Raw genomic sequence first — 69,829 nt, 5'->3', positions numbered from 1 at the left:
AAACCTCCTGGATTTTGTCGAGTTGCTGCAGGTGCTCTCGACTTACAACGGGGACCTCAGGGACCCGCTCTGGTGGCCTCAGGAAAGGCCAGTCCCCATGCGCGTTCCTCGGGGGCCTCTCGGGATTCCTCTCCCGTCGATGCCGGGGCCTAAGACCTTGTGTGGAGTCGGGGCCGGAACCTGAGGATTCCTCTCCAATGGTGACATGGATTTTGGGGTACTTTTGGAGTCTCCCCAGGGGAGCGTGTCCTCGTCTCGAGAGGGGGCATGCACGTGCGCTTTCCTCCCGATTTGTAGCAGCAGTGTCACGCTTGCCATCTAGTGAGTCATGGGGTCTGTGGCTTTCCCTCGAGGATTTTCCACGAGGCTTTCCCACGAGGCTTTCCCACAGGGCTGTCCCAGGTGCCACCGTGGTGTGAGTCGATCCTCGGCATGAAAGTCGAGTCAGTGCAGGGAAAACAGGTTCCTCTGGTATTTACTGAGACATCTGGCAGACTCTGGGAATGGTGGCACGACCCTGGAGTTCCTCTCGCCTTTCCTATGGAGAGCGCCTCCTCTTGAGATGCGACTAGAACGCCGGGAATTCTTTTCTGACCAAACGGGGAAAGGATCCCTCATCTCGAGCTACGAGGCGGAAACGGCGCTCCTGTGGATTTTCCTGGGATTCTCGCGCTTCCTTTCGAGTGGAGACGGGTATATCAGGGAACTTCTTGAGTTGCAGCAAGGGTGTGAAGGACCTTTTGGAAGTTCCAGAGGTTAGGTGTGATTAGCCTCGAGAAGCCTCAGCGGAAATGGGCCTCATCTCGCCTGGAGGGCAAAACCTCCTGGATATTCTCGAGTTGCGGCAGGTGCACTCGACTTACGACTGGGACCTCGGGGACCCGCTCTGGTGGCCTCAGGAAAGGCCAGTCCCCATGCGAGTTCATCGGGGGCCTCTCGGGATTCCTCTCCCGTCGATACCGGGGCCTAAGACCTTGTGTGGAGTCGGGGCCGGAACCTGAGGATTCCTCTCCAGTGCTGACATGGATCTTGGGGTACTTCTGGAGTCTCCCCAGGGGAGTCAGTCCTCGTCTCGAATGCGGGCATGCACTTGCGCTTTTCTCCAGAGCGGTAGCAGCAGTTTCACGCATTCTGCCGCGTGGATCAAAGGATCTATGGTTTTCCCTCGAGTCTTTCCCACGAGGCTTTCCCACGAGGCTTTCCCACAGGGCTGTCCCACGTCCACACGTGGTGGGAGTCGATCCTCGGCTTGAACGTCAAGGCAGTGCAGGGAAAACAGGATCCGCTGGAATGGACTGACACATCCGGGGACTCTTGGAATGGTGGCACGACCCTGGAGTTCCTCTCGCCTTTCCTGTGGAGAGCGCCTCCTCTTGAGGTGCGACGGGAACGCCTGGAATTATTTCCCTACGAAACAGGGAAAGGATCCCTCATCTCGAGCTAGGAGGCGGAAACGGGGCTCCCCTGGATGTGTGCGGGACCCTCGTGCTTCCTCTCGAGTGGAGTCGGGTATGTCGGGGAACTTCTTGAGTTGCAGCAAGGGTGTGAAGGACCCTTTGGAAGTTCCAGTGGTTAGATGTGATTAGTCTCGAGAAGCCTCAGCGGAAATGGCCCTCATCACGCCTGGAGGGCAAAACCTCCTGGATTTTCTCGAGTTGTGGCAGGTACTCTCGACTTACGACGGGGACCTCAGGGACCCGCTCTGGTGGCCTCAGGAAAGGCCAGTCCCCATGCGAGTTCCTCGGGGGCCTCTCGGGATTCCTCTCCCGTCGATGCCGGGGCCTAAGACCTTGTGTGGAGTCGGGGCCGGAACCTGAGGATTCCTCTCCAGTGCTGACATGGGTCTTGGGGTACTTCTGGAGTCTCCCCAGGGGAGTCAGTCCTCGTCTCGAATGCGGGCATGCACTTGCGCTTTCCTCCAGAGCAGTAGCAGCTGTGTCACGCTTTCCGCCTCGTGGATGAAGGGATCTATGGCTTTCCCTCGAGGCCTTCCCACGAGGCTTTCCCACAGGGCTGTCCCACGTGCCACCGTGGTGGGAGTCGATCTCGGCATGAACGTCGAGGCAGTACAGGGAAAATACGTTCCTCTGGAATGGACTGACACATCTGGCGGACTCTGGGAATGGTGGCAAGTCCCTGGAGTTCCTCTCGCCTTTCCTGTGGAGAGCGCCTCCTCTTGAGATGCGACGGGAACGCCGGGAATTCTTTCCCTACGAAGCAGGGAAAGGATCCCTCCTCTCGAGCTAGGAGGCGGATTCGGGGCTCCCCTGGATGTGTGCGGGACCCTCGTGCTTCATCTCGAGTGGAGACGGGTATGTCGGGGAACTTCTTGAGTTGCAGCAAGGGTGTGAAGGACCCTTTGGAAGTTCCAGTGGTTAGATGTGATTAGCCTCGAGAAGCTTCAGCGGAAATGGGCCTCATCTCGCCTGGAGGGCAAAACCTCCTGGAGTTTCTCGTGTTGCGGCAGGTGCTCTCGACTTACGACGGGGACGACAGGGACCCGCTCTGGTGGCCTCAGGAAAGGCCAGTCCCCATGCGAGTTCCTCGGGGGCCTCTCGGGATTCCTCTCCCGTCGATGCCGGGGCCTAAGACCTTGTGTGGAGTCGGGGCCGGAACCTGAGGATTCCTCTCCAGTGCTGACATGGATCTTGGGGTACTTCTGGAGTCTCCCCAGGGGAGTCAGTCCTCGTCTCGAATGCGGGCATGCACTTGCGCTTTCCTCCAGAGCGGTAGCAGCAGTGTCACGCATTCTGCCGCGTGGATCAAAGGATCTATGGTTTTCCCTCGAGTCTTTCCCACGAGGCTTTCCCACGAGGCTTTCCCACAGTGCTGTCAAATGTGCACACGTGGTGGAAGTCGATCCTCGGCTTGAACGTCGAGGCAGTGTAGGGAAAACAGGTTCCTCTGGAATTGACTGACACATCTGGGGGACTCTTGGAATGGTGGCATGACCCTGGAGTTGCTCTCGCCTTTCCTGTGGAGAGCGCCTCCCCTTGAAATGCGACAGGAACGCCGGGAATTCTTTCCCTACGAAACAGGGAAAGGATCCCTCATCTCGAGCTAGGAGGCGGAAACGGGGCTCCCCTGGATGTGTGCGGGACCCTCGTGCTTCCTCTCGAGTGGAGACAGGTATGTCGGGAGCTTCTTGAGTTGCAGCAAGGGTGTGAAGGACCCTTTGGAAGTTCCAGTGGTTAGATGTGATTAGCCTCGAGATGCCTCAGCGGAAATGGCCCTCATCTCGCGTGGAGGGCAAAACCTCCTGGATTTTCTCGAGTTTCACCAGGTGCTCTCGACTTACGACGGGGCCTTCAGGGACCCGCTCTGGTGGCCTCAGGAAAGGCCAGTCCCCATGCGAGTTCCTCGGGGGCCTCTCGGGATTCCTCTCCCGTCGATGCCGGGGCCTAAGTCCTTGTGTGGAGTCGGGGCCGGAACCTGAGGATTCCTCTCCAGTGCTGACATGGATCTTGGGGTACTTCTGGAGTCTCTCCAGGGGAGTCAGTCCTCAACTCCAATGCGGGCATGCACTTTGCTTTCCTCCAGAGCGGTTGCAGCAGTGTCACTCAGTCCGCCGCGTGGATCAAAGGATCTATGGTTTTCCCTCGAGTCTTTCCCACGAGGCTCTCCCACGAGGCTTTCCCACAGGGCTGTCCCACGTGCACACGCGGTGGGAGTCGATCCTCGGCTTGTACTTCAAGGCAGTGCAGGGAAAACAGGTTCCTCTGGAATGGAGTGACACATCTGGGGCACTCTTGGAATGGTGGCACGACCCTGGACTTCCTCTCGCCTTTCCTGTGGAGAGCGCCTCCTCTTGATATGCGACGGGAACGCTGGGAATTCTTTCCCTATGAAACAGGGAAAGGATTCCTCATCTCGAGCTAGGAGGGGGAAACGGGGCTCCCCTGGATGTGTGCGGGACCATCGTGCTTCCTCTCGAGTGGAGACGGGTATGTCGGGGAGCTTCTTGAGTTGCAGCAAGGGTGTGAAGGATCCTTTGGAAGTTACAGTGTTTAGATGTGATTAGCCTCTAGAAGCCTCAGCGGAAATGGGCCTCATCTCGCCTGGAGGGCAAAACCTCCTGGATTTTCTCGAGTTGCGGCAGGTGCTCTCGACTTACGACGGGGACCTCAGGGACCCGCTCTGGTGGCCTCAGGAAAGGCCAGTCCCCGTGCGAGTTGCTCGCCTGCCTCTCAGGAAACCTGTCCCTTCGGTGTCGGTGCCTAAGACCTTGTTTGGAGTCGGGCCCGGAACCTGAGGTTTCCTCTCCAATGCTGACATGGATCTTGGGGTACTTCTGGAGTCTCGCCAGGGGAGTAAGTCCTCGTCTCAAATGGGGCATGCACGTGCGCTTTCCTCCCGAACTGTAGCAGCAGTGTCACGCTTCCCATCGCCTGGATGAAGGGATCTGTGATTTTCCCTAAAGGCTTTCCCTCGAGGCTTTCCCACAGGGCTGTACCACGTGCCACCGTGGTGGCAGTCGATCCTCGCAATCAAAGTCCAGGCAGTGCAGGGAAAACAGGTTCCTCTGGAATGGACTGAGATATCTGGCGACTCTTGGAATGGTGGCACGAGGCTGGAATTCCTCTCGCCCATCCTGTGGAGAGCACCTCCCCTTGAGATGCGACAGGAACGCCCAAAATTCTTTCCCGACAGAGCAGTGACAATATCCCTCATCTCGAGCTGCGAGGCGGAAACGGTACTCCTCTGGATGTGGGCAGGACCCTCGTGCTTCCTCTAGAGTGGAGACGGGTAGATTGGGAAAATTCTTGAGTTGCCACTAGGGTGTGAAGGACCTTTTTGAAGTTCCATATGTTAGGCGTGATTAGCCTCGTGAAGCCTTAGCGGAAATGGGCCTCATCTCGCCTGGAGGGCAAAGCCTCCTGGATTTTCTCGAGTTGTGACAGGTGCACTCCACTTACGGCAGGGAATTGAGGGACCCGCTCTGGTGGCCTCAGGACTGGCCAGTCCCCATGCGAGTTGCGAGGGGGCCTCTCGGGATTCCTCTCCCGTCGATGCCGGGGCCTTAGACCTTATGTGGAGTCGGGGCCGGAACCTGAGGATTCCTCGCCAGTGCTGACATAGATCTTGGGGTACTTCTGGAGTCTCCCCAGGGGAGTCAGTCCTCGTCTCGAATGCGGGCATGCACTTGGCTTTCGTCCAGAGCGGTAGCAGCAGTGTCACGCATTCCGCCGCGTGAATAAAGATTCTATGGTTTTCCCTCGAGTCTTTCCCACGAGGCTTTCCCACGAGGCTTTCCCACCGGGCTGTCCCACGTGCTCACGTGGTGGGAGTCGATCCTCGGCTTGAACGTCAAGGCAGTGCAGGGAAAACAGGTTCCTCTGGAATGGATTGACACATCTGGGGGACTCTTGGAATGGTGGTACGACCCTGGAGTTCCTCTCCCTTTTCCTGTGGAGAGCACCTCCTTTTGAGATGCGACGAGAACGCCGGGAATTATTTCACTACGAAACAGGGAAAGGATCCCTCCTCTCGAGCTATGAGGCCGAAACGGGGCTCCCCTGGATATGTGCGGGACCCTCGTGCTTCCTCTCGAGTGGAGACGGGTATGTTGGGGAACTTCTCGAATTGCAGCAAGGGTGTGAAGGACCCTTTGGAAGTTCCAGTGGTTAGATGTGATTAGCCTCGAGATGCCTCAGCGGAAATGGCCCTCATCTCGCGTGGAGGGCAAAACCTCCTGGATTTTCTCGAGTTGCGGCAGGTGCTCTCGACTTAAAACCGGGACCTCAGGGGCCCCCTCTGGTGGCCTTAGGAAAGGCCAGTCCCCATGCGAGTTCCTCGGGGGCCTCTCGGGATTCCTCTTCCTTCGATGCCGGGGCCTAAGACCTTATGTGGAGTCGGGGCCGGAACCTGAGGATTCCTCTCCAGTGCTGACATAGATCTTGGGGTACTTCTGGAGTCTCCCCAGGGGAGTCAGTCCTCGTCTCGAATGCGGGCATGCACTTGCGCTTTCCTCCAGAGCGGTAGCAGCAGTGTCACACAGTCCGCCGCGTAGATCAAAGGATCTATGGTTTTGCCTTGAGTCTTTCCAACAAGGTTTCCCACGAGGCTTTCCCACAGGGCTGTCCCACGTGCCACCGTGGTGGAGCCGATCCTCGACTTGAACGTCAAGGCAGTGCAGCGAAAACAGGTTCCTCTGGAATGGACTGACTCATCTGGGGGACTCTTGGAATGGTGGCACTACCCTGGAGTTCCTCTCGCCTTTCCTGTGGAGATCGCCTCCTCTTGAGATGCGACGGGAACGCCGGGAATTCTTTCCCTACGAAACAGGGAAAGTATCCCTCATCTCGAGCTTGGAGGCGGAAACGGGGCTCCCCTGGATGTGTGCGGGACCCTCGTGCTTCCTCTCGAGTGGAGACAGGTATGTCGGGGAACTTCTTGAGTTGCAGCAAGGGTGTGAAGGACCCTTTGGAAGTTCCAGTGGTTAGATGTGATTAGCCTCGAGAAATCTCAGCGGAAATGAGCCTCATCTCTCCTGGAGGGCAAAACCTCCTGGATTTTCTCGAGTTGCGGCAGGTGCTCTCGACTTACGATGGGGCCCTCAGGGACCCGCTCTGGTGGCCTCAGGAAAGGCCAGTCCCCATGCGAGTTCCTCGGGGGACTCTCGGGATTCCTCTCCCGTTGATGCCGGGGCCTAAGACCTTGTGTGGAGTCGGGGCCGGAACCTGAGGATTCCTCTCCAGTGCTGACATGGATCTTGGGGTACTTCTGGAGTCTCTACAGGGGAGTCAGTCCTCGTCTCGAATGCGGGCATGCACTTGCGCTTTCCTCCAGAGCGGTAGCAGCAGTGTCACGCAGTCCGCCGCGTGGATCAAAGGATCTATGGTTTTCCCTCGAGTCTTTCCCACCAGGCTAGGCTTTCCCACGAGGCTTTCCCTCAGGCCTGTCCCACGTGCACAGGTGGTGGGAGTCGATCCTCGGCTTGAACGTCAAGGCAGTGCAGGGAAAACAGATTCCTCTGGAATGGACTGACACATCTGGGGGACTCTTGGAATGGTGGCACGACCCTGGAGTTCCTCTCGCCTTTCCTGTGGAGAGCGCCTCCTCTTGAGATGCGACGGGAACGCCGGGAATTCTTTCCCTACGAAACAGGGAAAGGATCCCTCATCTCGAGCTAGGAGGCGGAAACGGGGCTCCCCTCGATGTGTGCGGGAACCTCGTGCTTCCTCTCGAGTGGAGACGGGTATGTCGGGGAACTTCTTGAGTTGCAGCAAGGGTGTGAAGGACCCTTTGGAAGTTCCAGGGGTTAGATGTGATTAGCCTCGAGAAGCCTCAGCGGAAATGGGCCTCATCTCGCCTGGAGGGAAAAACCTCCTGGATTTTCTCGAGTTGCGGCAGGTGCTCTCGACTTACGACGGGGACCTCAGGGACCTGCTCTGGTGGCCTCAGGAAAGGCCAGTCCCCATGCGAGTTCCTCGGGGGCCTCTCGGGATTCCTCTCCCGTCGATGCCGGGGCCTAAGACCTTGTGTGGAGTCGGGGCCGGAACATGAGGATTCCTCGCCAGTGCTGACATGGATCTTGGGGTACTTCTGGAGTCTCCCCATGGGAGTCAGTCCTCGTCTCGAATGCCGGCATGCAATTGCGCTTTCCTGCAGAGCGGTAGCAGCAGTGTCACCCAGTCCGCCGCGTGGATCAAAGGATCTATGGTTTTCCCTCGAGTCTTTCCCTCGAGGCCTTCCCACGAATCTTTCCCACAGGGCTGTCCCACGTGCCACCGTGGTGGGAGTCGATCCTCGGCTTGAACGTCGAGGCAGTGCAGCGAAAACAGGTTCCTCTGGAATGGACTGACACATCTGGGGGACTCTTGGAATGGTGGCACGACCCTGAAGTTCCTCTCGCCTTTCCTGTGGAGAGCGCCTCCTCTTGAGATGCGACGGGAACGCCGGGAATTCTTTCCCTACGAAACAGGGAAAGGATCCCTCATCTCGAGCTAGGAGGCGGAAACGGGGCTCCCCTGGATGTGTGCGGGACCCTCGTGCTTCCTCTCGAGTGGAGACGGGTATGTCGGGGAAATTCTTGAGTTGCAGCAAGGGTGTGAAGGACCCTTTGGAAGTTCCAGTGGTTAGATTTGATTAGCCTCGAGAAATCTCAGCGGAAATGAGCCTCATCTCGCCTGGAGGGCAAAACCTCCTGGATTTTGCCGAGTTGCGGCAGGTGCTCTCGACTTACGACGGGGACTTCAGGGACCCGCTCTGGTGGCCTCAGGAAAGGCCAGTCCCCATGCGAGTTCCTCGGGGGCCTCTCGGGATTCCTCTCCCGTCGATGCCGGGGTCTAAGACCTTGTGGCGAGTCGGGGCAGGAACCTGAGGATTCCGCTCCAGTGCTGACATGGATCTTGGGGTACTTCTGGAGTCTCTACAGGGGAGTCAGTCCTCGTTTCGAATGCGGGCATGCACTTGCGCTTTCCTCCAGAGCGGTAGCAGCAGTGTCACGCAGTCCGCCGCGTGGATCAAGGGATCTATGGTTTTCCCTCGAGTCTTTCCCAACAGGCTAGGCTTTCCTACGAGGCTTTCCCACAGGGCTGTCCCACGTGCACGGGTGGTGGGAGTCGATCCTCGGCTTGAACGTCAAGGCAGTGCAGGGAAAACAGGTTCCTCTGGAATGGACTGACACATCTGGGGGACTCTTGGAATGGTGGCACGACCCTGGAGTTCCTCTCGCCTTTCCTATGGAGAGCGCCTCCTCTTGAGATGCGACGGGAACGCCGGGAATTCTTTCCCTACGAAACAGGGAAAGGATCCCTCATCTCGAGCTAGGAGGCGGAAACGGGGCTAACCTGGATGTGTGCGGGACCCTCGTGCTTCCTTTCTAGTGGAGACGGGTATGTCGGGGAACTTCTTGAGTTGCAGCAAGGGTGTGAAGGACCCTTTGGAAGTTCCAGTGGTTAAATGTGATTAGACTCGAGAAGCCTCAGCGGAAATGGGCCTCATCTCTCCTGGAGGGCAAAACCTCCTGGATTTTCTCGAGTTGCAGCAGGTGCTCTCGACTTACAACGGGGACCTCAGGGACCTGCTCTGGTGGCATCAGGAAAGGCCAGTCCCCATGCGAGTTCCTCGGGGGCCTCTCGGGATTCCTCTCCCGTCGATGCCGGGGTCTAAGACCTTGTGGCGAGTCGGGGCAGGAACCTGAGGATTCCGCTCCAGTGCTGACATGGATCTTGGGGTACTTCTGGAGTCTCTACAGGGGAGTCAGTCCTCGTTTCGAATGCGGGCATGCACTTGCGCTTTCCTCCAGAGCGGTAGCAGCAGTGTCACGCAGTCCGCCGCGTGGATCAAAGGATCTATGGTTTTCCCTCGAGTCTTTCCCACGAGGCTTTCCCACGAGGCTTTCCCACAGGGCTGTCCCACGTGCACACGTGGTGGGAGTCGATCCTCGGCTTGAACCTCAAGGCAGTGCAGGGAAAACAGGTTCCTCTGGAATGGACTGACACATCTGGGGGACTCTTGGAATGGTGGCACGACCCTGGAGTTCCTCTCGCCTTTCCTGTGGAGAGCGCCTCCTCTTGAGATGCGACGGGAACGCCGGGAATTCTTTCCCTACGAAACAGGGAAAGGATCCCTCATCTCGAGCTAGGAGGCGGAAACGGGTCTCCCCTGGATGTGTGCCGGACCCTCGTGCTTCCTCTCGAGTGGAGACGGTATGTCGGGGAACTTCTTGAGTTGCAGCAAGGGTGTGAAGGACCCTTTGGAAGTTCCAGTGGTTAGATGTGTTTAGCCTCGAGAAATCTCAGCGGAAATGAGCCTCATCTCGCCTGGAGGGCAAAACCTCCTGGATTTTCTCGAGTTGCGGCAGGTGCTCTCGACCTACGACGGGGACCTCAGGGACCCGCTCTGGTGGCCTCAGGAAAGGCCAGTCCCCATGCGAGTTCCTCGGGGCCTCTCGGGATTCCTCTCCCATCGATGCCGGGGCCTAAGACCTTGTGTGGAGTCGGGGCAGGAACCTGAGGATTCCGCTCCAGTGCTGACATGGATCTTGGGGTACTTCTGGAGTCTCTACAGGGGAGTCAGTTCTCGTCTCGAATGCGGGCATGCACTTGCGCTTTCCTCCAGAGCGGTAGCAGCAGTGTCACACAATCCGCCGCGTGGATCAAGGGATCAATGGTTTTCTCTCGAATCTTTCCCACCAAGCTAGGCTTTCCCACGAGGCTTTCCCACTGGGCTGTCCCACGTTCACACGTGGTGGGAGCCGATCCTCGGCTTGAACGTCAAGGCAGTGCAGCGAAAACAGGTTCCTCTGGAATGGACTGACACATCTGGGGGACTCTTGGAATGGTGGCACGACCCTGGAGTTCCTCTCGTCTTTCCTGTGGAGAGCGCCTCCTCTTGAGATGCGACGGGAACGCCGGGAATTCTTTCCCTACGAAACAGGGAAAGGATCCCTCATCTCGACCTAGGAGGCGGAAACAGGGCTCCCCTGGATGTGTGCGGGACCCTCGTGCTTCCTCTCGAGTGGAGACGGGTATGTCGGGGAACTTCTTGAGTTGCAGCAAGGGTGTGAAGGACCCTTTGGAAGTTCCAGTGGTTAGATGTGATTAGCCTGGAGAAGCCTCAGCGGAAATGGGCCTCATCTCCTCTGGAGGGCAAAACCTCCTGGATTTTCTCGAGTTGCGGCAGGTGCTCTCGACTTACGACGGGGACCTCAGGGACCCGCTCTGGTGGCCTCAGGAAAGGCCAGTCCCATGTGAGGTCCTCGGGGGCCGCTCGGGATTCCTCTCCCGTCGATGCCGGGGCCTAAGACCTTCTGTGGAGTCGGGGCTGGAACCTCAGGATTCCTCTCCAGTGCTGACATGCATCTTGGGGTACTTCTGGAGTCTCCCCAGGGGAGTCAGTCCTCGTCTCGAATGTGGGCATGCACTTGCGCTTTCGTCCAGAGCGGTAGCAGCAGTGTCACGCAGTCCGCCGCGTGGATCAAAGGATCTATGGTTTTCCCTCGAGTCTTTCCCACGAGGCCTTCCCACGAGGCTTTCCCATAGGGCTGTCCCACGTGCACACGTGGTGGGAGTCGATCCTCGGCTCGAACGTCAAGGCAGTGCAGGGAAAACAGGTTCCTCTGGAATGGACTGACACATCTGGGGGACTCTTGAAATGGTGGCACGACCCTGGAGTTTCTCTCGCCTTTCCTGTGGAGAGGGCCTCCTCTTGGGGTGCGACAGGAAGGCCGGGAATTCTTTCCCTACGAAACAGGGAAAGGATCCCTCATCTCGAGCTAGGAGGCGGAAACGGGGCTCCCATGGATGTGTGCGGGACCCTCGTTCTTCCTCTCGAGTGGAGACGGGTATGTCGGGGAACTTCTTGAGTTGCAGCAAGGGTGTGAAGGACCCTTTGGAAGTTCCAGTGGTTAGATGTGATTAGCCTCGAGAAGCCTCAGTGGAAATGGGCCTCATCTCGCCTGGAGGGCAAAACCTCCTGGATTTTCTCGAGTTGCCGCAGGTGCTCTCGACTTACGACGGGGACCTCAGGGACCCTCTCTGGTGGCCTCAGAAAAGGCCAGTCCCCATGCGAGTTCCTCGGGGGCCTCTCGGGATTCCTCTGCCGTCGATGCCGGGGCCTAAAACCTTGTGTGGAGTCGGTGCTTGAACCAGAGGATTCCTCTCCAGTGCTGACATGCATTTTGGGGTACTTCTGGAGTCTTCCCAGGGGAGTCAGTCCTCGTCTCGAATGCGGGCATGCACTTGCGCTTTCGTCCAGAGCGGAGGCAGCATTGTCACGCAGTCCGCCGCGTGGATCAAAGGATCTATGGTTTTCCCTCGAGTCTTTCCCAGGAGGCCTTCCCACGAGGCTTTCCCACAGGGCTGTCCCACGTGCACACGTGGTGGGAGTCGATCCTCGGCTCGAACGTCAAGGCAGTGCAGGGAAAACAGGTTCCTCTGGAATGGACTGACACATCTGGGGGACTCTTGGAATGGTGGCACGACCCTGGAGTTTCTCTCGCCTTTCCTGTGGAGAGGGCCTCCTCTTGAGGTGCGACGGGAAGGCCGGGAATTCTTTCCCTACGAAACAGGGAAAGGATCCCTAATCTCGAGCTAGGAGGCGGAAACGGGGCTCCCCTGGATGTGTGCGGGACCCTCGTTCTTCCTCTCGAGTGGAGACGGGTATGTCGGGGAACTTCTTGAGTTGCAGCAAGGGTGTGAAGGACCCTTTGGAAGTTCCAGTGGTTAGATGTGATGAGCGTCGAGAAGCCTCAGCGGAAATGGGCCTCATCTCGCCTGCAGGGCAAAACCTCCAGGATTTTCTCGAGTTGCGGCAGGTGCTCTCGACTTACGACGGGGACCTCAGGGACCCGCTCTTGTGGCCTCAGGAAAGGCCAGTCCCCATGCGAGTTCCTCGGGGGCCTCTCGGGATTCCTCTCCCGTCGATGCCGGGGCCTAAGACATTGTGTGGAGTCGGGGCCGGAACCTGAGGATTCCTCTCCAGTGTTGACATGGATCTTGGGGTACTTCTGGAGTCTCCCCAGGGGGGTCAGTCCTCGTCTCGAATGCGGGCATGCACTTGCGCTTTCCTCCAGAGCGGTAGCAGCAGTGTCACGCAGTCCGCCGCGGGGATCAAAGGATCTATGGTTTTCCCTCGAGTCTTTCCCAACAGGCTAGGCTTTCCTACGAGGCTTTCCCACAGGGCTGTCCCACGTGCACGGGTGGTGGGAGTCGATCCTCGGCTTGAACGTCAAGGCAGTGCAGGGAAAACAGGTTCCTCTGGAATGGACTGACACATCTGGGGGACTCTGGGAATGGTGGCACGACCCTGGAGTTCCTCTCGCCTTTCCTATGGAGAGCGCCTCCTCTTGAGATGCGACGGGAACGCCGGGAATTCTTTCCCTACGAAACAGGGAAAGGATCCCTCATCTCGAGCTAGGAGGCGGAAACGGGGCTAACCTGGATGTGTGCGGGACCCTCGTGCTTCCTTTCTAGTGGAGACGGGTATGTCGGGGAACTTCTTGAGTTGCAGCAAGGGTGTGAAGGACCCTTTGGAAGTTCCAGTGGTTAGATGAGATTAGCCTCGAGAAGCCTCAGCGGAAATGGGCCTCATCTCTCCTGGAGGGCAAAACCTCCTGGATTTCTCGAGTTGCAGCAGGTGCTCTCGACTTACAACGGGGACCTCAGGGACCTGCTCTCGTGGCCTCAGGAAAGGCCAGTCCCCATGCGAGTTCCTCGGGGGCCTCTCGGGATTCCTCTCCCGTCGATGCCGGGGCCTAAGACCTTGTGTGGAGTCGGGGCCGGAACCTGAGGATTCCTCGCCAGTGCTGACATGGATCTTGGGGTACTTCTGGAGTCTCTCCAGGGGAGTCAGTCCTCGTCTTGAATGCGGGCATGCACTTGCGCTTTCCTCCAGAGCGGTAGCAGCAGTGCCACACATTCCGCTGCGTGGATCAAAGGATCTATGGTTTTCCCTCGAGTCTTTCCCACGAGGCTTTCCCACGAGTCTTTCCCACAGGGCTGTCCCACGTGCACACGTGGTGGGAGTCGATCCTCGGCTCGAACGTCAAGGCAGTGCAGGGAAAACAGGTTCCTCTGGAATGGACTGACACATCTGGGGGACTCTTGGAATGGTGGCACGACCCTGGAGTTCCTCTCGCCTTTCCTGTGGAGAGCGCCTCCTCTTGAGGTGCGACGGGAAGGCCGGGAATTCTTTCCCTACGAAACAGGGAAAGGATCACTCATCTCGAGCTAGGAGGCGGAAACGGGTCTAACCTGGATGTGTGCGGGACCCTCGTGCTTCCTCTCGAGTGGAGACGGGTATGTCGGGGAACTTCTTTAGTTGCAGTAAGGGTGTGAAGGACCCTTTCGAAGTTCCAGTGGTTAGATGTGATTAGCCTCGAGAAGCCTCAGCGGAAATGGGCCTCATCTCTCCTGGAGGGCAAAACCTCCTGGATTTTCTCGAGTTGCGGCAGGTGCTCTCGACTTACGACGGGGAACTCGGGGACCCGCTCTGCTGGCCTCAGGAAAGGCCAGTCCCCATGCGAGTTCCTCGGCGGCCTCTCGGGATTCCTCTCCCGTCGATGCCGGGGACTTAGACCTCTTGTGGAGTCAGGGCCAGAACCTGAGGATTCCTCTCCAGTGCTGACATGCATCTTGGGGTACTTCTGGAGTCTCCCCAGGGGAGTCAGTCCTCGTCTCAAATGCGGGCATGCACTTGCGCTTTTCTCCAGAGCTGTAGCAGCAGTGTCACGCAGTCCGCCGCGTGGATCAAAGGATCTATGGTTTTCCCTCGAGTCTTTCCCACGAGGCCTTCCCACGAGGCTTTCCCACAGGGCTGTCCCACGTGCACACGTGGTGGGAGTCGATCCTCGGCTTGAACGTCAAGGAAGTGTAGGGAAAACAGGTATCTCCGGAATGGACTGACACATCTGGGGGACTCTTGGAATGGTGGCACGACCCTGGAGTTCCTCTCGCCTGTCCTGTGGAGAGCGCCTCCTCTTGAGATGCGCCTGGAACGCCGGGAATTCTTTCCCTACGAAACAGGGAAAGGATTCCTCATCTCCAGCTAGGAGGTGGAAACGGGGCTCGCCTGGATGTGTGCGGGACCCTCGTGCTTCCTCTCGAGTGGAGACGGGTATGTCGGGGAACTTCTTGAGTTGCAGCAAGGGTGTGAAGGACCCTTTGGAAGTTCCAGTGGTTAGATGTGATTAGCCTCGAGAAGCCTCAGCGGAAATGGGCCTCATCTCGCCTGCAGGGCAAAGCCTCCTGGATTTTGTCGAGTTGCGGCAGGTTCTCTCTACTTACAACGGGGACCTCAGGGACCCGCTCTGGTGGCCTCAGGAAAGGCCAGTCCCCATGCGAGTTCCTCGGGGGCCTCTCGGGATTCCTCTCCCGCCGATGGCGGGGCCTAAGACCTTGTGTGGAGTCGGGGCCGGAACCTGAGGATTCCTCTCCAGTGCTGATATGGATCTTGGGGTACTTCTGGAGTCTCCCCAGGGGAGTCAGTCCTCGTCTCGAATGCGGGCATGCACTTGCGCTTTCCTCCAGAGCGGTAGCAGCAGTGTCACGCAGTCCGCCGCGTGGATCAAAGGATCTATGGTTTTCCCCCGAGTCTTTCCCACGAGGCTTTCCCACGAGGCTTTCCCACAGGGCTGTCCCACGTGCACACGTGGTGGGAGTCGATCCTCGGCTCGAACGTCAAGGCAGTGCAGGGAAAACAGGTTCCTCTGGAATGGACTGACACATCTGGGGGACTCTTGGAATGGTGGCACGACCCTGGAGTTCCTCTCGCCTTTCCTGTGGAGAGCGCCTCCTCTTGAGATGCGACGGGAACGCCGGGAATTCTTTCCCTACGAAACAGGGAAAGGATCCCTCATCTCGAGCTAGGAGGCGGAAACGGGGCTCCCCTGGATGTGTGCCGGACCCTCGTGCTTCCTCTCGAGTGGAGACGGGTATGTCGGGGAACTTCTTGAGTTGCAGCAAGGGTGTGAAGGACCCTTTGGAAGTTCCAGTGGTTAGATGTGTTCAGCCTCGAGAAATCTCAGCGGAAATGAGCCTCATCTCTCCTGGAGGGCAAAACCTCCTGGATTTTCTCGAGTTGCGGCAGGTGCTCTCGACCTACGACGGGGCCCTCAGGGACCCGCTCTGGTGGCCTCAGGAAAGGCCAGTCCCCATGCGAGTTCCTCGGGGGCCTCTCGGGATTCCTCTCCCGTCGATGCCGGGGCCTAAGACCTTGTGTGGAGTCGGGGCAGGAACCTGAGGATTCCGCTCCAGTGCTGACATGGATCTTGGGGTAATTCTGGAGTCTCTACAGGGGAGTCAGTCCTCGTCTCGAATGCGGGCATGAATTTGCGCTTTCCTCCAGAGCGGTAGCAGCAGTGTCACGCAGTCCACCGCGTGGATCAAGGGATCTATGGTTTTCTCTCGAGTCTTTCCCACCAGGCTAGGCTTTCCCACGAGGCTTTCCCACAGGGCTGTCCCACGTTCACACGTGGTGGGAGCCGATCCTCGGCTTGAACGTCAAGGCAGTGCAGCGAAAACAGGTTCCTCTGGAATGGACTGACACATCTGGGGGACTCTTGGAATGGTGGCACGACCCTGGAGTTCCTCTCGCCTTTCCTGTGGAGAGCGCCTCCTCTTGAGATGCGACGGGAACGCCGGGAATTCTTTCCCTACGAAACAGGGAATGGATCCCTCATCTCGAGCTAGGAGGCGGAAACAGGGCTCCCCTGGATGTGTGCGGGACCCTCGTGCTTCCTCTCGAGTGGAGACGTGTATGTCGGGGAACTTCTTGAGTTGCAGCAAGGGTGTGAAGGACCCTTTGGAAGTTCCAGTGGTTAGATGTGATTAGCCTGGAGAAGCCTCAGCGGAAATGGGCCTCATCTCCTCTGGAGGGCAAAACCTCCTGGATTTTCTCGAGTTGCGGCAGGTGCTCTCGACTTACGACGGGGACTTCAGGGACCCGCTCTGGTGGCCTCAGGAAAGGCCAGTCCCATGCGAGGTCCTCGTGGGCCTCTCGGGATTCCTCTCCCGTCGATGCCAGGGCCTAAGACCTTCTGTGGAGTCGGGGCTGGAACCTCAGGATTCCTCTCCAGTGCTGACATGGATCTTGGGGTACTTCTGGAGTCTCCCCAGGGGAGTCAGTCCTCGTCTCGAATGCGGGCATGCACTTGCGCTTTCCTCCAGAGCGGTAGCAGCAGTGTCACGCAGTCCGCCGCGTGGATCAAAGGATCTATTGTTTTGCCTCGAGTCTTTCCCACGAGGCTTTCCCACGAGGCTTTCCCACAGGGCGGTCCCACGTGCACACGTGGTGGGAGCCGATCCTCGGCTTGAACGTCAAGGCAGTGCAGGGAAAACAGGTTCCTCTGGAATGGACTGACACATCTGGGGGACTCTTGGAATGGTGGCACGACCCTGGAGTTCCTCTCGCCTTTCCTATGGAGAGCGCCTCCTCTTGAGATGCGACGGGAACGCCGGGAATTCTTTCCCTACGAAACAGGGAAAGGATCCCTCATCTCGAGCTAGGAGGCGGAAACGGGGCTAACCTGGATGTGTGCGGGACCCTCGTGCTTCCTTTCTAGTGGAGACGGGTATGTCGGGGAACTTCTTGAGTTGCAGCAAGGGTGTGAAGGACCCTTTGGAAGTTCCAGTGGTTAAATGTGATTAGACTCGAAAAGCCTCAGCGAAAATGGGCCTCATCTCTCCTGGAGGGCAAAACCTCCTGGATTTTCTCGAGTTGCAGCAGGTGCTCTCGACTTACAACGGGGACCTCAGGGACCTGCTCTGGTGGCCTCAGGAAAGGCCAGTCCCCATGCGAGTTCCTCGGGGGCCTCTCGGGATTCCTCTCCCGTCGATGCCGGGGCCTAAGACCTTGTGTGGAGTCGGGGCCGGAACCTGAGGATTCCTCGCCAGTGCTGACATGGATCTTGGGGTACTTCTGGAGTCTCCCCAGGGGAGTCAGTCCTCGTCTTGAATGCGAGCATGCACTTGCGCTTTTCTCCAGAGCGGTAGCAGCAGTGCCACACATTCCGCCGCGTGGATCAAAGGATCTATGGTTTTCCCTCGAGTCTTTCCCACGAGGCTTTCCCACGAGTCTTTCCCACAGGGCTGTCCCACGTGCACACGTGGTGGGAGTCGATCCTCGGCTGGAACGTCAAGGCAGTGCAGGGAAAACAGGTATCTCCGGAATGGACTGACACATCTGGGAGACTCTTGGAATGGTGGCACGACCCTGGAGTTCCTCTCGCCTTTCCTGTGGAGAGCGCCTCCTCTTGAGATGCGACGGGAACGCCGGGAATTCTTTCCCTACGAAACAGGGAAAGGATCCCTCATCTCCAGCTAGGAGGTGGAAACGGGGCTCGCCTGGATGTGTGCGGGACCCTCGTGCTTCCTCTCGAGTGGAGACGGGTATGTCGGGGAACTTCTTGAGTTGCAGCAAGGGTGTGAAGGACCCTTTGGAAGTTCCAGTGTTTAGATGTGATTAGCCTTGAGAAGCCTCAGCGGAAATGGGCCTCATCTCGCCTGGAGGGCAAAGCCTCCTGGATTTTGTCGAGTTGCGGCAGGTTCTCTCGACTTACAACGGGGACCTCAGGGACACGCTCTGGTGGCCTCAGGAAAGGCCAGTCCCCATGCGAGTTCCTCGGGGGCCTCTCGGGATTCCTCTCCCGTCGATGCCGGGGCCTAAGACCTTGTGTGGAGTCGGGGCCGGAACCTGAGGATTCCTCTCCAGTGCTGACATGGATCTTGGGGTACTTCTCGAGTCTCCCCAGGGGAGTCATTCCTCGTCTCGAATGCGGGCATGCACTTGCGCTTTCCTCCAGAGCGGTAGCAGCAGTGTCACGCAGTCCGCCGCGTGGATCAAAGGATCTATGGTTTTCCCTCGAGTCTTTCCCACGAGGCTTTCCCACGAGGCTTTCCCACAGGGCTGTCCCACGTGCACACGTGGTGGGAGTCGATCCTCGGCTTGAACCTCAAGGCAGTGCAGGGAAAACAGGTTCCTCTGGAATGGACTGACACATCTGGGGGACTCTTGGAATGGTGGCACGACCCTGGAGTTCCTCTCGCCTTTCCTGTGGAGAGCGCCTCCTCTTGAGATGCGACGGGAATGCCGGGAATTCTTTCCCTACCATACAGGGAAAGGATCCCTCATCTCGAGCTAGGAGGCGGAAACGGGGCTCCCCGGGATGTGTGCCGGACCCTCGTGCTTCCTCTCGAGTGGAGACGGGTATGTCGGGGAAATTCTTGAGTTGCAGCAAGGGTGTGAAGGACCCTTTGGAAGTTCCAGTGGTTAGATGTGATTAGCCTGGAGAAGCCTCAGCGGAAATGGGCCTCATCTCCTCTGGAGGGCAAAACTTCCTGGATTTTCTCGAGTTGCGGCAGGTGCTCTCGACTTACGACGGGGACCTCGGGGACCCGCTCTGGTGGCCTCAGGAAAGGCCAGTCCCCATGCGAGTTCCTCGGGGGCCGCTCGGGATTCCTCTCCCGTCGATGCCGGGGCCTAAGACCTTGTGTGGAGTTGGGGCCGGAACCTGAGGATTCCTCTCCAGTGCTGACATGGATCTTGGGGTACATCTGGAGTCTCCCCAGGGGAGTCAGTCCTCGTCTCAAATGCGGGCATGCACTTGCGCTTTCCTCCTGAGCGGTAGCAGCAGTGTCACGCAGTCCGCCGCGTGGATCAAAGGATCTATGTTTTTCACTCGAGGCTTTCCCACGAGGCTTTCCCATGAGGCTTTCCCACAGGGCTGTCCCACGTGCACACGTGGTGGGAGTCGATCCTCGGCTTGAACGTCAAGGCAGTGCAGGGAAAACAGGTTCTTCTGGAATGGACTGACACATCTGGGGGACTCTTGGAATGGTGGCACGACCCTGGACTTCCTCTCGCCTTTCCTGTGGAGAGCGCCTCCTCTTGAGATGCGACGGGAACGCCGGGAATTCTTTCCCTTCGAAACAGGGAAACGATCCCTCCTCTCGAGCTAGGAGGCGGAAACGGGGCTCCCCTGGATGTGTGCGGGACCCTCGTGCTTCCTCTCGAGTGGAGACGGGTATGTCGGGGAACTTCTTGAGTTGCAGCAAGGGTGTGAAGGACCCTTTGGAAGTTCCAGTGGTTAGATGTAATGAGCCTCGAGAAGCCTCAGCGGAAATGGGCCTCATCTCTCCTGGAGGGCAAAACCTCCTGGATTTTCTCGAGTTGCGGCAGGTGCTCTCGACTTATGACGGGGACCTCGGGGACCCGCTCTGGTGGCCTCAGGAAAGGCCAGTCCCCATGCGAGTTCCTCGGGGGCCGCTCGGGATTCCTCTCCCGTCGATGCCGGGGCCTACGACCTTGTGTGGAGTCGGGGCCGGAACCTGAGGATTCCTCTCCAGTGCTGACATGGATCTTGGGGTACTTCTGGAGTCTCCCCAGGGGAGTCAGTCCTCGTCTCCAATGCGGGCATGCACTTGCGCTTTCCTCCAGAGCGGTAGCAGCAGTGTCACGCAGTCCGGCGCGTGGATCAAAGGATCTATGTTTTTCACTCGAGGCTTTCCCACGAGGCTTTCCCACGAGGCTTTCCCACAGGTCTGTCCCACGTGCACACGTCGTGGGAGTCGATCCTCGGCTTGAACGTCAAGGCAGTGCAGGGAAACAGGTTCCTCTGGAATGGACTGACACATCTGGGGGACTCTTGGAATGGTGGCACGACCTTGGAGTTCCTCTCGCCTTTCCTGTGGAGAGCGCATCCTCTTGAGATGCGACGGGAACGCCGGGAATTCTTTCCCTATGAAACAGGGAACGGATTCCTCATCTCGAGCTAGGAGGCGGAAACGTTGCTCCCCTGGATGTGTGCGGGACCCTCGTGCTTCCTCTCGGGTGGAGACGGGTATGTCGGGGAGCTTCTTGAGTTGCAGCAAGGGTGTGAAGGACCCTTTGGAAGTTCCAGTGGTTAGATGTGATTAGCCTCGAGAAGCCTCAGCGGAAATGGGCCTCATCTCTCCTGGAGGGCAAAACCTCCTGGATTTTCTCGAGTTGCGGCAGGTGCTCTCGACTTAGGACAGGGACCTCAGGGACCCTCTCTGGTGGCCTCAGGAAAGGCCAGTCCCCGTGCGAGTTGCTCGCGGGCCTCTCAGGAAACCTGTCCCTTCGGTGTCGGTGCCTAAGACCTTGTTCGGAGTCGGGCCCGGAACCTGAGGATTCCTCTCCAGTGCTGACATGGATCTTGGGGTACTTCTGGAGTCTCGCCAGGGGAGTAAGTCCTCGTCTCAAATGGGGCATGCACGTGCGCTTTCCTCCCGAACTGTAGCAGCAGTGTCATGCTTCCCATCGCCTGGATGAAGGGATCTGTGACTTTCCCTCCAGGCTTTCCCTCGAGGCTTTCCCACAGGGCTGTCCCACGTGCCACCGTGGTGGCAGTCGATCCTCGCAATCAAAGTCCAGGCAGTGCAGGGAAAACAGGTTCCTCTGGAATGGACTGAGATATCTGGGGACTCTTGGAATGGTGGCACGAGGCTGGAATTCCTCTCGCCTATCCTGTGGAGAGCACCTCCCCTTGAGATGCGACAGGAACGCCCAAAATTCTTTCCCGACAGAGCAGTGACAATATCCCTCATCTCGAGCTGCGAAGCGGAAACGGTGCTCCTCTGGATGTGGGCGGGACCCTCGTGCTTCCTCTAGAGTGGACACGGGTATGTCGGGGAAATTCTTGAGTTGCAACAAGGGTGTGAAGGACCTTTTTGAAGTTCCATAAGTTAGGCGTGATTAGCCTCGAGAAGCCTTAGCGGAAATGGGCCTCATCTCGCCTGGAGGGCAAAGCCTCCTGGATTTTCTCGAGTTGTGACAGGTGCACTCCACTTACGACAGGGAATTGAGGGACCCGCTCTGGTGGCCTCAGGACTGGCCAGTCCCCATGCGAGTTGCGCGGGGGCCTCTCGGGATTCCTCTCCCGTCGATGCCGGGGCCTTAGACCTGGTGTGGAGTCGGGGCCGGAACCTGAGGATTCCTCTCCAGTGCTGACATGGATCTTGGGGTACTTTTGGAGTCTCCCCAGGGGATAAGTTCTCGTCTCGAATGGGAGCATGCACGTCCGCTTTCCTCCAGAGGGGTAGCAGCAGTGTCACGCTTCCCGTCGCGTGAATCAAGGGATCTGTGGCTTTCCCTCGAGGCTTTCCCATGAGGCTTTCCAGGAGGATTTTCCACAGTGCTATCCCAACTGCCACCGTGGTGGGAGTGGATCCTGGGCGTGAAAGTCGAGGCAGTGCAGGGAAAACAGGTTCCTCTGGAATGGAATGAGACATCTGGGGGACTCTGGGAATTGTGGCACGACCGTTGAGTTCCTCTCGCCTTTTCTGTGAGGAGCGCCTCCTCTTGACATGCAACAGGAAGACTGGGTATTCTTTTCCGACCAAGCAGGGAAAGGATCCCCTCATCTCGAGCTAGGAGGCGGAAACGGGGCTCCTCTGGATGTGGGTGGGACCATCGTGCTTCCTCTCGAGTGGAGACGGGTATGTCCGGGAACTTCTTGAGTTGCAGCAAGGGTGTGAAGGACCCTTTGGAAGTTCCAGAGGTTAGATGTGATTAGCCTCGAGACGCCTCAGCGGAAAAGGGCCTCATCTAGCCTGGAGGGGAGAACCTCTTGGATTTTCTCGACTTGCGGAAGGTGCTCTCGTCTTACGATGGTGACCTAACGGACTGGCTCTGGTGGCCTCAGGCCTGGCCAGACCCCATTCGAGTTTCCCAGGGGCCTCTCGTGATTCCTCTCTTTTCGATGCCCGGGACTAAGACCTTGTGTGGAATCGGGCCCGGAAACTGAGGATTCCTCTCCAGTGCTGACATGGATCTTGGGGTACTTTTGGAGTCTCCCCAGGGGAGTTAGTCCTGGTCTCGAGAGGGGGCATCACGTGCGCTTTCCTCCCGAGCTGTAGCAGAAGTGTCACGCTTTTCGTCACGTCGATAATGGGATCTGTGGCTTTCCCTCGAGGATTTCGCACGAGGCTTTCCCATGAGGCTTTCCAACAGGGCTGTCCCACGTGCCACCGTGGTGTGAGTCGATCCGTGGAGTGAAAGTCGAGGCAGTGCAGGGAAAACAGTTTCCTCTGGAATGGACTGAAATATCTGGGGGACTCTGGGAATGGTGGCACTATCCTGGAGTTCCTCTCGCCTTTCCTGTGGAGAGAGCCTTCTCTTGAGATGCGACAGGAAAGCCCAGAATTCTTTCCCGACCAAGCAGCGAAAGGATCCCTCATATGGAGCTACGAGGCGGAAATGGCGCTCCACTGGATATGGGCGGGACCCTGGAGCTTCCTCTAGAGTGGAGAGGGGTATGTCGGGTAACTTCTTGAGTTGCAGCAAGGATGTGAAGGACCTTTTGGAAGTTCCAGAGGTTAGGTGTGATTAGCCTCGAGAAGCCGCAGCGCACATGGGCCTCATCTAGCCTGGAGGGGAGATCCTCCTGGATTTTCCCGAGTTGCGGCAGGTGCTCTAGTGTTACGACGGAGACCTAAGGGACCCGCTCTGGTGGCCTCAGGCCTGGCCAGACCGCATTCGAGCTTCTCGGGGACCTCTTGGGATTCCTCTCCCGTCGATGCCGGGGCCTAAGACCCCGTGTTGAGTTGGGCACGGAAACTGAGGATTCCTCTCCAGTGCTGACATGGTTCTTGGGGTACTTCTGGACTCTCCCCAGGGGAGTCAGTCCTTGTCTCGAATGGGGGCATGCACGTGCGCTTTCCTCCAGAGCAGTAGCAGCATTGTCACGCTTCCCGTCGCGTCGTTCATGGGATCTGTGGCTTTCCCTCGAGGTTTTCCCACAAGGCTTTCCCATGAGGCTTTCCCACAGGGCTGTCCCATGTGCCACCGTGGTGTGAGTCGATCTGAGGCGTGAAAGTCGAGGCAGTGGAGGGAAAACAGGTTCCTCTGGAATGGACTGGGACATCTGGGGGACTCTGGGAATGGTGGCACGACCCTGGAGTTCCTCTCGCCTTTCCTGTGGAGAGCGCCTCCTCTTGAGATGCGACAGGAACGCCGGGAATTCTTTCCCTACGAAACAGGGAAAGGATCCCTCATCTCGAGCTAGGAGGCGGAAACGGTTCTCCCCTGGATGTGTGCGGGACCCTCGTGCTTCCTCTCGAGTGGAGACGGGTATGTCGGGGAACTTCTTGAGTTGCAACAAGGGTGTGAAGAACCCTTTGGAAGTTCCAGTGGTTAGATGTGATTAGCCTCGAGAGGCCTCAGCGGAAATGGGACACATCTCGCCTGGAAGGCAAAACCTCCTGGATTTTCTCGAGTTGAAGCAGGTGCTCTGGACTTACGACGGGTACCTCAGGGGCCCGCTCTGGTGGCCTCAGGAAAGGCCAGTCCCCATGCGAGTTCCTCGGGGGCCTCTCGGGATTCCTCTCCCGTCGATGCCGGGGCCTAAGACCTTGTGTGGAGTCGGGGCCGGAACCTGAGGATTCCTCTCCAGTGCTGACATGGATCTTGGGGTACTTCTGGAGTCTCCCCAGGGGAGTCAGTCCTCGTCTCCAATGCGGGCATGCACTTGCGCTTTCCTCCAGAGCGGTAGCAGCAGTGTCACGCAGTCCGCCGCGTGGATCAAAGGATCTACGTTTTTCCCTCGAGTCTTTCCCACGAGGCTTTCCCACGAGGCTTTCCCACAGGGCTGTCCCACGTGCACACGTGGTGGGAGTCAATCCTCGGCTTGAACGTCAAGGCAGTGCAGGGAAAACAGGTTCCTCTGGAATGGACTGACACATCTGGGGGACTCTTGGAATGGTGGCACGACCCTGGAGTTCCTCTCGCCTTTCCTGTGGAGAGCGCCTCCTCTTGAGATGCGACGGGAACGCCGGGAATTCTTTCCCTACGAAACAGGGAAAGGATCCCTCATCTCGAGCTAGGAGGCGGAAACGGGGCTCCCCTGGATGTGTGCGGGACCCTCGTTCTTCCTCTCGAGTGGAGACGGGTATGTCGGGGAACTTCTTGAGTTGCAGCAAGGGTGTGAAGGACCCTTTGGAAGTTCCAGTGGTTAGATGTGATTAGCGTCGAGAAGCCTCAGCGGAAATGGGCCTCATCTCGCCTGGAGGGCAAAACCTCCTGGATTTTCTCGAGTTGCGGCAGGTGCTCTCGACTTACGACGGGGACCTCGGGGACCCGCTCTGGTGGCCTCAGGAAAGGCCAGTCCCCATGCGACTTGCTCGGTGGCCTCTCGGGATTCCTCTCCCTTCGATGCCGGGGCCTTACACCTTGTGTGGAGTCGGGGCCAGAACCTGAGGATTCCTCTCCAGTGCTGACATGGATCTTGGGGTACTTCTGGAGTCTCCCCAGGGGAGTCAGTCCTCGTCTCGAATGCGGGCATGCACGTGCGCTTTCCTCCAGAGAGGTAGAAGCAGTGTCACGCTTCCTGTCGAGTGGATCAAGGGATCTGTTGCTTTCCCTCGAGGTTTTCCCACGAGGCTTACCCACAGGGCTGTCCCACGTGCCACCATGGTGGGAGGCGATCCTCAGCATGAAAGTCGAGGCAGTGTAGGGAAAACAGGTTCTTCTGGAATGGACTGAGAAATCTGGGGGACCCTTGGTATGGTAGCCCGACACTGGATTTCCTCTCTCCTTTCCTGTGGAGAGAGCCTCCTCATGAGATGGGACGGGAATGCCCAGAATTCTTTCCCGAAAAAGCAGCGAAAGGATCCCTCATCTCGAGCTACGAGGCGGATATGGTGCTCCTCTGCATGTGGGCGAGACCCTCGTGCTTCCTCTGGAGGGGATAAGGGTATGTCGGGGAACTTCTTGAGTTGCAGCCAGGGTGTTATGGACACTTTGGATGTTCCAGAGGTTCGATGTGATTAGCCTCGAGACGCCTCAGCTGAAATTGTCCTCATCTAACCTGAGGGGAAAAACCTCCTGGATTTTCTGGAGTTGTGGCAGGTGTTCTGGTCTTACAACGGTGACCTAAGGACCCGCTCTGGTGGCCTCAGGACTGGCCAGGCCCCATTCGATTTGTTCGGGGGCCTCTCGGGATTTCTCTCCCGTCGATGCCGGGGCCTAAGACCTTGTGTTGAGTCGGAGCCAGAACCTGAGGTTTCCTCTCTAGTGGTGACATGGATTTTGGGGTACTTTTGGAGTCTCCCCAGGGGAGCGAGTCGTCGTCTCGAGAGGGGGCATGCACGTGCGCTTTCCTCCCGATTTGTAGCAGCAGTGTCACGCTTCCCATCTAGTGAGTCATGGGGTCTGTGGCTTTCCCTCGAGGATTTTCCACGAGGCTTTCCCACGAGTCTTTCCCACAGGGCTGTCCCAGGTGCCACCGTGGTGTGAGTCGATCCTCGGCATGAAAGTCGAGTCAGTGCAGGGAAAACAGGTTAATCTGGTATTTACTGAGACATCTGGCAGACTCTGGGAATGGTGGCACGACCCTGGAGTTCCTCTCGCCTTTCCTATGGAGAGCGCCTCCTCTTGAGATGCGACTAGAACGCCGGGAATTCTTTTCTGACCAAACGGGGAAAGGATCCCTCATCTCGAGCTACGAGGCGGAAACGGCGCTCCTGTGGATTTTCCTGGGATTCTCGCGCTTCCTTTCGAGTGGAGACGGGTATATCAGGGAACTTCTTGAGTTGCAGCAAGGGTGTGAAGGACCTTTTGGAAGTTCCAGAGGTTAGGTGTGATTAGCCTCGAGAAGCCTCAGGGGAAATGGGCCTCATTTCGCCTGGAGAGCAAAACCTCCTGGATTTTCTCGAGTTGCGGCAGGTGCTCTCGACTTACGACGGGGACCTCAGGGATCCGCTCTGGTGGCCTCAGGAAAGGCCAGTCCCCATGCGAGTTTCTCGGGGACCTCTCGGGATTCCTCTCCCGTCGATGCCGGGGCCTAAGACCTTGTGTGGAGTCGGGGCCGGAACCTGAGGATTCCTCTCCAGTGCTGACATGGATCTTGGGGTACTTCTGGAGTCTCCCCAGGGGAGTAAGTCCTCGTCTCAAATGGCGGCATGCACGTCCGCTTTCCTCCAGAACTGTAGCAGCAGTGTCACGCTTCCCATTGCCTGGATCAAGGGATCTGTGGCTTTCCCTCGAGGATTTCCCACGAGGCTTTCCCACAGGGATGTCCCACGTACCACCGTGGTGTGTGTCGATCCTCGGCGTGAAATTCGAGGCAGTGCAGGGAAAACAGTTTCCTCTAGAATGGACTGAGACATCTGGGGGACTCTTGGAATGGTGGCACGACGCTGGAGTTCCTCTTGCCTTTCCGGTGGAGAGCGCCTCCTCTGAGGTGAGACGGGAACGCCAGGAATTCTTTCCCGACCTAGCGGCGAAAGCATCCCTCATCTCGAGCTACGAGGCGGAAACGGGGCTCCTCTGGATGTGGTCGGGACCCTCGTGCTTCCTTTCGCGAGGAGACGGGTATGTCGGGGAACTTCGTGAGTTGCAGCAAGGGTGTGAAGGACCCTTTGGAAGTTCCAGTGGTTAGATGTGATGAGCCTCGAGAAGCCTCATCGGAAATGGGCCTCATCTCGCCTGGAGGGCAAAACCTCCTGGATTTTCTCGAGTTGCGGCAGGTGCTCTCGACTTACGACGAGGACCTCGGGGACCCGCTCTGGTGGCCTCACGAAAGGCCAGTCCCCATGCGAGTTCCTCGGTGGCCTCTCGGGATTCCTCTCCCGTCGATGCCGGGGCCTAAGTCCTTGTGTGGAGTCGGGGCCGGAACCTGAGGATTCCTCTCCAGTGCTGACATGGATCATGGGGTAGTTCTGGAGTCTCCCCAGGGGAGTCAGTCCTCGTCTCGAATGCGGGCATGCACTTGCCCTTTCCTCCAGAGCGGTAGCAGCAGTGTCACGCAGTCCGCCGCGTGGATCAGAGGATCTATGGTTTTCCCTCGAGTCTTTCCCACCAGGCTAGGCTTTCCCACGAGGCTTTCCCACAGGGCTGTCCCACGTGCACACGTGGTGGGAGTCGATCCTCGGCTTGAACGTCAAGGCAGTGCAGGGAAAACAGGTTCCTCTGGAATGGACTGACACATCTGGGGGACTCTTGGAATGGTGGCACGACCCTGGAGTTCCTCTCGCCTTTCCTGTGGAGAGCGCCTCCTCTTGATCTGCGACGGGAACGCCGGGAATTCCTTCCCTACGAAACAGGGAAAGGATCACTCATCTCAAGCTAGGAGGCGGAAAAGGGGCTCCCCTGGATGTGTGCGGGACCCTCGTGCTTCCTCTCGAGTGGACACGGGTATGTCGGGGAACTTCTTGAGTTGCAGCAAGGGTGTGAAGGACCCTTTGGAAGTTCCAGTGGTTAGATGTGATTAGCCTCGAGAAGCCTCAGCGGAAATGGGCCTCATCTCGCCTGGAGGGCAAAACCTCCTGGATTTTCTCGAGTTGCAGCAGGTGCTCTCGACTTACGACGGGGACCTCGGGGACCCGCTCTGGTGGCCTCAGGAAACGCCAGTCCCCATGCGAGTTCCTCGGGGGCCTCTCGGGATTCCTCTCCCGTCGATGCCGGGGCCTAAGACCTTGTGTGGAGTAGGGCAGGAACCTGAGGATTCCGCTCCAGTGCTGACATGGATCTTGGGGTACTGATGGAGTCTCTACAGGGGAGTCAGTCCTCGTCTCGAATGCGGGCATGCACTTGCGCTTTCCTCCACAGCGGTAGCAGCAGTGTCACGCAGTCCGCCGCGTGGATCAAAGGATCTATGGTTTTCCCTCGAGTCTTTCCCACGAGGCTTTCCCACGAGGCTTTCCCACTGGGCTGTCCCACGTGCACACGTGGTGGGAGTCGATACTCGGCTCAAAACTCAAGGCAGTGCAGGGAAAACAGGTTCCTCTGGAATGGACTGACACATCTGGGGGACTCTTGGAATGGTGGCACAACCCTGGAGTTCCTCTCGCCTTTCCTGTGGAGAGCGCCTCCTCTTGAGGTGCGACGGGAACGCCGGGAATTCTTTCCCTACGAAACAGGGAAAGGATCCCACCTCTCGATCTAGGAGGCGGAAACGGGGCTCCCCTGGATGTGTGCGGGACCCTCGTGCTTCCTCTCGAGTGGAGACGGGTATGTCGGGGAACTTCTTGAGTTGCAGCATGGGTGTGAAGGACCCTTTGGAAGTCCCAGTGGTTAGATGTGATTAGCCTCGAGAAGCCTCAGCGGAAATGGGCCTCATATCGCCTGGAGGGCAAAACCTCTTGGATTTTCTCGAGTTGCGGCAGGTGCTCTCGACTTAGGACGGGGACCTCAGGGACCCGCTCTGGTGACCTCAGGAAAGGCCAGTCCCCACGCGAGTTCCTCGGGGGCCTCTCGGGATTCCTCTCCCGTCGATACCGGGGCCTAAGACCTTGTGTGGAGTCGGGGCCGGAACCTGAGGATTCCTGTCCAGTGCTGACATGGATCTTGGGGTACTTCTGGAGTCTCCCCAGGGGAGTCAGTCCTCGTCTCGAATGCGGGCATGCACTTGCGCTTTTCTCCAGAGCGGTAGCAGGAGTTTCACGCATTCTGCCGCGTGGATCAAAGGATCTATGGTTTTCCCTCGAGTCTTTCCCACGAGGCTTTCCCACGAGGCTTTCCCACAGGGCTGTCCCACGTGCACACGTGGTGGGAGTCGATCCTCGGCTTGAACGTCAAGGCAGTACAGGGAAAACAGGATCCTCTGGAATGGACTGACACATCCGGGGACTCTTCGAATGGTGGCACGACCCTGGAGTTCCTCTCGCCTTTCCTGTGGAGAGCGCCTCCTCTTGAGGTGCGACGGGAACTCCTGGAATTATTTCCCTACGAAACAGGGAAAGGATCCCTCATCTCGAGCTAGGAGGCGGAAACGGGGCTCCCCTGGATGTGTGCGGGACCCTCGTGCTTCCTCTCGAGTGGAGACGGGTATGTCGGGGAACTTCTTGAGTTGCAGCAAGGGTGTGAAGGACCCTTTGGAAGTTCCAGTGGTTAGATGTGATTAGTCTCGAGAAGCCTCAGCGGAAATGGCCCTCATCACGCCTGGAGGGCAAAACCTCCTGGATTTTCTCGAGTTGCCGCAGGTGCTCTCGACTTACGACGGGGAAATCAGGGACCCGCTCTGGTGGCCTCAGGAAAGGCCAGTCCCCATGCAAGTTCCTCGGGGGCCTCTCGGGATTCCTCTCCCGTCGATGCCGGGGCCTAAGACCTTGTGTGGAGTCGGGGCCGGAACCTGAGGATTCCTCTCCAGTGCTGACATGGATCTTGGGGTACTTCTGGAGTCTCCCCAGGGGAGTCAGTCCTCGTCTCGAATGCGGGCATGCACTTGCGCTTTTCTCCAGAGCGGTAGCAGCAGTGTCACGCATTCTGCCGCGTGGATCAAAGGATCTATGTTTTTCCCTCGAGTCTTTCCCACGAGTCTTTCCCACGAGGCTTTCCCACAGGGCTGTCCCACGTGCACACGTGGTGGGAGTCGATCCTCGGCTTCAACGTCGAGGCAGTGCAGGGAAAACAGGTTCCTCTGGAATGGACTGACACATCTGGGGGACTCTTGGAATGATTGCACGACCCTGGACTTCCTCTCGCCTTTCCTGTGGAGAGCGCCTCCTCTTGAGGTGCGACGGGAACCCCGGGAATTCTTTCCCTACGAAACAGGGAAAGGATCGCTCATCTTGAGCTAGGAGGCGGAAAAGGGGCTCCCCTGGATGTGTGCGGGACCCTCGTGCTTCCTCTCGAGTGGAGACGGGTATGTCGGGGAACTTCTTGAGTTGCAGCAAGGGTGTGAAGGACCCTTTGGAAGTTCCAGTGGTTAGATGTGATTAGCCTCGAGAAGCCTCAGCGGAAATGGACCTCATCTCGCCTGGAGGGCAAAACCTCCTGGATTTTCTCGAGTTGCCGCAGGTGCTCTCGACTTACGACGGGGACCTCGGGGACCCGCTCTGGTGGGCTCAGGAAACGCCAGTCCCCATGCGAGTTCCTCGGGGGCCTCTCGGGATTCCTGTCCCGTCGATGCCGGGGCCTAAGACCTTGTGTGGAGTCAGGGCCGGAACCTGAGGATTCCTCTCCAGTGCTGACATGGATCTTGGGGTACTTCTGGAGTCTATCCAGTGGAGTCAGTCCTCGTCTCGAATGCGGGCATGCACTTGCGCTTTCCTCCAGAGCGGTAGCAGCAGTGTCACGCAGTCCGCCGCGTGGATCAAAGGATCTATGGTTTTCCCTCGAGTCTTTCCCACGAGGCTTTCCCACGAGGCTTTCCCACAGGGCTGTCCCACGTCCACACGTGGTGGGAGTCGATCCTCGGCTCGAAAGTCAAGGCAGTGCAGGGAAAACAGGTTCCTCTGGAATGGACTGACACATCTGGGGGACTCTTGGAATGGTGGCACGAACCTGGAGTTTCTCTCGCCTTTCCTGTGGAGAGCGCCTCCTCTTGAGGTGTGACGGGAACGCCGGGAATTCTTTCCCTACGAAACAGGGAAAGGATCCCTCATCTCGAGCTAGGAGGCGGGAACGGGGCTTCCCTGGATGTGTGCGGGACCCTCGTGCTTCCCCTCGAGTGGAGACGGGTATGTCGGGGAACTTCTTGAGTTGCAGCAAGGGTGTGAAGAACCCTTTGGAAGTTCTAGTGGTTAGATGTGATTAGCCTCGAGAAGCCTCAGCGGAAATGGACCTCATCTCGCCTGGAGGGCAAAACCTCCTGGATTTTGTCGAGTTGCTGCAGGTGCTCTCGACTTACAACGGGGACCTCAGGGACCCGCTCTGGTGGCCTCAGGAAAGGCCAGTCCCCATGCGCGTTCCTCGGGGGCCTCTCGGGATTCCTCTCCCGTCGATGCCGGGGCCTAAGACCTTGTGTGGAGTCGGGGCCGGAACCTGAGGATTCCTCTCCAATGGTGACATGGATTTTGGGGTACTTTTGGAGTCTCCCCAGGGGAGCGTGTCCTCGTCTCGAGAGGGGGCATGCACGTGCGCTTTCCTCCCGATTTGTAGCAGCAGTGTCACGCTTGCCATCTAGTGAGTCATGGGGTCTGTGGCTTTCCCTCGAGGATTTTCCACGAGGCTTTCCCACGAGGCTTTCCCACAGGGCTGTCCCAGGTGCCACCGTGGTGTGAGTCGATCCTCGGCATGAAAGTCGAGTCAGTGCAGGGAAAACAGGTTCCTCTGGTATTTACTGAGACATCTGGCAGACTCTGGGAATGGTGGCACGACCCTGGAGTTCCTCTCGCCTTTCCTATGGAGAGCGCCTCCTCTTGAGATGCGACTAGAACGCCGGGAATTCTTTTCTGACCAAACGGGGAAAGGATCCCTCATCTCGAGCTACGAGGCGGAAACGGCGCTCCTGTGGATTTTCCTGGGATTCTCGCGCTTCCTTTCGAGTGGAGACGGGTATATCAGGGAACTTCTTGAGTTGCAGCAAGGGTGTGAAGGACCTTTTGGAAGTTCCAGAGGTTAGGTGTGATTAGCCTCGAGAAGCCTCAGCGGAAATGGGCCTCATCTCGCCTGGAGGGCAAAACCTCCTGGATATTCTCGAGTTGCGGCAGGTGCACTCGACTTACGACTGGGACCTCGGGGACCCGCTCTGGTGGCCTCAGGAAAGGCCAGTCCCCATGCGAGTTCATCGGGGGCCTCTCGGGATTCCTCTCCCGTCGATACCGGGGCCTAAGACCTTGTGTGGAGTCGGGGCCGGAACCTGAGGATTCCTCTCCAGTGCTGACATGGATCTTGGGGTACTTCTGGAGTCTCCCCAGGGGAGTCAGTCCTCGTCTCGAATGCGGGCATGCACTTGCGCTTTTCTCCAGAGCGGTAGCAGCAGTTTCACGCATTCTGCCGCGTGGATCAAAGGATCTATGGTTTTCCCTCGAGTCTTTCCCACGAGGCTTTCCCACGAGGCTTTCCCACAGGGCTGTCCCACGTCCACACGTGGTGGGAGTCGATCCTCGGCTTGAACGTCAAGGCAGTGCAGGGAAAACAGGATCCGCTGGAATGGACTGACACATCCGGGGACTCTTGGAATGGTGGCACGACCCTGGAGTTCCTCTCGCCTTTCCTGTGGAGAGCGCCTCCTCTTGAGGTGCGACGGGAACGCCTGGAATTATTTCCCTACGAAACAGGGAAAGGATCCCTCATCTCGAGCTAGGAGGCGGAAACGGGGCTCCCCTGGATGTGTGCGGGACCCTCGTGCTTCCTCTCGAGTGGAGACGGGTATGTCGGGGAACTTCTTGAGTTGCAGCAAGGGTGTGAAGGACCCTTTGGAAGTTCCAGTGGTTAGATGTGATTAGTCTCGAGAAGCCTCAGCGGAAATGGCCCTCATCACGCCTGGAGGGCAAAACCTCCTGGATTTTCTCGAGTTGCCGCAGGTGCTCTCGACTTACGACGGGGAAATCAGGGACCCGCTCTGGTGGCCTCAGGAAAGGCCAGTCCCCATGCAAGTTCCTCGGGGGCCTCTCGGGATTCCTCTCCCGTCGATGCCGGGGCCTAAGACCTTGTGTGGAGTCGGGGCCGGAACCTGAGGATTCCTCTCCAGTGCTGACATGGATCTTGGGGTACTTCTGGAGTCTCCCCAGGGGAGTCAGTCCTCGTCTCGAATGCGGGCATGCACTTGCGCTTTTCTCCAGAGCGGTAGCAGCAGTGTCACGCATTCTGCCGCGTGGATCAAAGGATCTATGGTTTTCCCTCGAGTCTTTCCCACGAGGCTTTCCCACAGGGCTGTCCCACGTGCACACGTGGTGGGAGTCGATTCTCGGCTTCAACGTCGAGGCAGTGCAGGGAAAACAGGTTCCTCTGGAATGGACTGACACATCTGGGGGACTCTTGGAATGATGGCACGACCCTGGACTTCCTCTCGCCTTTCCTGTGGAGAGCGCCTCCTCTTGAGGTGCGACGGGAACGCCGGGAATTCTTTCCCTACGAAACAGGGAAAGGATCGCTCATCTTGAGCTAGGAGGCGGAAAAGGGGCTCCCCTGGATGTGTGCGGGACCCTCGTGCTTCCTCTCGAGTGGAGACGGGTATGTCGGGGAACTTCTTGAGTTGCAGCAAGGGTGTGAAGGACCCTTTGGAAGTTCCAGTGGTTAGATGTGATTAGCCTCGAGAAGCCTCAGCGGAAATGGACCTCATTTCGCCTGGAGGGCAAAACCTCCTGGATTTTCTTGAGTTGCCGCAGGTGCTCTCGACTTACGACGGGGACCTCGGGGACCCGCTCTGGTGGGCTCAGGAAACGCCAGTCCCCATGCGAGTTCCTCGGGGGCCTCTCGGGATTCCTGTCCCGTCGATGCCGGGGCCTAAGACCTTGTGTGGAGTCAGGGCCGGAACCTGAGGATTCCTCTCCAGTGCTGACATGGATCTTGGGGTACTTCTGGAGTCTATCCAGTGGAGTCAGTCCTCGTCTCGAATGCGGGCATGCACTTGCGCTTTTCTCCAGAGCGGTAGCAGCAGTGTCACGCATTCTGCCGCGTGGATCAAAGGATCTATGGTTTTCCCTCGAGTCTTTCCCACGAGGCTTTCCCACGAGGCTTTCCCACAGGGCTGTCCCACGTGCACACGTGGTGGGAGTCGATTCTCGGCTTCAACGTCGAGGCAGTGCAGGGAAAACAGGTTCCTCTGGAATGGACTGACACATCTGGGGGACTCTTGGAATGGTGGCACGAACCTGGAGTTTCTCTCGCCTTTCCTGTGGAGAGCGCCTCCTCTTGAGGTGTGACGGGAACGCCGGGAATTCTTTCCCTACGAAACAGGGAAAGGATCCCTCATCTCGAGCTAGGAGGCGGGAACGGGGCTCCCCTGGATGTGTGCGGGACCCTCGTGCTTCCTCTCGAGTGGAGACGGGTATGTCGGGGAACTTCTTGAGTTGCAGCAAGGGTGTGAAGAACCCTTTGGAAGTTCCAGTGGTTAGATGTGATTAGCCTCGAGAAGCCTCAACGGAAATGGACCTCATCTCGCCTGGAGGGCAAAACCTCCTGGATTTTGTCGAGTTGCGGCAGGTGCTCTCGACTTACAACGGGGACCTCAGGGACCCGCTCTGGTGGCCTCAGGAAAGGCCAGTCCCCATGCGAGTTCCTCGGGGGCCTCTCGGGATTCCTCTCCCGTCGATGCCGGGGCCTAAGACCTTGTGTGGAGTCGGGGCCGGAACCTGAGGATGTCTCTCCAGTGCTGACATGGATCTTGGGGTAATTCTGGAGTCTCCCCAGGGGAGTCAGTCCTCGTCTCAAATGCGGGCATGCACTTGCGCTTTCCTCCAGAGCGGTAGCAGCAGTGTCACGCAATCCGCCGCGTGGATCAAAGGATCTATGGTTTTCCCTCGAGTCTTTCCCACGAGGCTTTCCCACGAGTCTTTCCCACAGGGCTGTCCCACGTGCACACGTGGTGGGAATCGATCCTCGGCTTGAACGTCAAGGCAGTGCAGGGATAACAGGTTCCTCTGGAATGGACTGATACATCTGGGGGACTCTTGGAATGGTGGCACGACCCTGGAGTTCCTCTCGCCTTTCCTGTGGAGAGCGCCTCCTCTTGAGGTGCGACGGGAACGCCGGGAATTCTTTCCCTACGAAACAGGGAAAGGATCCCTCATCTCGTGCTAGGAGGCGGAAACGGGGCTCCCCTGGATGTGTGCGTGATCCTCATGCTTCCTCTCGAGTGGAGACGGGTATGTCGGGGAACTTCTTGAGTTGCAGCAAGGGTGTGAAGGACCCTTTGGAAGTTCCAGTGGTTAGATGTGATTAGCCTCGAGAAGCCTCAGCGGAAATGGACCTCATCTCGGCTGGAGGGGAGGACCTCCTGGATTTTCTCGAGTTGCGGCAGGTGCTCTCGACTTACGACGGGGCCCTCAGGGACCCGCTCTGGTGGCCTCAGGAAAGGCCAGTCCCCATGCGAGTTCCTCGGCGGCCTCTCGGGATTCCTCTCCCGTCGATGCCGGGGCCTAAGACCTTGTGTGGAGTCGGAGCCGGAACCTGAGGATTCCTCTCCAGTGCTGACATGGATCTTGGGGTACTTCTGGAGTCTCCCCAGGGGGGTCAGTCCTCGTCTCGAATGCGGGCATGCACTTGCGCTTTCCTCCAGAGCGGTAGCAGCAGTGTCACGCAGTCCGCCGCGTGGATCAAAGGATCTATGGTTTTCCCTCGAGTCTGTCCCACGAGGCTTTCCCACGAGTCTTTCCCACAGGGCTGTCCCAAGTGCACACGTGGTGGGAGTCGATGCTCGGCTCGAACATCAAGGCAGTGCAGGGAAAACAGGTTCCTCTGGAATGGACTGACACATCTGGGGGACTCTTGGAATGATTGCACGACCCTGGACTTCCTCTCGCCTTTCCTGTGGAGAGCGCCTCCTCTTGAGGTGCGACGGGAACCCCGGGAATTCTTTCCCTACGAAACAGGGAAAGGATCGCTCATCTTGAGCTAGGAGGCGGAAAAGGGGCTCCCCTGGATGTGTGCGGGACCCTCGTGCTTCCTCTCGAGTGGAGACGGGTATGTCGGGGAACTTCTTGAGTTGCAGCAAGGGTGTGAAGGACCCTTTGGAAGTTCCAGTGGTTAGATGTGATTAGCCTCGAGAAGCCTCAGCGGAAATGGACCTCATCTCGCCTGGAGGGCAAAACCTCCTGGATTTTCTCGAGTTGCCGCAGGTGCTCTCGACTTACGACGGGGACCTCGGGGACCCGCTCTGGTGGGCTCAGGAAACGCCAGTCCCCATGCGAGTTCCTCGGGGGCCTCTCGGGATTCCTGTCCCGTCGATGCCGGGGCCTAAGACCTTGTGTGGAGTCAGGGCCGGAACCTGAGGATTCCTCTCCAGTGCTGACATGGATCTTGGGGTACTTCTGGAGTCTATCCAGTGGAGTCAGTCCTCGTCTCGAATGCGGGCATGCACTTGCGCTTTCCTCCAGAGCGGTAGCAGCAGTGTCACGCAGTCCGCCGCGTGGATCAAAGGATCTATGGTTTTCCCTCGAGTCTTTCCCACGAGGCTTTCCCACGAGGCTTTCCCACAGGGCTGTCCCACGTCCACACGTGGTGGGAGTCGATCCTCGGCTCGAAAGTCAAGGCAGTGCAGGGAAAACAGGTTCCTCTGGAATGGACTGACACATCTGGGGGACTCTTGGAATGGTGGCACGAACCTGGAGTTTCTCTCGCCTTTCCTGTGGAGAGCGCCTCCTCTTGAGGTGTGACGGGAACGCCGGGAATTCTTTCCCTACGAAACAGGGAAAGGATCCCTCATCTCGAGCTAGGAGGCGGGAACGGGGCTTCCCTGGATGTGTGCGGGACCCTCGTGCTTCCCCTCGAGTGGAGACGGGTATGTCGGGGAACTTCTTGAGTTGCAGCAAGGGTGTGAAGAACCCTTTGGAAGTTCTAGTGGTTAGATGTGATTAGCCTCGAGAAGCCTCAGCGGAAATGGACCTCATCTCGCCTGGAGGGCAAAACCTCCTGGATTTTGTCGAGTTGCTGCAGGTGCTCTCGACTTACAACGGGGACCTCAGGGACCCGCTCTGGTGGCCTCAGGAAAGGCCAGTCCCCATGCGCGTTCCTCGGGGGCCTCTCGGGATTCCTCTCCCGTCGATGCCGGGGCCTAAGACCTTGTGTGGAGTCGGGGCCGGAACCTGAGGATTCCTCTCCAATGGTGACATGGATTTTGGGGTACTTTTGGAGTCTCCCCAGGGGAGCGTGTCCTCGTCTCGAGAGGGGGCATGCACGTGCGCTTTCCTCCCGATTTGTAGCAGCAGTGTCACGCTTGCCATCTAGTGAGTCATGGGGTCTGTGGCTTTCCCTCGAGGATTTTCCACGAGGCTTTCCCACGAGGCTTTCCCACAGGGCTGTCCCAGGTGCCACCGTGGTGTGAGTCGATCCTCGGCATGAAAGTCGAGTCAGTGCAGGGAAAACAGGTTCCTCTGGTATTTACTGAGACATCTGGCAGACTCTGGGAATGGTGGCACGACCCTGGAGTTCCTCTCGCCTTTCCTATGGAGAGCGCCTCCTCTTGAGATGCGACTAGAACGCCGGGAATTCTTTTCTGACCAAACGGGGAAAGGATCCCTCATCTCGAGCTACGAGGCGGAAACGGCGCTCCTGTGGATTTTCCTGGGATTCTCGCGCTTCCTTTCGAGTGGAGACGGGTATATCAGGGAACTTCTTGAGTTGCAGCAAGGGTGTGAAGGACCTTTTGGAAGTTCCAGAGGTTAGGTGTGATTAGCCTCGAGAAGCCTCAGCGGAAATGGGCCTCATCTCGCCTGGAGGGCAAAACCTCCTGGATATTCTCGAGTTGCGGCAGGTGCACTCGACTTACGACTGGGACCTCGGGGACCCGCTCTGGTGGCCTCAGGAAAGGCCAGTCCCCATGCGAGTTCATCGGGGGCCTCTCGGGATTCCTCTCCCGTCGATACCGGGGCCTAAGACCTTGTGTGGAGTCGGGGCCGGAACCTGAGGATTCCTCTCCAGTGCTGACATGGATCTTGGGGTACTTCTGGAGTCTCCCCAGGGGAGTCAGTCCTCGTCTCGAATGCGGGCATGCACTTGCGCTTTTCTCCAGAGCGGTAGCAGCAGTTTCACGCATTCTGCCGCGTGGATCAAAGGATCTATGGTTTTCCCTCGAGTCTTTCCCACGAGGCTTTCCCACGAGGCTTTCCCACAGGGCTGTCCCACGTCCACACGTGGTGGGAGTCGATCCTCGGCTTGAACGTCAAGGCAGTGCAGGGAAAACAGGATCCGCTGGAATGGACTGACACATCCGGGGACTCTTGGAATGGTGGCACGACCCTGGAGTTCCTCTCGCCTTTCCTGTGGAGAGCGCCTCCTCTTGAGGTGCGACGGGAACGCCTGGAATTATTTCCCTACGAAACAGGGAAAGGATCCCTCATCTCGAGCTAGGAGGCGGAAACGGGGCTCCCCTGGATGTGTGCGGGACCCTCGTGCTTCCTCTCGAGTGGAGACGGGTATGTCGGGGAACTTCTTGAGTTGCAGCAAGGGTGTGAAGGACCCTTTGGAAGTTCCAGTGGTTAGATGTGATTAGTCTCGAGAAGCCTCAGCGGAAATGGCCCTCATCACGCCTGGAGGGCAAAACCTCCTGGATTTTCTCGAGTTGCCGCAGGTGCTCTCGACTTACGACGGGGAAATCAGGGACCCGCTCTGGTGGCCTCAGGAAAGGCCAGTCCCCATGCAAGTTCCTCGGGGGCCTCTCGGGATTCCTCTCCCGTCGATGCCGGGGCCTAAGACCTTGTGTGGAGTCGGGGCCGGAACCTGAGGATTCCTCTCCAGTGCTGACATGGATCTTGGGGTACTTCTGGAGTCTCCCCAGGGGAGTCAGTCCTCGTCTCGAATGCGGGCATGCACTTGCGCTTTTCTCCAGAGCGGTAGCAGCAGTGTCACGCATTCTGCCGCGTGGATCAAAGGATCTATGGTTTTCCCTCGAGTCTTTCCCACGAGGCTTTCCCACAGGGCTGTCCCACGTGCACACGTGGTGGGAGTCGATTCTCGGCTTCAACGTCGAGGCAGTGCAGGGAAAACAGGTTCCTCTGGAATGGACTGACACATCTGGGGGACTCTTGGAATGATGGCACGACCCTGGACTTCCTCTCGCCTTTCCTGTGGAGAGCGCCTCCTCTTGAGGTGCGACGGGAACGCCGGGAATTCTTTCCCTACGAAACAGGGAAAGGATCGCTCATCTTGAGCTAGGAGGCGGAAAAGGGGCTCCCCTGGATGTGTGCGGGACCCTCGTGCTTCCTCTCGAGTGGAGACGGGTATGTCGGGGAACTTCTTGAGTTGCAGCAAGGGTGTGAAGGACCCTTTGGAAGTTCCAGTGGTTAGATGTGATTAGCCTCGAGAAGCCTCAGCGGAAATGGACCTCATTTCGCCTGGAGGGCAAAACCTCCTGGATTTTCTTGAGTTGCCGCAGGTGCTCTCGACTTACGACGGGGACCTCGGGGACCCGCTCTGGTGGGCTCAGGAAACGCCAGTCCCCATGCGAGTTCCTCGGGGGCCTCTCGGGATTCCTGTCCCGTCGATGCCGGGGCCTAAGACCTTGTGTGGAGTCAGGGCCGGAACCTGAGGATTCCTCTCCAGTGCTGACATGGATCTTGGGGTACTTCTGGAGTCTATCCAGTGGAGTCAGTCCTCGTCTCGAATGCGGGCATGCACTTGCGCTTTTCTCCAGAGCGGTAGCAGCAGTGTCACGCATTCTGCCGCGTGGATCAAAGGATCTATGGTTTTCCCTCGAGTCTTTCCCACGAGGCTTTCCCACGAGGCTTTCCCACAGGGCTGTCCCACGTGCACACGTGGTGGGAGTCGATTCTCGGCTTCAACGTCGAGGCAGTGCAGGGAAAACAGGTTCCTCTGGAATGGACTGACACATCTGGGGGACTCTTGGAATGGTGGCACGAACCTGGAGTTTCTCTCGCCTTTCCTGTGGAGAGCGCCTCCTCTTGAGGTGTGACGGGAACGCCGGGAATTCTTTCCCTACGAAACAGGGAAAGGATCCCTCATCTCGAGCTAGGAGGCGGGAACGGGGCTCCCCTGGATGTGTGCGGGACCCTCGTGCTTCCTCTCGAGTGGAGACGGGTATGTCGGGGAACTTCTTGAGTTGCAGCAAGGGTGTGAAGAACCCTTTGGAAGTTCCAGTGGTTAGATGTGATTAGCCTCGAGAAGCCTCAACGGAAATGGACCTCATCTCGCCTGGAGGGCAAAACCTCCTGGATTTTGTCGAGTTGCGGCAGGTGCTCTCGACTTACAACGGGGACCTCAGGGACCCGCTCTGGTGGCCTCAGGAAAGGCCAGTCCCCATGCGAGTTCCTCGGGGGCCTCTCGGGATTCCTCTCCCGTCGATGCCGGGGCCTAAGACCTTGTGTGGAGTCGGGGCCGGAACCTGAGGATGTCTCTCCAGTGCTGACATGGATCTTGGGGTAATTCTGGAGTCTCCCCAGGGGAGTCAGTCCTCGTCTCAAATGCGGGCATGCACTTGCGCTTTCCTCCAGAGCGGTAGCAGCAGTGTCACGCAATCCGCCGCGTGGATCAAAGGATCTATGGTTTTCCCTCGAGTCTTTCCCACGAGGCTTTCCCACGAGTCTTTCCCACAGGGCTGTCCCACGTGCACACGTGGTGGGAATCGATCCTCGGCTTGAACGTCAAGGCAGTGCAGGGATAACAGGTTCCTCTGGAATGGACTGATACATCTGGGGGACTCTTGGAATGGTGGCACGACCCTGGAGTTCCTCTCGCCTTTCCTGTGGAGAGCGCCTCCTCTTGAGGTGCGACGGGAACGCCGGGAATTCTTTCCCTACGAAACAGGGAAAGGATCCCTCATCTCGTGCTAGGAGGCGGAAACGGGGCTCCCCTGGATGTGTGCGTGATCCTCATGCTTCCTCTCGAGTGGAGACGGGTATGTCGGGGAACTTCTTGAGTTGCAGCAAGGGTGTGAAGGACCCTTTGGAAGTTCCAGTGGTTAGATGTGATTAGCCTCGAGAAGCCTCAGCGGAAATGGACCTCATCTCGGCTGGAGGGGAGGACCTCCTGGATTTTCTCGAGTTGCGGCAGGTGCTCTCGACTTACGACGGGGCCCTCAGGGACCCGCTCTGGTGGCCTCAGGAAAGGCCAGTCCCCATGCGAGTTCCTCGGCGGCCTCTCGGGATTCCTCTCCCGTCGATGCCGGGGCCTAAGACCTTGTGTGGAGTCGGAGCCGGAACCTGAGGATTCCTCTCCAGTGCTGACATGGATCTTGGGGTACTTCTGGAGTCTCCCCAGGGGGGTCAGTCCTCGTCTCGAATGCGGGCATGCACTTGCGCTTTCCTCCAGAGCGGTAGCAGCAGTGTCACGCAGTCCGCCGCGTGGATCAAAGGATCTATGGTTTTCCCTCGAGTCTGTCCCACGAGGCTTTCCCACGAGTCTTTCCCACAGGGCTGTCCCAAGTGCACACGTGGTGGGAGTCGATGCTCGGCTCGAACATCAAGGCAGTGCAGGGAAAACAGGTTCCTCTGGAATGGACTGACACATCTGGGGGACTCTTAGAATGGTGGCACGACCCTGGAGTTCCTCTCGCATTTCCTGTGTAGAGCGCCTCCTCTTCAGGTGCGACGGGAACGCCGGGAATTCTTTCCCTACGAAACAGGGAAAGGATCCCTCATCTCGAGCTAGGAGGCGGAAACGGGTCTCCCCTGGATGTGTGCGGGACCCTCGTGCTTCCTCTCGAGTGGAGACGGGTATGTCAGGGAACTTCTTGAGTTGCAGCAAGAGTGTGAAGGACCCTTTAGAAGTTCCAGTGGTTAGATGTGATTAGCCTCGAGAAGCCTCAGCGGAAATGGGCCTCATCTCGCCTGGAGGGCAAAGCCTCCTGGAGTTTGTCGAGTTGCGGCAGGTTCTCTCGACTTACAACGGGGACCTCAGGCACCCGCTCTGGTGGCCTCAGGAAAGGCCAGACCCCATGCGAGTTCCTCGGGGGCCTCTCGGGATACCTCTCCCGCCGATGCCGGGGCCTAAGACCTTGTGTGCAGTCGGGGCCGGAACCTGAGGATTCCTCTCCAGTGCTGACATGGATCTTGGGGTGCTTCTGCAGACTCCCCAAGGGACTCAGTCCTCGTCTCGAATGTGGGCATGCACTTGGGCTTTCCTCCAGAGCGGTAGCAGGAGTGTCACGCAGTCCGCCGCGTGGATCAAAGATCTATGGTTTTCCCTCGAGTCTTTCCCACGAGGCTTTCCCACGAGTCTTTCCCACAGGGCTGTCCCACGTGCACACGTGGTGGGAGCCGATCCTCCGCTTGAACGTCAAGGCAGTGCCGGGAAAACAGTTTCCTCTGGAATGGACTGACACATCTGGGGTACTCTTGGAATGGTGGCACGAACCTGGAGTTCCTCTCGCCTTTCCTGTGGAGAGCGCCTCCTCTTGAGATGCAACGGGAACGCCGGGAATTCTTTCCCTACGAAACAGGGAAAGGATCCCTCATCTCGTGCTAGGAGGCGGAAACGGGGCTCCCCTGGATGTGTGCGGGATCCTCATGCTTCCTCTCGAGTGGAGACGGGTATGTCGGGGAACTTCTTGAGTTGCAGCAAGGGTGTGAAGGACCCTTTGGAAGTTCCAGGGGTTAGATGTGATTAGACTCGAGAAGCCTCAACAAAATGGGCCTCATCTCGCCTGGAGGGCAAAACCTCCTGGATTTTGTCGAGTTGCGTCAGGTGCTCTCGACTTACAACGGGGACTTCAGGGACCCGCTCTAGTGGCCTCAGGAAAGGCCCGTCCCCATGCGAGTTCCTCGGGGGCCTCTCGGGATTCCTCTCCCGTCGATGCCGGGGCCTAAGACCTTGTGTGGAGTCGGGGCCGGAACCTGAGGATGTCTCTCCAGTGCTGACATGGATCTTGGGGTAATTCTGGAGTCTCCCCAGGGGAGTCAGTCCTCGTCTCAAATGCGGGCATGCACTTGCGCTTTCCTCCAGAGCGGTAACAGCCGTGTCACGCAGTCCGCCGCGTGGATCAAAGGATCTATGGTTTTCCCTCGAGTCTTTCCCACGAGGCTTTCCCACGAGGCTTTCCCTCAGGGCTCTCCCACGTGCACACGTGGTGGGAGTCGATCCTCGGCTCGAACGTCAAGGCAGTGCACTGAAAACAGGTTCCTCTGGAATGGACTGACACATCTGGGGGACTCTTGGAATGGTGGCACGACCCTGGAGTTCCTCTCGCCTTTCCTGTGGAGAGCGCCTCGTCTTGAGATGCGACGGGAACGCCAGGAATTCTTTCCCTACGAAACAGGGAAAGGATCCCTCATCTCGAGCTAGGAGGCGGAAACGGGGCTCCCCTGGGTGTGTGCGGGACCCTTGTGCTTCCTCACGAGTGGAGACGGGTATGTCGGGGAACTTCTTGAGTTGCAGCAAGGTTGTGAAGTACCCTTTGGAAGTTCCAGTGGTTAGATGTGATTAGCCTCGAGAAGCCTCAGCGGAAATGGGCCTCATCTCGCCTGGAGGGCAAAACCTCCTGGATTTTCTCGAGTTGCGGCAGGTGCTCTCGACTTACGACGGGGACCTCAGGGACCCGCTCTGGTGGCCTCAGGAAAGGCCAGTCCCCATGCGAGTTCCTCGGCGGACTCTCGGGATTCCTCTCCCGTCGATGCCGGGGCCTAAGACCTTGTGTGGAGTCGGGGCCGGAACCTGAGGATTCCTCTCCAGTGCTGACATGGATCTTGGGGTACTTCTGGAGTCTCCCCAGGGGGGTCAGTCCTCGTCTCGAATGCGGGCATGCACTTGCGCTTTCCTCCAGAGCGGTATCAGCAGTGTCATGCAGTCCGCCGCGTGGATCAAAGGATCTATGGTTTTCCCTCGAGTCTTCCCACGAGGCTTTCCCACGAGGCTTTCCCACAGGGCTGTCCCACGTGCACACGTGGTGGGAGTCGATCCTCGGCTCGAACGTCAAGGCAGTGCAGGGAAAACTAGTTCCTCTGGAATGGACTGACACATCTGGGGACTCTTGGAATGGTGGCACGACCCTGGAGTTCCTCTCGCCTTTCCTGTGGAGAGCGCCTCATCTTGAGGTGCGACGGGAACGCCGGGAATTCTTTCCCTACGAAACAGGGAAAGGATCCCTCATCTCCAGCTAGGAGGCGGAAACGGGTCTCCCCTGGGTGTGTGCGGGACCCTCGTGCTTCCTTTCGAGTGGAGACGGGTATGTCGGGGAACTTCTTGAGTTGCAGCAAGGGTGTGAAGGACCCTTTGGAAGTTCCAGTGGTTAGATGTGATTAGCCTCGAGAAGCCTCAGCGGAAATGGGCCTCATCTCGCCTGGAGGGCAAAACCTCCTGGATTTTCTCGAGTTGCTGCAGGTGCTCTCGACTTACGACGGGGACCTCAGGGACCCGCTATGGTGGCCTCAGGAAAGGCCAGTCCTCATGCGAGTTTCTCGGGGGCCTCTCGGGATTTCTCCCCCGTCGATGCCGTGGCCTAAGACCTTGTGTGGAGTCGGGGCCGGAACCTGAGGATTCCTCTCCAGTGCTGACATGGATCTTGGGGTACTTCTGAAGTCTCCCCAGGGGAGTCAGTCCTCGTCTCAAATGCGGGCATGCACTTGCGCTTTCCTCCAGAGCGGTAGCAGCAGTGTCACGCAGTCCGCCGGGTGGATCATAGGATCTATGGTTTTCCCTCGAGTCTTTCCCACGAGGCTTTCCCACGAGTCTTTCCCACAGGGCTGTCCCAAGTCCACACGTGGTGGAAGTCGATCCTCGGCTCGAACGTCAAGGCAGTGCAGGGAAAACAGGTTCCTCTGGAATGGACTGACTCATCTGGGGGCTCCTGGAATGGTATCATGACCCTGGAGTTCCTCTCGCCTTTCCTGTGGAGAGCGCCTCTCTTGAGGTGCGACGGGAACGCTGGGAATTCTTTCCCTACGAAACAGGGAAAGGATCCCTCATCTCCAGCTAGGAGGTGGAATCGGGGCTCGCCTGGATGTGTGCGGGACCCTCTTGCTTCCTCTCGAGTGGAGAGGGGTATGTCGGGGAACTTCTTGAGTTGCAGCAAGGTTGTGAAGGACCCTTTGGAAGTTCCAGTGGTTAGATGTGATTAGCCTCGAGAAGCCTCAGCGGAAATGGGCCTCATCTCGCCTGGAGGGCAAAGCCTCCTGGATTTTGTCGAGTTGCGGCAGGTTCTCTCGACTTACAACGGGGACCTCAGGGACCCGCTCTGGTGGCCTCAGGAAAGGCCAGTCCCCATGCGAGTTCCTCGGGGGCCTCTCGGGATTCCTCTCCCGTCGATGCCGGGGCCTAAGACCTTGTGTGGAGTCGGGGCCGGAACCTGAGGATGTCTCTCCAGTGCTGACATGGATCTTGGGGTAATTCTGGAGTCTCCCCAGGGGAGTCAGTCCTCGTCTCAAATGCGGGCATGCACTTGCGCTTTCCTCCAGAGCGGTAGCAGCAGTGTCACGCAATCCGCCGCGTGGATCAAAGGATCTATGGTTTTCCCTCGAGTCTTTCCCACGAGGCTTTCCCACGAGTCTTTCCCACAGGGCTGTCCCACGTGCACACGTGGTGGGAATCGATCCTCGGCTTGAACGTCAAGGCAGTGCAGGGATAACAGGTTCCTCTGGAATGGACTGATACATCTGGGGGACTCTTGGAATGGTGGCACGACCCTGGAGTTCCTCTCGCCTTTCCTGTGGAGAGCGCCTCCTCTTGAGGTGCGACGGGAACGCCGGGAATTCTTTCCCTACGAAACAGGGAAAGGATCCCTCATCTCGTGCTAGGAGGCGGAAACGGGGCTCCCCTGGATGTGTGCGTGATCCTCATGCTTCCTCTCGAGTGGAGACGGGTATGTCGGGGAACTTCTTGAGTTGCAGCAAGGGTGTGAAGGACCCTTTGGAAGTTCCAGTGGTTAGATGTGATTAGCCTCGAGAAGCCTCAACAAAATGGGCCTCATCTCGCCTGGAGGGCAAAACCTCCTGGATTTTGTCGAGTTGCGGCAGGTGCTCTCGACTTACAACGGGGACCTCAGGGACCCGCTCTAGTGGCCTCAGGAAAGGGCAGTCCCCATGCGAGTTCCTCGGGGGCCTCTCGGGATTCCTCTCCCGTCGATGCCGGGGCCTAAGACCTTGTGTGGATTCGGGGCCGGAACCTGAGGATTCCTCTCCAGTGCTGACATGGATCTTAGGCTACTTCTGGAGTCTCCCCAGGAGAGTCAGTCATCGTCTCGAATGCGGGCATGCACTTGCGCTTTCCTCCAGAGCGGTAACAGCCGTGTCACGCAGTCCGCCGCATGGATCAAAGGATCTATGGTTTTCCCTCGAGTCTTTCCCTCTAGGCTTTCCAACGACTCTTTCCCTCAGGGCTGTCCCACGTGCACACGTAGTGGGAGTCGATCCTCGGCTCGAACGTCAAGGAAGTGCAGGGAAAACAGGTTCCTCTGGAATAGACTGACAAATCTGGGGGACTCTTGGAATGGTGGCACGACCCTGGAGTTCCTCTCGCCTTTCCTGTGGAGAGCGCCTCCTCTTGAGATGCGCCTGGAACGCCGGGAATTCTTTCCCTACGAAACAGGGAAAGGATCCCACATCTCCAGCTAAGAGGCGGAAACGGGGCTCGCCTGGATGTGTGCGGGACCCTCGTGCTTCCTCTTGAGTGGAGACGGGTATGTCGGGGAAATTCTTGAGTTGCAGCAAGGGTGTGAAGGACCCTTTGGAAGTTCCAGTGGTTAGATGTGATTAGCCTCGAGAAGCCTCAGCGGAAATGGGCCTCATCTCGCCTGGAGGGCAAAGCCTCCTGGATTTTGTCGAGTTGCGGCAGGTGCTCTCGACTTACAACGGGGACCTCAGGGACCCGCTCTAGTGGCCTCAGGAAAGGCCAGTCCCCATGCGAGTTCCTCGGGGGCCTCTCGAGATTCCTCTCCCGTCGATGCCGGGGCCTAAGACCTTGTGTGGAGTCGGAGCCAGAACCTGAGGATTCCTCTCAAGTGCTGACATGGATCTTGGGGTACTTCTGGAGTCTCCCCAGGGGGGTCAGTCCTCGTCTCGAATGAGGGCATGCACTTGCGCTTTCCTCCAGAGCGGTAGCAGCAGTGTCACGCAGTCCGCCGCGTGGATCAAAGGATCTATGGTTTTCCCTCGAGTCTTCACACGAGGCTTTCCCACGAGGCTTTCCCACAGGGCTGTCCCACGTGCACACGTGGTGGGAGTCGATCCTCGGCTCGAACGTCAAGGCAGTGCAGGGAAAACTAGTTCCTCTGGAATGGACTGACACATCTGGGGACTCTTGGAAATGTGGCACGACCCTGGAGTTCCTCTCGCCTTTCCTGTGGAGAGCGCCTCATCTTGAGGTGCGACGGGAACGCCGGGAATTCTTTCCCTACGAAACAGGGAAAGGATCCCTCATCTCCAGCTAGGAGGCGGAAACGGGTCTCCCCTGGGTGTGTGCGGGACCCTCGTGCTTCCTTTCGAGTGGAGACGGGTATGTCGGGGAACTTCTTGAGTTGCAGCAAGGGTGTGAAGGACCCTTTGGAAATTCCAGTGGTTAGATGTGATTAGCCTCGAGAAGCCTCAGCAGAAATGGGCCTCATCTCGCCTGGAAGGCAAAACCTCCTGGATTTTCTCGAGTTGCGGCAGGTGCTCTCGACTTACGACGGGGACCTCAGGGACCCGCTATGGTGGCCTCAGGAAAGGCCAGTCCCCATGCGAGTTTCTCGGGGGCCTCTCGGGATTTCTCCCCCATCGATGCCGTGGCCTAAGACCTTGTGTGGAGTCGGGGCCGGAACCTGAGGATTCCTCTCCAGTGCTGACATGGATCTTGGGGTACTTCTGGAGTCACCCCAGGGGAGTCAGTCCTCGTCTCAAATGCGGGCATGCACTTGCGCTTTCCTCCAGAGCGGTAGCAGCAGTGTCACGCACTCCGCCGGGTGGATCAAAGGATCTATGGTTTTCCCTCGAGTCTTTCCCACGAGGCTTTCCCACGAGTCTTTCCCACAGGGCTGTCCCAAGTCCACACGTGTTGGGAGTCGATACTCGGCTCGAACGTCAAGGCAGTGCAGGGAAAACAGGTTCCTCTGGAATGGACTGACTCATCTGGGGGCTCCTGGAATGGTATCATGACCCTGGAGTTCCTCTCGCCTTTCCTGTGGAGAGCGCCTCTCTTGAGGTGCGACGGGAACGCTGGGAATTCTTTCCCTATGAAACAGGGAAAGGATCCCTCATCTCCAGCTAGGAGGTGGAAACGGGGCTCGCCTGGATGTGTGCGGGACCCTCGTGCTTCCTCTCGAGTGGAGACGGGTAGGTCGGGGAACTTCTTGAGCTGCAGCAAGGGTGTGAAGGACCCTTTGGATGTTCCAGTGGTTAGATGTGATTAGCCTCGAGAAGCCTCAGGGGAAATGGGCCTCATCTCGCCTGGAGGGCAAAGCCTCTTGGATTTTGTCGAGTTGCGGCAGGTTCTCTCGACTTACAACGGGGACCTCAGGGACCCGCTCTGGTGGCCTCAGGAAAGGCCAGTCCCCATGCGAGTTCCTCGGGGGCCTCTCGGGATTCCTCTCCCGTCGATGCCGGGGCCTAAGACCTTGTGTGGAGTCGGGGCTGGAACCTGAGGATTCCTCTCCAGTGCTGACATGGATCTTGGGGTACTTCTGGAGTCTCCCCAGGGGGGTCAGTCCTCGTCTCGAAAGCGGGCAAGCACTTGGCTTTCGTCCAGAGCGGTAGCAGCAGTGTCTCGCATTCCGCCGCGTGAATAAAAATTCTATGGTTTTCCCTCGAGCCTTTCCCACGAGGCTTTCCCACGAGGCTTTCCCACAGGGCTGTCCCCCGTGCTCACGTTGTGGGAGTCGATCCTCGGCTTGAACGTCAAGGCAGTGCAGGGAAAACAGGTTCCTCTGCAATGGACTGACACATATGGGGGACTCTTGGAATGGTGGCACGACCCTGGACTTCCTCTCGCCTTTCCTGTGGAGAGCGCCTCCTCTTGAGATGCGACGGGAACGCCGGGAATTCTTTCCGTACGAAACAGGGAAAGGATCCCTCATCTCGAGCTAGGAGGCGGAAACGGGGCTCACCTGGGTGTGTGCGGGACCCTCGTGCTTCCTCTCGAGTGGAGACGGGTATGTCGGGGAACTTCTTGAGTTGCAGCAAGGGTGTGAAGTACCCTTTGGAAGTTCCAGTGGTTAGATGTGATTAGCCTCTAGAAGCCTCAGCGGAAATGGGCCTCATCTCGCCTGGAGGGCAAAACCTCCTGGATTTTCTCGAGTTGCGGCAGGTGCTCTCGACTTACGACGGGGACCTCAGGGACCCGCTCTGGTGGCCTCAGGAAAGGCCAGTCCCCATGCGAGTTCCTCGGCGGACTCTCGGGATTCCTCTCCCGTCGATGCCGGGGCCTAAGACCTTGTGTGGAGTCGGAGCCGGAACCTGAGGATTCCTCTCAAGTGCTGACATGGATCTTGGGGTACTTCTGGAGTCTCCCCAGGGGGGTCAGTCCTCGTCTCGAATGAGGGCATGCACTTGCGCTTTCCTCCAGAGCGGTAGCAGCAGTGTCACGCAGTCCGCCGCGTGGATCAAAGGATCTATGGTTTTCCCTCGAGTCTTCACACGAGGCTTTCCCACGAGGCTTTCCCACAGGGCTGTCCCACGTGCACACGTGGTGGGAGTCGATCCTCGGCTCGAACGTCAAGGCAGTGCAGGGAAAACTAGTTCCTCTGGAATGGACTGACACATCTGGGGACTCTTGGAATGGTGGCACGACCCTGGAGTTCCTCTCGCCTTTCCTGTGGAGAGCGCCTCATCTTGAGGTGCGACGGGAACGCCGGGAATTCTTTCCCTACGAAACAGGGAAAGGATCCCTCATCTCCAGCTAGGAGGCGGAAACGGGTCTCCCCTGGGTGTGTGCGGGACCCTCGTGCTTCCTCTCGAGTGGAGACGGGTATGTCGGGGAACTTCTTGAGTTGCAGCAAGGGTGTGAAGGACCCTTTGGAAGTTCCAGTGGTTAGATGTGATTAGCCTCGAGAAGCCTCAGTGGAAATGGGCCTCATCTCGCCTGGAGGGCAAAACCTCCTGGATTTTCTCGAGTTGCGGCAGGTGCTCTCGGCTTAGGACGGGGACCTCAGGGACCTGCTCTGGTGGCCTCAAGAAAGGCCAGTCCCCATGCGAGTTCCTCGGGGGCCTCTGGGGATTCCTCTCCCGTCAATGCCGGGGCCTAAGACCTTGTGTGGAGTCGGGGCCGCAACCTGAGATTTCCTCTCCAGTGCTGACATGGATCTTGGGGGACTTCTGGAGTCTCCCCAGGGGAGTCAGTCCTCGTCTCGAATGTGGGCATGCACTTGCGCTTTCCTCCAGAGCGGTAGCAGCAGTGTCACGCCGTCCGCCGCGTGGATCAAAGGATCTATGGTTTTCCCTCGAGTCTTTCCCACGAGGCTTTCCCACGAGGCTTTCCCACAGGGCTGTCCCACGTGCACACGTGGTGGGAGTCGATCCTCGGCTTGAACGTCAAGGCAGTGCAGGGAAAACAGGTTCCTCTGGAATGGACTGACACATCTGGGGGACTCTTGGAATGGTGGCACGACCCTGGAGTTCCTCTCGCCTTTCCTGTGGAGAGCGCCTCCTCTTGAGATGCGACGGGAACGCCGGGAATTCTTTCCGTACGAAACAGGGAAAGGATCCCTCCTCTCGAGCTAGGAGGCGGAAACGGGGCTCCCCTGGATGTGTGCGGGACCCTCGTGCTTCCTCTCGAGTGGAGACGGGTATGTTGGCGAACTTCTTGAGTTGCAGCAAGGGTGTGAAGGACCCTTTGGAAGTTCCAGTGGTTAGATGTGATGAGCCTCGAGAAGCCTCAGCGGAAATGGGCCTCATCTCGCCTGAAGGGCAAAACCTCCTGGATTTTCTCGAGTTGCGGCAGGTGCTCTCGACGGGGACCTCGGGGACCCGCTCTGGTGGCCTCACGAAAGGCCAGTCCCCATGCGAGTTCCTCGGGGGCGTCTCGGGATTCCTGTCCGGTCGATGTCGTGGCCTAAGACCTTGTGTGGATTCGGGGCCGGAACCTGAGGATTCCTCTCCAGTGCTGACATGGATCTTGGGGTACTTCTGGAGTCTCCCCGGGGGAGTCAGTCCTCGTCTCGAATGCGGGCATGCACTTGCGCTTTCCTCCAGAGCGGTAGCAGCAGTGTCACGCCGTCCGCCGCGTGGATCAAAGGATCTATGGTTTTCCCTCGAGTCTTTCCCACGAGGCTTTCCCACGAGGCTTTCCCACAGGGCGGTCCCACGTGCACACGTGGTGGGAGTCGATCCTCGGCTTGAACGTCAAGGCAGTGCAGTGAAAACAGGTTCCTCTGGAATGGAGTGACACATCTGGGGGACTCTTGGAATGGTGGCACGACCCTGGACTTCCTCTCGCCTTTCCTGTGGAGAGCGCCTCCTCTTGAGATGCGACGGGAACGCCGGGAATGCTTTCCCTATGAAACAGGGAACGGATTCCTCATCTCGAGCTAGGAGGCGGAAACGGGGCTCCCCTGGATGTGTGCGGGACCCTCGTGCTTCCTCTCGGGTGGAGACGGGTATGTCGGGGAGCTTCTTGAGTTGCAGCAAGGGTGTGAAGGACCCTTTGGAAGTTCCAGTGGTTAGATGTGATTAGCCTCGAGAAGCCTCAGCGGAAATGGGCCTCATCTCGCCTGGAGAGCAAAACCTCCTGGATTTTCTCGAGTTGCGGCAGGTGCTCTCGACTTACGACGGGGACCTCAGGGACCCGCTCTGGTGGCCTCAGTAAAGGCCAGTCCCCGTTGCAGTTGCTCGTGGGCCTCTCAGGAAACCTGTCCCTTCTGTGTCGGTGCCTAAGACCTTGTTTGGAGTCGGGCCCGGAACCTGAGGATTCCTCTCCAATTCTGACATGGATCTTGGGGTACTTCTGGAGTCTCGCCAGGGGAGTAAGTCCTCGTCTCAAATGGGGCATTCACGTGCGCTTTCCTCCCGAACTGTAGCAGCAGTGTCACGCTTCCCATCGCCTGGATGAAGGGATCTGTGACTTTCCCTCCAGGCTTTCCCTCGAGGCTTTCCCACAGGGTTGTACCACGTGCCACCGTGGTGGCAGTCGATCCTCGCAATCAAAGTCCAGGCAGTGCAGGGAAAACAGGTTCCTCTGGAATGGACTGAGATATCTGGCGACTCTTGGAATGGTGACACGAGGCTGGAATTCCTCTCGCCCATCCTGTGGAGAGCACCTCCCCTTGAGATGCGACAGGAACGCCCAAAATTCTTTCCCGACAGAGCAGTGACCATATCCCTCATCTCGAGCTGCGAGGCGGAAACGGTGCTCCTCTGGATGTGGTCGGGACCCTCGTGCTTCCTCTAGAGTGGAGACGGGTATGTCGGGGAACTTCTTGAGTTGCAACAAGGGTGTGAAGGACCTTTTTGAAGTTCCATAAGTTAGGCGTGATTAGCTTCAAGAAACCTCAACGGAAATGGGCCTCATCTGGCCTGGAGGGCAAAACCTCCTGGATTTTCTCGAGTTTCGGCAAGTGCTCTTGACTTATGACGGCGACCTCAAGGGCCCGCTCTGGTGGCCTCAGGAAAGGCCAGACGCCGTGCGAGTTGCTCGGGGGCCTCTCGGGATTCATCTACCTTCGATGACGGGGCCTAAGGCCTTGTGTGGATTCGGGGCCGGAACCTGAGGATTCCTCTCCAGTGCTAACATGGATCTTGGGGTACGTCTGAAGTCTCCCCAGGGGAGCAAGTCCTCGTCTCCTATGGGGGCATGCACGTGCGCTTTCCCCAAAGCGGTAGCAGCAATGCCACGCTTCCCGTCACTTGGATCAAGGGATCTGTGGCTTTCCCTCGAGGCTTTCCCACGAGGCTTTCCCACTGGGCTGTCCCACGTGCCACCGTGGTGGGAGTCAATCCTTGGCGTGAAAGTCGAGGCAGTGCAGGAAAACCAGGTTCCTCTGGAATGGACTGAAACATATGGGGGACTCTTCGAATGGTGGCACGACGCTGGAGATCCTCTCGCCTTTCCTGTGGAGAGTGCCTCCTCTTGAAATGTGACGGGACGGCCGGGAATTCTTTTCCGACCAAGCAGGGAAACGATCCCTCATCTTGAGCTACGAGACGGAAACGGGGCCCCTCTGGATGTGGGTGGGACATTCGTGCTTCCTCCTGAGTGCAGACGGGGATGTCGGGGTACTTCTTGAGTTGCAGCAAGGGTGTGAAGGACCTTTTGGAAGTTCCAGAGCTTAGATGTGAATAGCCTTGAGAAGCCACAGGGGAAATGGGCCTCATAACGCCTGGAGGGCAAAACATCCTTTATTTTCTCGAGTTGCGGCAGGTGCTCTCGACTTATGACGGGGACCTTAGGAACCTGCTTCTGTGGCCTCAGGAAAGGCCAGTCGCCATGCTAGTTGCTCGCGGGCCTCTCGGGATTCCTCTCCCTTGGATGCTGGGGCCTAAGACCTTGTGTGGAGGCGTGGCCGGAACCTGAGGATTCCTCTCCAGTGCTGACATGGATCTTGGGCTATTTCTGGAGTCTCCACCAGGGGAGTAAGTCCTCGTCTGGAATCGAGTCATGCACGTGCGCTTTCCTCCAGGGCGGTAGCAGCAGTGTCACGCGTCCCGTCGCATGGATCAAGGGATTTGTGGCTTTCCCTCGAGGCTTTCCCAAGAGGCTTTCCCACGTGCCTTTCCCACGTGGCTTTCCCACAGGGCTGTTCCACCTGCCACCGTGGTGGGAGTCGATCCCGGCGTGAAAGTCGAGGCAGTTCATGGAAAACAAGTTCTTCTGGAATGGACTGAGACATCTGGTGGACTCTGGGAATGGTGGCAAGGCCAGGAGTTCCTCTCGCCATTCCTGTGGAGAGCGCATCCTCATGAGATGCGACGGGAACGCCCAGAATTCTTTCCTGACAACCAGCGAAAGCATCCCTCATCTCGAGCTCCGAGGCGGAAACGGGGCTCCTCTGGATGTGGGCGGGACCCTCGTGCATTCCTCTCGAGGGGAGACGGGTATGTCGGGGAACTTCGTGAGTTGCAGCAAGGGTGTGAAATGCCTTTTGGAAGTTCCAGACGCTAGATGTAATTAGCCTCGAGAAATCCCAGCCGAAATGGGCCTTATCACGCGTGGAGGGGAGAATCTCCCGGATTTTCTCGAGTTTTGGCAGGTGCTCTCGACTTACGAAGGGGACCTCAGGGACCCGCTATGGTGGGCTCAGGAAAGGCCAGTCCCCATGCGAGTTCCTCGGGGGCCTCTCGGGATTCCTGTCCCGTCGATGCCGGGGCCTAAGACCTTGAGTGGAGTCGGGGCCGGAACCTGAGGATTCCTCTCCAGTGCTGACATGGATCTTGGGGTACTTCTGGAGTCTCCCCAGGGGAGTCAGTCCTCGTCTCGAATGCGGGCAGGCACTTGCGCTTTCCTCCAGAGCGGTAGCAGCAGTGTCACGCAGTCCGCCGCGTGGATCAAAGGATCTATGGTTTTCCCTCGAGTCTTTCCCACGAGGCTTTCCCACGAGGCTTTCCCACAGGGCTCTCCCACATGCACACGTGGTGGGAGTCGATCCTCGGCTTGAACGTCAAGGCAGTGCAGGGAAAACAGGTTCCTCTGGAATGGACTGACACATCTGGGGGACTCTTGGAATGGTGGCACGACCCTGGACTTCCTCTCGCCTTTCCTGTGGAGAGCGCCTCCTCTTGAGATGCGACGGGAACGCCGGGAATTCTTTCCGTACGAAACAGGGAAAGGATCACTCATCTCAAGCTAGGAGGCGGAAACGGGGCTCCCCTGGATGTGTGCGGGACCCTCGTGCTTCCTCTCGAGTGGAGACGGGTATGTCAGGGAACTTCTTGAGTTGCAGCAAGGGTGTGAAGGACCCTTTGGAAGTTCCAGTGGTTAGATGTGATGAGCCTCGAGAAGCCTCAGCGGAAATGGGCCTCATCTCGCCTGGAGGGCAAAACCTCCTGGATTTTTTTGACTTGCGGCAGGTGATCTCGACTTACGATGGGGACCTCGGGGACCCGCTCTGGTGGCCTCAGGAAAGGCCAGTCCCCATGCGAGTTCCTCGGGGGCCTCTCGGGATTCCTCTCCCGTCGATGCCGGGGCCTAAGACCTTGTGTGGATTCGGGGCCGGAACCTGAGGATTCCTCTCCAGTGCTGACATGGATCTTGGGGTACTTCTGGAGTCTCCCCAGGGGAGTCAGTCCTCGTCTCGAATGCGGGCATGCACTTGCGCTTTCCTCCAGAGCGGTAGCAGCAGTGTCACGCCGTCCGCCGCGTGGATCAAAGGATCTGTGGTTTTCCCTCGAGTCTTTCCCACGAGGCTTTCCCAGGAGGCTTTCCCACAGGGCTGTCCCACGTGCACACTTGGTGGGAGTCGATCCTCGGGTTGAACGTCAAGACAGTGCAGGGAAAACAGGTTCCTCTGGAATGGACTGACACATCTGAGGGACTCTTGGAATGGTGGCACGACCGTGGACTTCCTCTCGCCTTTCCTGTGGAGAGCGCCTCCTCTTGAGATGCGACGGGAACGCCGGGAATTCTTTCCCTACGAAACAGGGAAAGGATACCTCCTATCGAGCTAGGAGGGGGAAACGGGGCTCCCCTGGATGTGTGCAGGACCTTCGTGCTTCCTCTCGAGTGGAGACGGGTATGTCGGGGAACTTCTTGAGTTGCAGCAAGGGTGTGAAGGACCCTTTGGAAGTTCCAGTGGTTAGATGTGATTAGCCTCGAGAAGCCTCAGCGGAAATGGGCCTCATCTCGCCTGGAGGGCAAAACCTCCTCGATATTCTCGAGTTGCGGCAGGTGCTCTCGACTTACGACTGGGACCTCAGGGACCCGCTCTGGTGGCCTCAGGAAAGGCCAGTCCCCATGCGAGTTCCTCGGGGGCCTCTCGGGATTGCTCTCCCGTCGATGCCAGGGCCTAAGACCTTGTGTGGAGTCGGGGCCGGAACCTGAGGATTCCTTTCCAGTGCTGACATGGATCTTGGGGTACTTCTGCAGTCTCCCCAGGGGAGTCAGTCCTCATCTCGAATGCGGGCATGCACTTGCGCTTTCCTCCAGCGCGGTAGAAGCAGTGTCACGCAGTCCGCCGCGTGGATCAAAGGATCTATGGTTTTCCCTCGAGTCTTTCCCACGAGGCTTTCCCACGAGGCTTTCCCACAGGGCTGTCCCATGTGCACACGTGGTGGGAGTCGATCCTCGGCTTGAACGTCAAGGCAGTGCAGGGAAAACAGGTTCCTCTGGAATGGACTGACACATCTGGGGGACTCTTGGAATGGTGGCACGACCGTGGACTTCCTCTCGCCTTTCCTGAGGAGAGCGCCTCCTCTTGAGATGCGACGGGAAAGCCGGGAATTCTTTCCCTACGAAACAGGGAAAGGATCCCTCCTCTCGAGCTAGGAGGCGGAAAAGGGGCTCCCCTGGATGGGTGCGGGACCCTCGTGCTTCCTCTCGAGTGGAGACGGGTATGTCGGGGAACTTCTTGAGTTGCAGCAAGGGTGTGAAGGACCCTTTGGAAGTTCCAGTGGTTAGATGTGATGAGCCTCGAGAAGCCTCAGCGGAAATGGGCCTCATCTCGCCTGGAGGGCAAAAGCTCCTGGATTTTCTCGAGTTGCAGCCGGTGCTCTCGAATTACGACGGGGACCTCAGGGACCTGCTCTGGTTTCCTCAAGAAAGGCCAGTCCCCATGCGAGTTCCTCGGGGGCCTCTCGGGATTCCTCTCCCGTCGATGCCGGGGCCTAAGACCTTGTGTGGAGTCGGGGCCGGAAACTGAGGATTCCTCTCCAGTGCTGACATGGATCTTTGGGTATTTCTGGAGTCTCCCCAGGGGAGTCAGTCCTCGTCTCAAATGTGGGCATGCACTTTCCCTTTCCTCCAGAGCGGTAGCAGCAGTGTCACGCAGTCCGCCGCGTGGATCAAAGGATCTATGTTTTTCCCTCGAGTCTTTCCCACGAGGCTTTCCCACGAGGCTTTCCCACAGGTCTGTCCCACGTGCACACGTGGTGGGAGTTGATCCTCGGCTTGAACGTCAAGGCAGTGCAGGGAAACAGATTCCTCTGGAATGGACTGACACTTCTGGGGGACTTTTGGAATGGTGGCACGACCCTGGACTTCCTCTCGCCTTTCCTGTGGAGAGCGCATCCTCTTGAGATGCGACGGAACGCCGAGAATTCTTTCCCTACGAAATAGGGAAAGGTTCCCTCCTCTCGAGCTAGGAGGCGGAAACGGGGCTCCCCTGGATGGGTGCGGGACCCTCGTGCTTCCTCTCGAGTGGAGACGGGTATGTCGGGGAACTTCTTGAGTTGCAGCAAGGGTGTGAAGGACCCTTTGGAAGTTCCAGTGGTTAGATGTGATGAGCCTCGAGAAGCCTCAGCGGAAATGGGCCTCATCTCGCCTGGAGGGCAAAAGCTCCTGGATTTTCTCGAGTTGCGGCCGGTGCTCTCGACTTACGACGGGGACCTCAGGGACCCTCTCTGGTTTCCTCAAGAAAGGCCAGTCCCCATGCGAGTTCCTCGGGGGCCTCTCGGGATTCCTCTCCCGTCGATGCCGGGGCCTAAGACCTTGTGTGGAGTCGGGGCCAGAACCTGAGGATTCCTCTCCAGTGCTGACATGGATCTTGGGGTAATTCTGGAGTCTCCCCAGGGGAGTCAGTCCTCGTCTCGAATGCGGGCATGCACGTGCGCTTTCCTCCAGAGAGGTAGCAGCAGTGTCACGCTTCCTGTCGAGTGAATCAAGGGATCTGTTGCTTTCCCTCGAGGTTTTCCCAAGAGGCTTACCCACAGGGCTGTCCCACGTGCCACCATGGTGGGAGGCGATCCTCAGCATGAAAGTCGAGGCAGTGTAGGGAAAACAGGTTCTTCTGGAATGGACTGAGACATCTGGGGGACCCTTGGTATGGTAGCCCGACACTGGAGTTCCTCTCGCCTTTCCTGTGGAGAGCGCCGCCTCATGAGATGGGACGGGAATGCCCAGAATTCTTTCCCGAAAAAGCAGCGAAAGGATCCCTCATCTCGAGCTACGAGGCGGATACGGTGCTCCTCTGGATGTGAGCGAGACCATCGTGCTTCCTCTGGAGGGGATGAGGGTATGTCGGGTAACTTCTTGAGTTGCAGCCAGGGTGTTATGCACCCTTTGGATGTTCCAGAGGTTCGATGTGATTAGCCTCAAGACGCCTCAGCTGAAATTGTCCTCATCTAACCTGAGGGGAAAAACCTCCTGGATTTTCTGGAGTTGTGGCAGGTGCTCTGGACTTACGACGGGTACCTCAGGGGCCCGCTCTGGTGGCCTCAGGAAAGGCCTGTCCCCATGCGAGTTCCTCGGGGGCCTCTCGGGATTCCTCTCCCGTCGATGCCGGGGCCTAAGACCTTGTGTGGAGTCGGGGCCGGAACCTGAGGATTCCTCTCCAGTGCTGACATGGATCTTGGGGTACTTCTGGAGTCTCCCCAGGGGAGTCAGTCCTCGTCTCGAATGCGGGCATGCACTTGCGCTTTCCTCCAGAGCGGTAGAAGCAGTGCCACGCAGTCCGCCGCGTGGATCAAAGGATCTATGGTTTTCCCTCGAGTCTTTCCCACGAGGCTTTCCCACGAGGCTTTCCCACACTGCTGTCCCAGGTGCACACGTGGTGGGAGTCGATCCTCGGCTTGAACGTCAAGGCAGTGCAGGGAAAACAGGTTCCTCTGGAATGGACTGACACATCTGGGGGACTCTTGGAATGGTGGCACGACCGTGGACTTCCTCTCGCCTTTCCTGAGGAGAGCGCCTCCTCTTGAGATGCGACGGGAAAGCCGGGAATTCTTTCCCTACGAAACAGGGAAAGGATCCCTCCTCTCGAGCTAGGAGGCGGAAAAGGGGCTCCCCTGGATGGGTGCGGGACACTCGTGCTTCCTCTCGAGTGGAGACGGGTATGTCGGGGAACTTCTTGAGTTGCAGCAAGGGTTTGAAGGACCCTTTGGAAGTTCCAGTGGTTAGATGTGATGAGCCTCGAGAAGCCTCAGCGGAAATGGGCCTCATCTCGCCTGGAGGGCAAAAGCTCCTGGATTTTCTCGAGTTGCAGCCGGTGCTCTCGAATTACGACGGGGACCTCAGGGACCTGCTCTGGTTTCCTCAAGAAAGGCCAGTCCCCATGCGAGTTCCTCGGGGGCCTCTCGGGATTCCTCTCCTGTCGATGCCGGGGCCTAAGACCTTGTGTGGAGTCGGGGCCGGAAACTGAGGATTCCTCTCCAGTGCTGACATGGATCTTTGGGTATTTCTGGAGTCTCCCCAGGGGAGTCAGTCCTCGTCTCAAATGTGGGCATGCACTTTCCCTTTCCTCCAGAGCGGTAGCAGCAGTGTCACGCAGTCCGCCGCGTGGATCAAGGGATCTATGGCTTTCCCTCGAGGCTTTCCCACGAGGCTTTCCCACAGGGCTGTCCCACGTGCACACGTGGTGGGAGTCGATCCTCGGCTTGAACGTCGAGGCAGTGCAGGGAAAACAGGTTCCTCTGGAATGGACTGACACATCTGGGGGACTCGTGGAATGGTGGAACGACCCTGGAGTTCCTCTCGCCTTTCCTGTGGAGAGCGCCTCCTCTTGAGATGCGACGGGAAAGCCGGGAATTCTTTCCCTACGAAACAGGGAAAGGATCCCTCATCTCGAGCTAGGAGGTGGAAACGGGGCTCCCCTGGATGTGTGCGGGACCCTCGTGTTTCCTCTCAAGTGGAAACGGGTATGTCGGGGAACTTCTTGAGTTGCAGCAAGGGTGTGAAGGACCCTTTGGAAGTTCCAGTGGTTACATGTGATTTGCCTCGAGAAGCCTCAGCGGAAATGGGCCTCATCTCGCCTGGAGGGCAAAACCTCCTGGATTTTCTCGAGATGCGGCAGGTGCTCTCGACCTACGACGGAGACCTCAGGGACCCGCTCTGGTGGCCTCAGGAAAGGCCAGTCAACATGCGAGTTCCTCGGGGGCCTCTCGGGATTCCTCTCCCGTCGATGCCCGGGCCTAACAACTTGTGTGGAGTCGGGGCCGGAACCTGAGGATTCCTCTCCAGTGCTGACATGGATCTTGGGGTACTTCTGGAGTCTCCCCAGGGGAGTCAGTCCTCGTCTCGAATGCGGGCATGCACTTGTGCTTCCCTCCAGAGCGGTAGCAGCAGTGTCACGCAGTCCGCCGCGTGGATCAAAGGATCTATGGCTTTCCCTCGAGTCTTTCCCACGAGGTTTTCCCACGAGGCTTTCCCACAGGGCTGTCCCACGTGCACACGTGGTGGGAGTCGATCCTCGGCTTGAACGTCAAGGCAGTGCAGGGAAAACAGGTTCCTCTGGAATGGACTGACACTTCTGGGGGACTCTTGGAATGGTGGCACGTCCCTGGACTTCCTCTCGCCTTTCCTGTGGAGAGCGCCTCATCTTGAGATGCGACGGAACGCCGAGAATTATTTCCCTACGAAACAGGGAAACGTTCCCTCCTCTCGAGCTAGGAGGCGGAAACGGGGCTCCCCTGGATGTGTGCGGGACCCTCGTGCTTCCTCTCGAGTGGAGACGGGTATGTCGGGGAACTTCTTGAGTTGCAGCAAGGGTGTGAAGGACCCTTTGGAAGTTTCAGTGGTTAGATGTGATTAGCCTCGAGAAGCCTCAGCGGAAATGGGCCTCATCTCGCCTGGAGGGCAAAACCTCCTGGATATTCTCGAGTTGCGGCAGGTGCTCTCGACTTACGACTGGGACCTCGGGGACCCGCTCTGGTGGCCTCAGGAAAGGCCAGTTCCCATGCGAGTTCCTCGGGGGCCTCTCGGGATTCCTCCCCCGTCCATGCCGGGGCCTAAGACCTTGTGTGGAGTCGGGGCCGGAACCTGAGGATTCCTCTCCAGTGCTGACATGGATCTTGGGGTACTTCTGGAGTCTCCCCAGGGGAGTCAGTCCTCGTCTCGAATGCGGGCATGCACTTGCGCTTTCCTCCAGAGCGGTAGCAGCAGTGTCACGCAGTCCGCCGCGTGGATCAAAGGATCTATGTTTTTCCCTCGAGTCTTTCCCACGAGGCTTTCCCACGAGGCTTTCCCACAGGTCTGTCCCACGTGCACACGTGGTGGGAGTTGATCCTCGGCTTGAACGTCAAGGCAGTGCAGGGAAACAGATTCCTCTGGAATGGACTGACACTTCTGGGGGACTTTTGGAATGGTGGCACGACCCTGGACTTCCTCTCGCCTTTCCTGTGGAGAGCGCATCCTCTTGAGATGCGACGGAACGCCGAGAATTCTTTCCCTACGAAATAGGGAAAGGTTCCCTCCTCTCGAGCTAGGAGGCGGAAACGGGGCTCCCCTGGATGGGTGCGGGACCCTCGTGCTTCCTCTCGAGTGGAGACGGGTATGTCGGGGAACTTCTTGAGTTGCAGCAAGGGTGTGAAGGACCCTTTGGAAGTTCCAGTGGTTAGATGTGATGAGCCTCGAGAAGCCTCAGCGGAAATGGGCCTCATCTCGCCTGGAGGGCAAAAGCTCCTGGATTTTCTCGAGTTGCGGCCGGTGCTCTCGACTTACGACGGGGACCTCAGGGACCTGCTCTGGTTTCCTCAAGAAAGGCCAGTCCCCATGCGAGTTCCTCGGGGGCCTCTCGGGATTCCTCTCCCGTCGATGCCGGGGCCTAAGACCTTGTGTGGAGTCGGGGCCAGAACCTGAGGATTCCTCTCCAGTGCTGACATGGATCTTGGGGTAATTCTGGAGTCTCCCCAGGGGAGTCAGTCCTCGTCTCGAATGCGGGCATGCACGTGCGCTTTCCTCCAGAGAGGTAGCAGCAGTGTCACGCTTCCTGTCGAGTGAATCAAGGGATCTGTTGCTTTCCCTCGAGGTTTTCCCACGAGGCTTACCCACAGGGCTGTCCCACGTGCCACCATGGTGGGAGGCGATCCTCAGCATGAAAGTCGAGGCAGTGTAGGGAAAACAGGTTCTTCTGGAATGGACTGAGACATCTGGGGGACCCTTGGTATGGTAGCCCGACACTGGAGTTCCTCTCGCCTTTCCTGTGGAGAGCGCCGCCTCATGAGATGGGACGGGAATGCCCAGAATTCTTTCCCGAAAAAGCAGCGAAAGGATCCCTCATCTCGAGCTACGAGGCGGATACGGTGCTCCTCTGGATGTGAGCGAGACCATCGTGCTTCCTCTGGAGGGGATAAGGGTATGTCGGGTAACTTCTTGAGTTGCAGCCAGGGTGTTATGGACCCTTTGGATGTTCCAGAGGTTCGATGTGATTAGCCTCGAAACGCCTCAGCTGAAATTGTCCTCATCTAACCTGAGGGGAAAAACCTCCTGGATTTTCTGGAGTTGTGGCAGGTGCTCTGGACTTACGACGGGTACCTCAGGGGCCCGCTCTGGTGGCCTCAGGAAAGGCCAGTCCCCATGCGAGTTCCTCGGGGGCCTCTCGGGATTCCTCTCCCGTCGATGCCGGGGCCTAAGACCTTGTGTGGAGTCGGGGCCGGAACCGGAGGATTCCTCTCCAGTGCTGACATGGATCTTGGGGTACTTCTGGAGTCTCCCCAGGGGAGTCAGTCCTCGTCTCGAATGCGGGCATGCACTTGCGCTTTCCTCCAGAGCGGTAGCAGCAGTGTCACGCAGTGCGCCGCGTGGATCAAAGGATCTATGGTTTTCCCTCGAGTCTTTCCCACGAGGCTTTCCCACGAGGCTTTCCCACAGGGCTGTCCCACGTGCACACGTGGTGGGAGTCGATCCTCGGCTTGAACGTCAAGGCAGTGCAGTGAAAACAGGTTCCTCTGGAATGGACTGACACATCTGGGGGACTCTTGGAATGGTGGCACGACCCTGGAGTTCCTTTCGCCTTTCCTGTGGAGAGCGCCTCCTCTTGAGGGGCAACGGGAACGCCGGGAATTCTTTCCCTACGAAACAGGGAAAGGATCCCTCATCTCGAGCTAGGAGGCGGAAACGGGGCTCCCCTGGATGTGTGCGGGACCCTCGTGCTTCCTCTCGAGTGGAGTCGGGTATGTCGGGGAACTTCTTGAGTTGCAGCAAGGCTGTGAAGGACCCTTTGGAAGTTCCAGTGGTTACTTATGATTAGCCTCGAGAAGCCTCAGCGGAAATGGGCCTCATCTCCCCTGCAGGGCAAAACCTCCTGGATTTTCTCGAGTTGCGGCAGGTGCTCTCGACTTACGACGGGGACCTCAGGGACCCGCTCTGGTGGCCTCAGGAAAGGCCAGTCCCCATGCGAGTTCCTCGGGGGCCTCTCGGGATTCCTCTCCCGTCGATGCCGGGGCCTAAGACCTTGTGTTGAGTCGGAGCCAGAACCTGAGGTTTCCTCTCTAGTGGTGACATGGATTTTGGGGTACTTTTGGAGTCTCCCCAGGGGAGCGAGTCCTCGTCTCGAGAGGGGGCATGCACGTGCGCTTTCCTCCCGATTTGTAGCAGCAGTGTCACGCTTCCCATCTAGTGAGTCATGGGGTCTGTGGCTTTCCCTCGAGGATTTTCCACGAGGCTTTCCCACGAGGCTTTCCCACAGGGCTGTCCCAGGTGCCACCGTGGTGTGAGTCGATCCTCGGCATGAAAGTCGAGTCAGTGCAGGGAAAACAGGTTCCTCTGGTATTTACTGAGACATCTGGCAGACTCTGGGAATGGTGGCACGACCCTGGAGTTCCTCTCGCCTTTCCTATGGAGAGCGCCTCCTCTTGAGATGCGACTAGAACGCCGGGAATTCTTTTCTAAACAAACGGGGAAAGGATCCCTCATCTCGAGCTACGAGGCGGAAACGGCGCTCCTGTGGATTTTCCTGGGATTCTCGTGCTTCCTTTCGAGTGGAGACGGGTATATCAGGGAGCTTCTTGAGTTGCAGCAAGGGTGTGAAGGACCTTTTGGAAGTTCCAGAGGTTAGGTGTGATTAGCCTCGAGAAGCCTCAGCGGAAATGGGCCTCATCTCGCCTGGAGAGCAAAACCTCCTGGATTTTCTCGAGTTGCGGCAGGTGCTCTCGACTTACGACGGGGACCTCAGGGACCCGCTCTGGTGGCCTCAGGAAAGGCCAGTCCCCATGCGAGTTGCTCGGGGACCTCTCGGGATTCCTCTCCCGTCGATGCCGGGGCCTAAGACCTTGTGTGGAGTCGAGGCCGGAACCTGAGGATTCCTCTCCAGTGCTGACATGGATCTTGGGGTACTTCTGGAGTCTCCCCAGGGGAGTAAGTCCTTGTCTCAAATGGCGGCATGCACGTCTGCTTTCCTCCAGAACTGTAGCAGCAGTGTCACGCTTCCCATTGCCTGGATCAAGGGATCTGTGGCTTTCCCTCGAGGATTTCCCACGAGGCTTTCCCACAGGGATGTCCCACGTACCACCGTGGTGTGTGTCGATCCTCGGCGTGAAAGTCGAGGCAGTGCAGGGAAAACAGTTTCCTCTAGAATGGACTGAGACATCTGGGGGACTCTTGGAATGGTGGCACGACGCTGGAGTTCCTCTTGCCTTTCCGGTGGAGAGCGCCTCCTCTGAGGTGAGACGGGAACGCCAGGAATTCTTTCCCGACCTAGCGGCGAAAGCATCCCTCATCTCGAGCTACGAGGCGGAAACGGGGCTCCTCTGGATGTGGTCGGGACCCTCGTGCTTCCTCTCGCGAGGAGACGGGTATGTCGGGGAACTTCGTGAGTTGCAGCAAGGGTGTGAAGTGCCTTTTGGAAGTTCCAGACGCTAGATGTGATTAGCCTCGAGAAGTTTCAGCCGAAATGGGCCTCATCACGCCTGGAGGGGAGAATCTCCTGGATTTTCTCGAGTTGCGGCAGGTGCTCTCGACTTAGGACAGGGACCTCAGGGACCCTCTCTGGTGGCCTCAGGAAAGGCCAGTCCCCGTGCGAGTTGCTCGCGGGCCTCTCAGGAAACCTGTCCCTTCGGTGTCGGTGCCTAAGACCTTGTTTGGAGTCGGGCCCGGAACCTGAGGATTCCTCTCCAGTGCTGACATGGATCTTGGGGTACTTCTGGAGTCTCGCCAGGGGAGTAAGTCCTCGTCTCAAATGGGGCATGCACGTGCGCTTTCCTCCCGAACTGTAGCAGCAGTGTCACGCTTCCCATCGCCTGGATGAAGGGATCTGTGACTTTCCCTCCAGGCTTTCCCTCGAGGCTTTCCCACAGGGCTGTCCCACGTGCCACCGTGGTGGCAGTCGATCCTCGCAATCAAAGTCCAGGCAGTGCAGGGAAAACAGTTTCCTCTGGAATGGATTGAGATATCTGGGGACTCTTGGAATGGTGGCACGAGGCTGGAATTCCTCTCGCCTATCCTGTGGAGAGCACCTCCCCTTGAGATGCGACAGGAACGCCCAAAATTCTTTCCCGACAGACCAGTGACAATATCCCTCATCTCGAGCTGCGAAGCGCAAACGGTGCTCCTCTGGATGTGGGCGGGACCCTCGTGCTTCCTCTAGAGTGGACACGGGTATGTCGGGGAAATTCTTGAGTTGCAACAAGGGTGTGAAGGACCTTTTTGAAGTTCCATAAGTTAGGCGTGATTAGCCTCGAGAAGCCTTAGCGGAAATTGGCCTCATCTCGCCTGGAGGGCAAAGCCTCCTGGATTTTCTCGAGTTGTGACAGGTGCACTCCACTTACGACAGGGAATTGAGGGACCCGCTCTGGTGGCCTCAGGACTGGCCAGTCCCCATGCGAGTTGCGCGGGGGCCTCTCGGGATTCCTCTCCCGTCGATGCCGGGGCCTTAGACCTGGTGTGGAGTCGGGGCCGGAACCTGAGGATTCCTCTCCAGTGCTGACATGGATCTTGGGGTACTTCTGGAGTCTCCCCAGGGGATAAGTTCTCGTCTCGAATGGGAGCATGCACGTCCGCTTTCCTCCAGAGGGGTAGCAGCAGTGTCACGCTTCCCGTCGCGTGAATCAAGGGATCTGTGGCTTTCCCTCGAGGCTTTCCCATGAGGCTTTCCCAGGAGGATTTTCCACAGTGCTATCCCAACTGCCACCGTGGTGGGAGTGGATCCTGGGCGTGAAAGTCGAGGCAGTGCAGGGAAAACAGTTTCCTCTGGAATGGAATGAGACATCTGGGGGACTCTGGGAATTGTGGCACGACCGTTGAGTTCCTCTCGCCTTTTCTGTGAGGAGCGCCTCCTCTTGACATGCAACAGGAAGACTGGGTATTCTTTTCCGACCAAGCAGGGAAAGGATCCCCTCATCTCGAGCTAGGAGGCGGAAACGGGGCTCCTCTGGATGTGGGTGGGACCATCGTGCTTCCTCTCGAGTGGAGACGGGTATGTCCGGGAACTTCTTGAGTTGCAGCAAGGGTGTGAAGGACCCTTTGGAAGTTCCAGAGGTTAGATGTGATTAGCCTCGAGACACCTCAGCGGAAAAGGGCCTCATCTAGCCTGGAGGGGAGAACCTCTTGGATTTTCTCGACTTGCGGAAGGTGCTCTCGTCTTACGATGGTGACCTAACGGACTGGCTCTGGTGGCCTCAGGCCTGGCCAGACCCCATTCGAGTTTCTCTGGGGTCTCTCGGGATTCCTCTCTTTTCGATGCCCGGGACGAAGACCTTGTGTGGAATCGGGCCCGGAAACTGAGGATTCCTCTCCAGTGCTGACATGGATCTTGGGGTACTTTTGGAGTCTCCCCAGGGGAGTTAGTCCTGGTCTCGAGAGGGGGCATCACGTGCGCTTTCCTCCCGAGCTGTAGCAGATGTGTCACGCTTTTCGTCACGTCGATAATGGGATCTGTGGCTTTCCCTCGAGGATTTCGCACGAGGCTTTCCCATGAGGCTTTCCAACAGGGCTGTCCCACGTGCCACCGTGGTGTGAGTCGATCCGTGGAGTGAAAGTCGAGGCAGTGCAGGGAAAACAGTTTCCTCTGGAATGGACTGAAATATCTGGGGGACTCTGGGAATGGTGGCACTATCCTGGAGTTCCTCTCGCCTTTCCTGTGGAGAGAGCCTTCTCTTGAGATGCGACAGGAAAGCCCAGAATTCTTTCCCGACCAAGCAGCGAAAGGATCCCTCATATGGAGCTACGAGGCGGAAATGGCGCTCCACTGGATATGGGCGGGACCCTCGAGCTTCCTCTAGAGTGGAGAGGGGTATGTCGGGTAACTTCTTGAGTTGCAGCAAGGATGTGAAGGACCTTTTGGAAGTTCCAGAGGTTAGGTGTGATTAGCCTCGAGAAGCCGCAGCGCACATGGGCCTCATCTGGCCTGGAGGGGAGATCCTCCTGGATTTTCCCGAGTTGCGGCAGGTGCTCTAGTGTTACGACGGAGACCTAAGGGACTCGCTCTGGTGGCCTCAGGCCTGGTCAGACCCCATTCGAGCTTCTCGGGGACCTCTTGGGATTCCTCTCCCGTCGATGCCGGGGCCTAAGACCCCGTGTGGAGTTGGGCACGGAAACTGAGGATTCCTCTCCAGTGCTGACATGGTTCTTGGGGTACTTCTGGATTCTCGCCAGGGGAGTCAGTCCTTGGCTCGAATGGGGGCATGCACGTGCGCTTTCCTCCAGAGCAGTAGCAGCATTGTCACGCTTCCCGTCGCGTCGTTCATGGGATCTGTGGCTTTCCCTCGAGGTTTTCCCACAAGGCTTTCCCATGAGGCTTTCCCACAGGGCTGTCCCATGTGCCACCGTGGTGTGAGTCGATCTGAGGCGTGAAAGTCGAGGCAGTGCAGGGAAAACAGGTTCCTCTGGAATGGACTGGGATATCTGGGGGACTCTGGGAATGGTGGCACGACCCTGGAGTTCCTCTCGCCTTTCCTGTGGAGAGCGCCTCCTCTTAAGATGCGACGGGAACGCCGGGAATTCTTTCCCTAGGAAACAGGGAAAGGATCCCTCATCTCGAGCTAGGAGGCGGGAACGGTTCTCCCCTGGATGTGTGGGGGACCCTCGTGCTTCCTCTCGAGTGGAGACGGGTATGTCGGGGAACTTCTTGAGTTGCAGCAAGGGTGTGAAGAACCCTTTGGAAGTTCCAGTGGTTAGATGTGATTAGCCTCGAGAGGCCTCAGCGGAAATGGGCCTCATCTCGCCTGGAAGGCAAAACCTCCTGGATTTTCTCGAGTTGCAGCAGGTGCTCTGGACTTACGACGAGTACCTCAGGGGCCCGCTCTGGTGGCCTCAGGAAAGGCCAGTCCCCATGCGAGTTCCTCGGGGGCCTCTCGGATTTCCTCCCTGTCGATGCCGGGGCCTAAGACCTTGTGTGGAGTTGGGGCCGGAACCTGAGGATTCCTCTCCAGTGCTGACATGGATCTTGGGGTACTTCTGGAGTCTCCCCAGGGGAGTCAGTCCTCGTCTCGAATGTGGGCATGCACTTGCGCTTTCCTCCAGAGCGGTAGCAGCAGTGTCACGCAGTCCGCCGCGTGGATCAAAGGATCTATGGTTTTCCCTCGAGTCTTTCCCACGAGGCTTTCCCACGAGGCTTTCCCACAGGGCTGTCCCACGTGCACACGTGGTGGGAGTCGATCCTCGGCTTGAACGTCAAGGCAGTGCAGGGAAAACAGGTTCCTCTGGAATGGACTGACACATCTGGGGGACTCTTGGAATGGTGGCACGACCCTGGAGTTCCTCTCGCCTTTCCTGTGGAGAGCGCCTCCTCTTGAGATGCGACGGGAACGCCGGGAATTCTTTCCCTACGAAACAGGGAAAGGATCCCTCATCTCGAGCTAGGAGGCGGAAACAGGGCTCCCCTGGATGTGTGCGGGACCCTCGTGCTTCCTCTCGAGTGGAGACAGGTATGTCGGGAGCTTCTTGAGTTGCAGCAAGGGTGTGAAGGACCCTTTGGAAGTTCCAGTGGTTAGATGAGATTAGCGTCGAGAAGCCTCAGCGGAAATGGGCCTCATCTCGCCTGGAGGGCAAAACCTCCTGGATTTTCTCGAGTTGCAGCAGATGCTCTCGACTTATGACGGGGACCTCAGGGACCCGCTCTGTGGCCTCAGGAAAGGCCAGTCCCCATGCGAGTTGCGCGGGGGCCTCTCGGGATTCCTCTCCCGCCGATGCCGGGGCCTAAGACCTTGTGTGGAGTCGGGGCCGGAACCTGAGGATTCCTCTCCAGTGCTGACATGGATCTTGGGGTACTTCTGGAGTCTCCCCAGGGGATAAGTTCTCGTCTCGAATGGGAGCATGCACGTCCGCTTTCCTCCAGAGGGGTAGCAGCAGTGTCACGCTTCCCGTCGCGTGAATCAAGGGATCTGTGGCTTTCCCTCGAGGCTTTCCCATGAGGCTTTCCCAGGAGGATTTTCCACAGTGCTATCCCAACTGCCACCGTGGTGGGAGTGGATCCTGGGCGTGAAAGTCGAGGCAGTGCAGGGAAAACAGGTTCCTCTGGAATGGAATGAGACATCTGGGGGACTCTGGGAATTGTGGCACGACCGTTGAGTTCCTCTCGCCTTTTCTGTGAGGAGCGCCTCCTCTTGACATGCAACAGGAAGACTGGGTATTCTTTTCCGACCAAGCAGGGAAAGGATCCCCTCATCTCGAGCTAGGAGGCGGAAACGGGGCTCCTCTGGATGTGGGTGGGACCATCGTGCTTCCTCTCGAGTGGAGACGGGTATGTCCGGGAACTTCTTGAGTTGCAGCAAGGGTGTGAAGGACCCTTTGGAAGTTCCAGAGGTTAGATGTGATTAGCCTCGAGACGCCTCAGCGGAAAAGGGCCTCATCTAGCCTGGAGGGGAGAACCTCTTGGATTTTCTCGACTTGCGGAAGGTGCTCTCGTCTTATGATGGTGACCTAACGGACTGGCTCTGGTGGCCTCAGGCCTGGCCAGACCCCATTCGAGTTTCTCTGGGGTCTCTCGGGATTCCTCTCTTTTCGATGCCCGGGACGAAGACCTTGTGTGGAATCGGGCCCGGAAACTGAGGATTCCTCTCCAGTGCTGACATGGTTCTTGGGGTACTTTTGGAGTCTCCCCAGGGGAGTTAGTCCTGGTCTCGAGAGGGGGCATCACGTGCGCTTTCCTCCCGAGCTGTAGCAGAAGTGTCACGCTTTTCGTCACGTCGATAATGGGATCTGTGGCTTTCCCTCGAGGATTTCGCACGAGGCTTTCCCATGAGGCTTTCCAACAGGGCTGTCCCACGTGCCACCGTGGTGTGAGTCGATCCGTGGAGTGAAAGTCGAGGCAGTGCAGGGAAAACAGTTTCCTCTGGAATGGACTGAAATATCTGGGGGACTCTGGGAATGGTGGCACTATCCTGGAGTTCCTCTCGCCTTTCCTGTGGAGAGAGCCTTCTCTTGAGATGCGACAGGAAAGCCCAGAATTCTT

Source organism: Ovis canadensis, chromosome 2 (assembly GCF_042477335.2).
Source record: "Ovis canadensis isolate MfBH-ARS-UI-01 breed Bighorn chromosome 2, ARS-UI_OviCan_v2, whole genome shotgun sequence".
Taxonomy (NCBI): Eukaryota; Metazoa; Chordata; class Mammalia; order Artiodactyla; family Bovidae; genus Ovis; species Ovis canadensis.
The sequence above is the reverse complement of the archived record's forward strand: the minus strand, read 5'-3'. Positions refer to the sequence as shown.